This window comes from Ictidomys tridecemlineatus, chromosome 1 (assembly GCF_052094955.1).
Source record: "Ictidomys tridecemlineatus isolate mIctTri1 chromosome 1, mIctTri1.hap1, whole genome shotgun sequence".
Classification (NCBI taxonomy): Eukaryota; Metazoa; Chordata; class Mammalia; order Rodentia; family Sciuridae; genus Ictidomys; species Ictidomys tridecemlineatus.
In genome coordinates this window covers 129,130,169-129,201,780 of record NC_135477.1, presented here as the reverse complement: position 1 = coordinate 129,201,780, position 71,612 = coordinate 129,130,169, and the positions used below count along the sequence as shown (strand labels likewise).

At 45.7% G+C, this 71,612-nt stretch overlaps 1 protein-coding gene across 3 annotated transcripts; it reads right to left on the bottom strand.

The window, feature by feature from the left end:
- Positions 1-18,671: 18,671 nt before the first annotated feature.
- On the bottom strand, positions 18,672-70,359 carry Arhgef37 (Rho guanine nucleotide exchange factor 37). Of its 3 annotated transcripts, none has more exons than XM_013358172.4 (13): positions 70,291-70,359; positions 50,836-51,023; positions 49,317-49,440; positions 45,898-46,045; positions 37,449-37,648; positions 35,845-35,975; positions 35,160-35,264; positions 32,773-32,883; positions 31,621-31,950; positions 29,162-29,290; positions 26,575-26,770; positions 24,739-24,896; positions 18,672-22,086 (listed from the first exon to the last, which is right to left on the bottom strand). In XM_013358172.4, exons 2-13 carry the CDS (start codon positions 51,010-51,012, stop codon positions 21,877-21,879), a joined length of 2,019 nt encoding a protein of 672 aa, XP_013213626.1. In that variant the 5' UTR covers positions 51,013-51,023; positions 70,291-70,359; the 3' UTR covers positions 18,672-21,876. The 3 variants fall into 3 exon arrangements, with proteins under 3 accessions (XP_013213626.1, XP_021581362.1, XP_040128169.1); XM_021725687.3 differs by lacking the exon at positions 70,291-70,359 and adding an exon at positions 69,903-70,235; XM_040272235.2 differs by lacking the exons at positions 50,836-51,023; positions 70,291-70,359 and adding an exon at positions 69,903-70,231.
- Between the last annotated feature and the right edge of the window lie 1,253 nt (positions 70,360-71,612).

Below are 71,612 nucleotides of genomic sequence, written 5' to 3'. Positions count from 1 at the left end.
AAAATAAGCCAACACTAATCCTAGTGTTCTCTCTGATATGTGGATACAAAGACACAACAAGAGGCAGGGGAAAGACTAGACATTCAATGGATTAGACAAAAGAGAATGAAGGGAAGGAAGGGGCATGGGAAGAGGAAAGACAGTAGAACAAATTGGACCTAACTTTCTTGCACTCATCTATAAATACAGGACTAGTGAAACTCCACATCATGTACAATCCCAAAAATGGGATCCTAATTAGAATAAGTCGTACTCCATGTATGTATAATAGGTTAACTTACAGTTCAATGTCATTGCATATCTAAACAGAACAAAACAAATTTGCAAATCTATTTGTCTTTTATGTATTGTTTGAAATTTTAACTATGATCAAAACACAAAGCTCATCTGTTACATATTGTCATGCACGGCTCAGAGAGTCCTGACCTTGTGGGACCCAAAGGACCTCCCACCCAGAGGGCATGATTCCAGGGCTCTCCTGGGGCTGCTTCTTCCATCAGGCCCTGGTTCTCAACAAAGCTCCAGAATTAGGCAGCAGGACTCTTAGAGGTCACTTTGATCCATCCCCTCCCCATCTATGTGGGGGGACTTGGGGTCAAGGAGGGCCAGGACTTGCTCTGAGTTATACACACAGCAAAGCCAACTGAGATATCCACCTGGGGCTCTGTCAATAACTCCACCTTCCTGTGGGGTGATAACAGCCAGTGGGCGGTGCCAAGAGGCTGCCCAAGTCTCCTTCTCAAGGACACCCCCTGCAGGGGCCCCCCTTTCTCCTTCTGGATGCAAAGGGTCTTATAACCCTTTCCTCAACGTCTTTGTTTCTCTAACTGGAATGAAGGGAGCACACACATAAACACTGTTGTTTTAAAACACAATGGAGGTTTTGAACATGGAAACAATTTTTTCAGGGGACACAGGTGAGCAAAAAGGGGAAAATAAAATCCTCCAGGAATCTCATCACCCTGAGCTAATGCTGCCCACATTTGGGGAGCATATTTTTGGGGGGGTTACTGGGAATTGAACCCAGTGATAATTGAGCTACTCCCCCCCCACACCTTTTTTTTTTACATGGTAATGAATTTACCAGATTTCTTCAGATTTTCTTTTGAAACAGGGTCTCACTAAGTTCCTGGGGGGCTTGCTAAACTGCTAAAGCTGTCCTTGAATTTGTAATCTTCCTTCTCAACCTCCCAGTTCACTGGGATTACAGGTATGCATCATGGCACCTGGCTTTGGGCTTGTGTTCTGTGAAGATTTTTGTTTTATATATGAGGCAAGGTGGAGATTTTCCCTGGGGGACCTAAACTATACTCTTGGGGAACAAATTGGGGCAAGTCTTGAGGCTGAGAGAGGAAGAGAAATTTCCCATTCTTGAGGGTTGGCTCAGACAAGGTTCTTGGTGCAAGCACCAGAAACCAGAGAGAAGGGGTTTAATTTGAAGGTCAGTGTAAGCTTTCACAATTGATGAGAGGCGGGAAGAACAGGCTTGGATCAGCAGGAATTAAGGACACTCTGAAGGTCCAAGGAGCAGGAAGCAGGAAAAGCTCCCATTGTCTGTAATAGGCTGCTATCAACGGCCTCCCCCGACCAACTGCTACTGTCACAGATCCCAGGACAGAAACCATGGCATTTTCACACCAGAGTGGAAGTCCTGGGAAGGAGCATTTTAGATCCCGTGTCTCTGCTGACTTCCAAGAGGTGAGAGGAAGAGTCAGACCCCTCTGTCTTCAAGTGGAGGCAGCCAGTGGTGGGCACAGGAGCTGAGAACCACCCCTGCTCCAGGACAGAGGGGAGGGGCAATCTCTCTTCATGGAATGGGGGTGTCTTCAGGAGGAAGAATGAATTCTGTGCATTCCAGAAAGGGTGAGCACACGGGAGGCTGTTGCTTCCAGGGACAGTCTGGAAGAGAGCCTGGAAACTGATCCCAACCAAGCCATCTAACAAGTGCTGGCAAACCTGGGAAAATACACACAGGTGTTTCAGTGTGTTTATGTAAACAATAAACTGTAATATAAATTGTCCAGATCTGTGTGTCATGGAGTCACTGTACTTGTGTTAGAGATGTCTGTTCCTTTTCACAAAGCACTCTGACCAGCCAAATGCAGTGTGCCTTGACCAATGAAGTGGTTCCTTTACCGGGTAGGCAAGGCACCAGGGGTTGGGCCTACAGGTCTTTGGGATCTAATGTTTCTAGGTTCCTGCCTCTAGTCAACCAAGCTGCTTCTTTTCCACAGGGCCCCCATGTGGCAACATCAGCAACTGCAGAATACCTACGGATTAAGCTTCCTAGGTTTTCTCCCACAGAACCTAGGAGCTAAACTGACCTTTTGGCTTAAGAAACTGCCCTGAGAGTTATTCTGGGAGATAGTATCCCACATGGGGTAGAGAGCCATTCTCAGAAATGGTGGAAGGGAGCTTAAGTCAAACAATTTTAGGAATAAAAATTATGGGACATAGCATCCTTGCATGTGAAAACTGAACCATGAGGATCCCTTGGCTCCCAATCTCCTACTGGCTATCATTCACCTACCTGCCATTGAAATCATCCCACAGTTTTCCAGCACGTTTGGCCACAAAGATATCATGTACTTGCTTGTCCATTGCCTTGCTCCTGTCACTATCCATCCCTTGCAAAGAGACCCTAGGGTCTCACTTTGAAGGAAAGAGAGCAAATGCATTTCTCTGAATGTGCCCCTCAATGTCTAAAATACTGGTCCTTTAGAGAAAATGTCTGCCAACACTTGGCACAAGTTTAAGGGTGGAAACTACCCAGGTTCAAATTTCTGATTTGTCACTGTGTCCCCTTTGTTCCTGGGCATGGTGTGTAGATGATTCATACTGCACTGGGAGTCAGGAGTGGTTGTGTGTGCAGATGTGTGTGTGTGTGTGGTGCTGAGCTGAGGACTGAACCCAGGGCCTTAGGCAGCCCTCTGCCACTGAGCTGCACCCCTGCTCCACATGTCAGAAGTCTTGATATTTGGTCCCAGTTTGGGACTTGCTGTAATTTTTTTTTTTTTTTTTTAGTACTAGGCATTGAACCCAGGGGTGCTTAACCACTGAGCCACATCCCCAGCCCTTTTTTATTTTATTTGGAGACAGGGTCTCTCTAAGTTTCTTATGGCCTCCCTAAGTTGCTGAGGCTGGCTTTGAATTTGGGATCCTCCTGCCTCAGGCTCCTGAGCTGCTGGGATTACAGGTGGGCACTCCCACGCCTGGTTCTTGCTATAAACTCTTGAGCAAGGTGTTGGAGCTCTCTGAGTCCCCACATCTCTCCTTAGGTAAATAATCTCTTCAGTGCCCACCTCAGGGGTCTGCTTATTGGTTTGAATGAAATTAAGTTTACAGAAACCCAGAAAATACAAATAAATATTAACAGTAAGTAACACAGGGAGATTTCCTGCTGCAATATGGGTTTTTCTGTGACATCAGAGTTGGGGAATGAGGTAATAGGTTTCTGGTTCAGAAAAACAGCTCTTAAAGGACGTGTGTGTGTGTGTGTGTGTGTGTGTGTGTGTGTGTGTGTGTGTGTGTGTGCGCGCGCGCCTGGGTCTTCATCTCTCCGTGACTCTATCATTCTGTCTCCCCTGTCCTCTGCTTGCTGTCCTTCCCCTCCCCCCACCCCAGGCCAGAGCTGCAGTGTTCTCACAAGTGGCATCTCAGGGCCCTTTTAGATCAAGTCTACCCTCCCTTAATGGCTGTGGTTGACAAGATCAGACCAAGTCAAGACAGCCTCTGGGTTTTTCTGGGGCTCTGGCTCCAGGCTTGGAAGGCAGAGCATTTCTGTTGCCTACAAGTCCCAGGAGAGTGTGAAAATGGAACCACAGTGGCAGATCAGGGCAGAGGGGCCTCAGGCTACCGCACTCAGCGGCTGGGGTGGGAGTGAGGTGGGGAATGTTCTGCCAGCTCTCGGTGACTGATGTCTTCAGGCTCAGTTAAGCAGCAGCGCCACTGCCCCCAGCAGAGTCCTGCTTCCTGTCCACCTGCCACAGCTGGAGAGGCCAAGACAATGCTGAATGCAAATCCAGACTCCCCACCTCCTCGCTGGGGAACCTTGAACAAGTCACCAGCCTCTCCAGGCTCCAATTCTGCTGTTGGGAAATGGAAGTGATCATATGAGAGCAGTGGCTCAGCAGGGGTGGAGACCAAACCTGGCCCCACCTGTGTTTGTACAAGCTGTGAACTCGAGATGCATTATAGGGATTTAGATGAGAACACACCAAAAGAAAGGTACTGTTTCATAACATTAAAAAGGATATGAAATTCCAATTTCAGAGGCCATAAATAAAGTGTGCTTGGCACCTAGCCATTGCCCATTCATCACGCATGGTCTAAGGCTGATTTTGCACTATAGGGGCAGAGATGAGGAGTGTGGTAGTGATTGGATGTGGCCCTCAATGTCTAAGTCCCATCTTACCCTTCATAGAGTTTGTCAACCCTTGGCACAGGTTTAAGGGTGCACACTACTCAGGTTCAAATTTCTAATCTGTCACTTGCTGATCTTATGACTTGGGGAAGGCTGCTTAACCTGTATGTGCTTCAATTTCTTCTTCTATGCATTAGGGATAATAATGATTATTGTGGATTATTTTGAAGACTGAATATGTTAACTTTTTTTTTAAAGCACTAGACTAATGTCTGCACATTGTATTATGGAAATCATCAAATGAGGTCATGTGTATGGAAAGTTAAACATTTGTATTTTGGATTTGGTTGGAAGAAAATCAGAAGGAATGGGGGTCCCTGGTCCTGCCCTGGGCAAACGTTTTTTTTCGGTGAGACACTCCAGTGAACATGGTGGAAGCACTGAGGGGGCAAATGGGTGGGATAACTGGATAGAGGGATTTTGTTTCCAGAAGTTCAGGCAGCAACGAATGCATGACTGTATCAGGTGACAGTGGGAACCTAAGTGTGTTGTCCCAGGGTTTCCTTTTCCTTTTGTTTTGCCACTGTTGAAGGATAAAAAAAAAAAAAAAAAGGAAAACTGTTTCTTTGTCTCCTCCTTGACCACCCCTCCTCCCCAAGAACACAAGATTTTTGACTCACAGAGTCTTGAAAAGTAGTTAAAGGTGGGGACAGCTCTTCCACAATGGGAGAGGGATTGGGGTGACCAGGGAGGCATGGCACATGTGTGACATCCATTTAAATGCAAAGCATAATGTGGAGCCACCAGAGTGGCTGCATTAATAGAAGCAGGTCTTTTAAGAGGGGAATGAGGGCTTTCCCTTTCCTCTGCCCGCTGGAGTCCTATTCTGGGAATTTACGAGGAGGTACACAAACTTGCTGGCACCTCCAGTCCTGCTCATGGGTGGCACTGGGCTTCTCCCACCTTCACCAGCCATGACCTCAGGGGCAGTTAAAAAATGCAAGCAGCTTTTATGCAGAACTCACCCAAATCTCCCCTGGGTCAAAGCTGCCTAGAGGATGGGTCCTGCTACAGATCAAGAATTCTACTTTATGAGCAGCTGCAGAAACATTAACCTGATCCCTGGGGGTAAAGTTTAGCCTCTGTGGAAAGTCCTGGGATCACCTGGCCTCAGGAGATTCTATATCCTCCAGTGGCCTCAGAGACCCTATGGCCTATCACAGAGTCACCGGGGCCCCCCACTCTATGGCTCCAGCCTAATTGCCCAAGCTTGTTACCCATTATTCCCTTTTACATATCCATGTCTGTAACAAGAAAGAGCACGGATCAGCTTTTTCAAAAACACATGCTATAGTTGCCTTTGGGTTATAAGGAATGCCAACACAGACTGGTTCAACCAGGAAAGGGACGCAAAACTCCTATGAGTGAAAGGTATAGGGTGTTTTGGCTTTAGACTCAGCTGTCTCCAGGAGCTTAGGGTCTCTCTAATTCTGTGCCTTGGATATGAGCTTCTTTTTCAGACTAGCTTTCCTCCAGGAAGTTGTGAAATGGTTTCTGAAAGCTCCAGGCTCAAATCTTGAAGCTTGTAGAAATGGAACTCACATTTCCCCCCAGGAGTCTGAGCCCAAGGCTTGGGAAGTGATTTTGCAGAACAGACTGGGATTATTGTCCATCTCAAACCACATCCTGTGGAAGAGGCGCTAAACCCAGAGACTGAACATATCAAAGTCTCGTACCCCAGGATTCAGGGGAAGAGACCCCATGAGAGTTGGGAATCTTCTGGGGGCCTGGGTTGCTTACCCCACATGACTTGAGAGGGGAAAAGCTGAGTCCCTAAGGGGCAATGTGGATTCTTTGATTAGAAACAGGGAATCAGGTGACAAGCAGGAGACAGTAGGCACCCATCACCATATACCCTGTCTTGGTCCTCCCAGCCACCCAGAAATGGTGCCAACCCAATAGGAAAGAGAGAAATCGAGTCTCAATGAATACCTGGCAGTGTTTGAGGACTAGTCCTGTGTTTCTTCAGGATGCCAGACAGGGAGAGGACTGAAGGAAGGATGAGGAGCCATGGATGATGACTTTCTATCAAGAGCTATGACTAGTAAAAAGAGAGATGGCACCTGGGTCCAGAATGAGGGAGGAGGCTGTGTTATGTTAGTTAGCTTTCTGTCACTATAACAAACACCTGAGATAATCAACTTAAAAGAGAAAAAGAGTTACTTTGGCTCAGAGTTGGAGGTTTTAGTCCATCTTCAGTTGGCTTCATCGCTTTGGGCCTGTGGCACGCCAAAAATCACTCACCTGGCGATTTGAAGGAAACAGGAGGAGGCTAGGGCCCCACAATCCCTTTGAAGGACATGCCCCCAATTACCTAAGGACCTCCCACTAAGTTCTACTTCCTAAAGGTTTCACACACACCACACACACACACACACACACACACTAGCACCATGCTGGGGATCAAGACTTCAACACATGTACAAACATGGGACATTTGAGATCCAACTGTAGCAAAGACCCTGGGACTGCAGGAGTTGTGTGGCAGACACTGTCCAGTAACTCTGGTCCTCTTTCTCCCTTCTTGAAGAGGCCTGTACTTCTCAGGGTTGATTCAGCTCCAACCCGAGTAGTGAATTTGCATCAGAATTTCATGAGAAGCTTTTTGAGAAATATGGATTCTCCGACCCCATCCACGGAGATTATGATTAACAGGCCTAAGATGGGTTCTGCTCCATGCATGACTCAGGACTCCCTCCATGGCAAGCAGCAGAAACCCAAGTCAAACTGTCTGAAGAAGAAAAGGAGGGGAGGGGGATCTATAGGCTCATGTATCTGAATAGCCCAAGGGAAAAAACTTTAAGCAGGCTGCACCCAGGGCGCATAGCATGTCAGATATATCTACCTGACTGCCTCTAACATTCTGTTTCTTTTCTTTTCCTTTCTTCCTTCCTTCCTTTTTTATTTTTTGGAATTGCTGAATTGCTGAGGCTGGCCTCAAACTTGCCATCCTTTTGCCTTAGCCTCCCGAGACCCTGTATTACAGTCATGCGCACCTGGCTCTGTTCCTCTCTGTCTCTCTCTTTCTCTGGCTCATCCCTTGTCCTCATGTGCCTGTGTTGGCTTTCTTCTTGGCCAGCAGTTCCAAACTAATAGTCACCAGCTTGGGACTTCCGAGAGAAGACAGCGTCTCTCCCTTCATAGTTCTGCCCAATCCTGGAGGCTGCTACTCCAGCCTTGGCCCTAGACTGATCCCTCTGCTTAGCCAGGCCTGAGAGGTGTTTGCCCTTGGAGCTTCAGGGGACCAAGCAGGGTCTCCTTGCAAACCACATAGTGGAGTGTGGAGCAGGGTTGGCTTCCTCAGGGGAGGAAGAAATGGATGCCACCCAGTTCAAAGTGCTACAGGGCTCAGAGTCTGTGTTCTTTATGGCCAGCAGCTAATTCTGGTTCCCAGACAAGATTGGGAATGACATCTGAACACATCCCTGGCTTTAGGACTCATTGGAGCCATTAAATCCCGTTCTTCCTAGGAAATCTGAAATAGGACTGAGTAAACAAAATCGACCCCCAAATGGCTCTGTTCTAGTGGAGAGGGTGCTGGGGGACCATCCATCATCTCCCAAGCAGCCCCTAAGACCCCCTGGAGGGCCCCCATTGAGTTCCCTTGACACACCTCTGGGATCTCATTGCCCTCAGAGACCCCTGAGCTCTGATTCTTCACCCCGTGCAGCTGGTGCCATGGTCAGGGGTGGGGGCTTGAGTTGTCACCTAATGCCATCACTCCTTTCCACCCCAGCCCTCCCTAAAAAGCCCGTGCGGGAGGAATCCACAGGGACAGGAGGCCCCGTAGCTGCTTAGAGGTGCGTCAGACACGCGCTCTGGATGCTCTGGCTTCGAAAGCCCAGCCTGGCCCTGGGCCAAATAACTCCCAGGCTCTGCAGAGGCTCCGGGGCTGCGTGGGCGCTGATGACGCTCCCGTCTGCCAGTGACGGAAGGGATGGCGGCAGCGCAGCATCCGCTGTAGCACAGGGAGCTGCTACAGGGACGCACGGGCTGGGAGATGTGGTGGAGGATGAAGTCAATTTCACACTTTATTAGTCAGTTCAGGGCCAATTGAGGCCATCCCGAAATGGGGCTGAGGCCCCGACTCTCCCTCCCTTCCCCAGCAAGAAAGGCCTCTCTCTAGCGTGAACCTCGTCCTGGTGAAGGAAGAGTAGTATTTCTTTCCACTCAGAACCCACCATAATCAAGCAAGGGGCTGGGATCCTGTTATTCTGCGAGACAACGCAGCAGCTGGGAGAGGCCTGCCGAGAGGTGGGGCTTGAGCCACCTCCATCATTCCTCCTTCAGTAGACATGCTTGGAAGCAAGCATGTGCAGCCATCGGAGTTTGGTGCTAAATAAAATGATTACAATAATAGCAATAATAATGGAGACCTCATCCATGCATTTGTTCATTTATTCAACAGTTTTTCACTGAGCACCCACCATATATGGGCATGGTGCCCAGACTGCCCCTGTCCTTGCCCCTGCCCTTGCCCCGCCCCTAAGGAGCCAGCTCAGTAACAAGAAGGCAGATTTAACAGGGGGAGAAGGAGCCAGCAAAAACACACAGAAAGAACACCTGAATCCAAAGGAAGATTTCCGGAAGGAAGTGACAGTCACTTATACTTGAAAGATGCCTTAGCAGGAGTCAGGGGAAAGAGGAGAAGGGTGTTCCTCCAAGATGAAAAATCCCAGAAAGGAAATGCAGAATCAGCTGTGCCAGGGTGCAGAGTTCATAGTCAAGAGCCCTAGAAAGCCAGGCTCAGTAGAGGACACCAGTAATCCCAGTGACTTGGGAGGCTGAGGCAGGAGGATTGCAAATTAAAGACTGGCCTCAGCAATTTAGCCAGCCCTAAGCAACTTAGGGAGACCCTGTCTCAAAACAAACAAACAAAACAAACAAACACACACACAACACAAACAACAACAACAACAACAAAATACCCACAAAGCGGGGTAAAGTCCAAAGTCTAAAGCTGACCCTGGTGATGATGGCCTTTTGAATAATAAAAGGAAGGCAGAACCAGGTATGTTCCATGCATCTGTAATCCCAGGAACCCAGGAGGCTGAGGCAGGAGGGTCACAAATTCAAAGGCAGCCTCCACAACTTAATGAGATCGTGCCTCAAAAGATTTTCTTTTTAAATAGGGGTGGGTGTGGCTTCATAGCAAAGCACTTACCAAACAAGCATGAATCCCTGGGTTCAACTGCCAGCGTTAGACAAAATAAAATAAAGGAAGGCAGGAGGAACTGGAGCGAGGAGGTGCATTCAGAGGCTGTTGGAATCAGATAAGAGTGCTCACTGGCACTGGAGAGGACTAAAAGAGGGCACTCTTGGGAGATCTGAGGGATGCCTGCTCCATGGGGGTTCCATAGGGGTCAGATGGTTGAGTGCTTTGAACAGAGACTGGGCTGGAGTCAGGTGAAGATGGGTGCAGAACCTGCTCTGTTCTCAATTCCTGTGTGGACACTGGCAAGTCCCTCAGCCTCTGGGCCTCCTTCACCGAATGAGACTTATTACACCCATCTAGTGAGACAGCAGTGCATGATAAGGGTGCCCAGTGGGGCATCTGCAAGGGACATGTGGCAGCTTGTGAAGAGAATGGTAAGAAGTCAAAAACTCAGGCCACGGGAAAATATCTCCGTGTAATCAGTCCCCTTCCTGGCTCCCCTAAAGCAAACACAATCACAGGGATATGTCCTCTCCTTATAGACCAGGGTTCAGATTCTGGCTCTGGTCCTCTTTCTCTGGGACCTCTCTGGTCAGTTTATTGCCTCAGGCATGCTTTATCATCTTTAAAATGGGAATAAAAATACCTATAAGGCAAGGCTAATGTAGAGATTGAGATGTGTGGAAGGTGCTCAGTACAATGCCTGGCACAAAGTAGGTGTTGAATAAAAACACCTTGCCCTTCCCTCCCTCCCTCCCTCCCTTCTTTCCTTCCTTTCTTCCCTCCAACCCAGAGGTACTTTACCACAGAGCCACATCCCAAACCCTTTCCCCTTTTTATTTTTTATTTTTAGATTGGGTCTCCCTAAGTTGCTTAGGACCTTACTAAATTGCTGAGGCTGATCTTGAACTTGTGATCCTCCTGCCTCAGCCTCCTAAGCCACTGGGATTACAGGCATGCACCACCTCTTCCAGAAGGTTATTAGGGTTGTAAGGAATATTCTTCAGTCTTACCATTACCCACCAAGGTACCATGAACACTTGCTCAGTACAGATCTGTGCTGGGTTCATAGTTGAGTAGAAAAATAATAAAAACATCTGTAAACAGCTTTATGTGCTTACTTGATCTAACTGCTGCATGTGTGGAACATTTATTTCCCATGTCAACCCTAAGACAGAGCTACTATTATTATCAGCTCCATTTTACAGAAGAGGAATCAGAGAAGGTAAAGAACTTTCCCAAAGAAAAAGTAAGGAGGACTTGGATTTGATCCTTCAAGGTCTGTCCCCAAAGCCATTCATGCTATCTGCTAAACCTTCTCCACTGATTGCTGCTCAGGACCTCTTTGGTTATAAAGAACAGTGATCTCACATAGTGGTCAAGCACTCTGGCAACTAATTTCCTGGGTTTGAATTCCAGCCCTGCTACTTGAGCTTGGGAAAACTAGGTATTGTACCTCAGTCCTTCCTCTGAAAAGAGAAAGATGGTAACATCCTCAGAATCATTGTGAGGTAAGGGCATAAATAAGATGGTGCACCCAAGGTGCTTGGCCCAATGCCTGGCTCACACAAATGCTCAAATGTTGGCCAGTGCTTGAAAGCAAGAGGAGAATTTATTGGTCCCTATAAACAAACCACAGAAAAAGCAAGCATAGAGCTGACCTTGGGCCACTGAACTACAGGATTAGACACTGTCGGGGGTACCTGTGGGTCTAACTGTGGCTCTTTGTCTTATTGTCTGTCTCTCACGATCTCTCCTCCCTCCATCTGTTATTTGCTCTCTTCTCTCCTTCCCTTCATATGCCAGCTTCATTTTCTTTGGTCCATGTCCCCAAGAGTGAGACCATGGGCCTCAAGTAGGGCTGCCAGATAAAATGCAGGACACTTAGATAAATTTGAACTTCAGATAAACTACCAATGATTTTTTTAGTGTAAGTCTATTGCCCCAATTATTTGAATTTAGCATTGAATAAGAAGGAGAAAGTCCCCACTTTCAAGGAGGCTACATTCTAAATGGGTGGATCGGACAATGAAGAAAGAAATAAATCAACAAGAAAATAAGGAGTGGTCCATGTTGTGGTGAAAACAAGACAGAGTGGCTCATCTGTGAGAGCAGGGCTGGGTGGGGAGGGCTGGGGGCCACCTGGGCTCAGTGGTCGGTAAAAGTGTCATGAGGAGCTGACATTCAGCTGAGACCTACAGGAAAGACACAGCCAGCCAGAGCCGTTTGCCAGGAAGGGGACAGTCAAGGCAAAGGTCAGGAATCACATATGGACTTGGATACATGGAGATAGAGAGGGAGCCAATGTGTGGCTCAGTAGGGCTTGTTGGGGCAGGGTGACAATGGGAGGTGGGACAGAAGGCCAGGCCCGTCATGCAGGGCCTAGCAGGTTAGAGTCAGGAGTGTGGGTCTTGTTCAGTTTTAAGTGAAGGAGAGACATTTCTAACGTACTTATTGGAGGAATCACTCTGGAGCATGAGTTGTGGGAAGGTCAGGGTGAGACCAGAGGCCATAGGAGGGGACAGCAGCCGTCCAAGCAGGTGATGAGGGAGGAGGCAGCACAGAGACTGGAGGAGGGGGTGGGGACTAACTTCAGATAGGTCGTGGAGGTGCAGTTGACAGTCCTGGCTAAAGGATTGATATGGACAGCTGAGAGCAACAGGAATCAGAAGTTGTCCAGAGTTTTGGGGTGTGACAATTTATAAAGCAAGGATGACCTTGGGAAGAATGGCTTTGGGGTCCTGAATGCGGGTGAGTTATTTGTTGGTGTTGCACCTTATAGAGGGCTAAAGAAGTATGGCTGACTTTCGGGGGATGAAGTGAGATCATTCAGATTCAACGTTCAGTTTTAGTTTTTTTTTTTTTTTTTCAAAAAAAAAGTATTTGAGGCATATTGTAGTACATAAAGGAAAACAGGGCTAGGGATATGGCTCAGTGGCAGAGCACTTGCCTAGCGTGCATCAGTCCCTGGGATCCACCTCCAGCATCTCAAACAAACAAAGCAAAAAAGCAAATTATCTTCACAACACAAACTACGGAAAGTAAATCTGGACAAAAATCTGGTCCTGCCTGAGATTCTCAAGATGGAGGTGGTGGGAGATCCACCGCTCTTAAGGGGAGTACCACACCTTGGAATCTGTGTGGCCTGAGACCTCAGGGATCTGTGAAGGGGTAAGAGATGCATGCTGAGATTTGTTTCCGTGTGTGTGTGTGTGTGTGTGTGTGTGTGTGTGTGTGTGTGTGTGTATTGTGTTCATATTTTTATTTTATGATTACTATTCTGACTGGTGGTGGTTTAAGGGGAAATGGTAGAAAATTTTTTCAGAATTTTTTTTTTTCTAAATCAAACACCAAAACCAGGAAGTACACTCACCAACGCCTACCCTATCAGCAAGGTGTCCACAGCTGTGCCCTCAGCAGAGGAGAGGGCCCCGAGAGCTTGGAGTCCCTCAAGATGGCCAACTCTCATCACCAGAGAGTATTTGAGGACATGGCCACAGTTATGTTCCCAGGGGGATGATCTTTGACCTCTGAAGACATCTAATTGCTTTCAGTTTTGAAAGAGCTCAGGCAGCCATGGGGGATTTTCAGAGCTGTGAGTCGGGAGGGGTCAGGTCCACAGCATAAGGGCAAAGGTGGAGGCAACGGAGGGTCCGTCCAGACCAGAGAACACGCAGGGGCCGGGGCTGCTGCCTATAAAGCGTGGAAGGAATGCTAGGAAGGGACGGAAGGGGACAAAGTTGTCTTGTATGACCAAGGGTCCATTATTTATTAAGCCCTTCTGTGTACAGGATGCACAGCCCAGTGCTCCCATGCTCGATTCCTCTCCACATCCCAACAACCTCGTGAGGTAGGACTACTTCCTGGTTTGCCCACAAAGAGGAAAGAGAGGTTTAGAGGTTCACTGACTTGTTTCATGGACGTCAAAGACGTGAGTGTGGAGTCAGGAGCTGCACTCAGGCGTCTTGTGTGGGAAACCTGGGCTCCTGACTGCCCCCACCTCCCAGGCCAGCATCTGGGGCTCCCCAGGAGCATTCTGCCCTCCAGTGAAGGGTTTCAAACAACTCCAGGCCACTCCAGGGCCCATGCACTGTCCCTTGTCCTGACAGCGGGACCCTAACTCCTCATGCTGTTCTCAACTCTGCCTCCTGCCATGATCTCTTTCAGGAGCCTGAGACCCTAGAGGCTGGTATTTGAATCCCTCCAAAAAATTAGAACTCGGCTGCCCCCTCTCAGACCTGGTTTTGACTTCTGTCCAGCCTGGATGCCAGGAGAGGCTTGTCCTCAATTGTCCCACAGGGGCTCCAGCTGCCTGCCGGACACCTGTTGCCTACTCTCCTTGGGGAGCATTCCCCACCCCCACCCTCCACCCCGGGCCCTGATGCCCTCCCACCCCTCCACGCCTTCACCTGACTCGACCCTTCTAGCCCTGGCAACTGAATCTGTGTTCCCACCCCTGGCCCTGCCCCAGGGAAAAGGCCTGGGGCTCAAACCCAACAGCCAGTTGGTTTCCTGAGAGGCCTACAGAACGAGGTCCACAGTGGCTGGCTACTGTGGAGATTTGTATTTGATTTTTGGTTTGAGCTTGTAGCTCTTGAGAGTTTCCTCTGTGCCAGGCACCGGATTAATCATGTAAAGTGGATTTCTCTTGTAACCCTCCAAGGAGCACTGTGAGTAGACAAAAAAGCTGCTGTTATTGCTATCAATGGGCTGGTCTAGTCCCACTTCTGAAGCTCTGCTGATGGGCCTGGAAACCCTGAGACCCCAGAATCAAGGCAAGCAGCCCCTCCCTGGCTGAAAGCTCCACCTTAATTCCCATCTCCAAGACCTGGAGCTCACTGCCCCCCCGAGTCAGGGCCAGGTATAGATGCAGCTTAGGTGCCATGGCTGGAAGATTGTGTCCCCTCCTCTAGGACTAGAAGGCCTGACCCTTGCCCAAAGCTTCACTCTAACATAGTGCCCTTGGATTTCTCCGTGTCTGTCTGTTCTGGGTCCTGCAGTAATAGCCTCAGTTGGACAAGACTGGGGCAGCAGATTCCTACAACCACTGGCCCTGGAGTATGAACACCTAGCTGTCTGCAGCTGAGGGTGCTTCAAGAATCCCTGTGTGAGGAGGGCTGATAGATCCCTGATCCAGAGAAGGTGCAGACAGATCTGTCCTCCCCAGGGCTGGGCATCCAGAGAGAGGCAGACATACAGGGGAGGCCCATAGTGCCAAGACACAGCCCCTCCCTGCACCCCAGAGACATCAGTCACTGTGCAGTCAGAAAGCAAAAGCCACTCTATGCACTTTGAATAAAAAGGATTTAATGTAAAGGGTGGGCTAGCTGGGCCTGGTGGCACATGCCTGTAATCCCAGCTACTCAGGAGGCTGAGGTAGGAGGGTCACAAGTTTGAGGCCAACCTAAGCAACCTAGCAAGATCCTGCGTCAAAATAACATTTTTTAAAAGGAGGGGGAGCCAGGCCTGTGGCACACACCTGTAATCCCAGTGGCTCCCGAGGCTGAGGCAGGCCGATTGAAAGTTCAGAGCCAGTCTCGGCAACTTAGTGAGGCCCTAAGCAACTTAGCAAGATTTTAAAAAGAGGGCTGGGGATGTGGTTCAGTGGTTAAGCACCCCTGAAGTCAATCCCTGGTACCAGAAAGAAAGAAAGGAAGGAAGAAATGCAGGGCTGCTGAGGCTGTAGCTCAGTGGTAGAACACTCCAGGCCTCAATTTTCAGTATTGCCAATAAATAAATAAATAAATAGGATACTCAGGTGAGAGAAGATCTGAAAAGCATCCCAGAGATTATCAATAGCAAATAGACATTACAGCTGGATGCAGTGATGCACACCCATAATCCCAGTGACTCAGGAGGCTGAGGAAAGAGGATCTAAAATTTGAAGCCAGTCTCAGCATTTAGTCAGGCCCTAAGCAACTTAGTGAGACCCTGTCTCAAAATAAAAAATAAAAACAGCTGGAGAGGTAGCTCAGTGGTAAAGTGCCCCTGGGTTCAATCCCCAATATTAAATATATATATATATAAAAGACATTACAGCCCCTAGGGCTGGAGGGACGTAGGGAAGAGGCGATGTTATTGATGTACAGAATCTGGGGCCACCAGACAGACACTGGAAGCATAACCAGGCCTGTCCAATGGGACTGGGGACCATGAGGGAGGACCATCCAGTAGGAGTTAGGACCACAGAGGAGACCAGCCACTGGCAGAGATGCTGCCTGAAGCAAAGATAGGAGGAAATGCCTTGGCTGCTCCTACCAGCCAGTGCCTCCCAGGGGCCCAACCTACCAGGTAACCAGAGGGCAAAGAGCCTGGGAAACATGGTACCCTGCAGTATAGAGCAGAGCCCAGAACAAATGTGAGAGGGAGCAAGTGAAAACTCTCCTAGAACCCAGGAGCTGCTCAGGAGGTGTGGCTGCAGCTCCTACCCTCCCTCTGGCCCAACCTGCCCGGGACTCAGGGCAGTCCCAAACCTGCAGCCACTGTGTAGAGCTCTGTTCCCATTCATAGACCCCAAGGATGCCCAGATCCCTGAGGACTGAGGACAGGCAGACAGACCAGGAGGCTGCTACACAGGCAAATGGCCAGGTCTTAGCCCATCCCATACATAGGGAGACAGACAGGCCTGCAAACCTTCTTCCAAATTTCCTGCATCCCTTCTGAAGTTCCTGTAATAACAATAACTGTGTATTGAGTACTGATGAGTCTGGTGCTGGGCTAAGTGATTTACATCAGCATCTCATTTGCTCCTCCAAAGAAACCTGTGAGATAGGTCCTATGGGGTCCTCACTGGTAGGTCCAAAAATACAACCAACATTCTTGTAGAAATTTAAAGATGACAATAACAGGAACAATAAGATAGAAGGAAACAAAGCTTCCCAGAGATCAAAAGGACACAAATGAATGTCTGATGAAGTAAGAAGTGAAGTGAGGACACATAAAGGCATTTCACAGGAAATAGGAAAATATGAACTAATCCTTCAGTGAAGATTCTGACAGTTAGGACTGAAATCCAGAACAGCCACCCACAGTCAGGTAGCTGATGCAAAGAAGGTGCTTGTGTAGATTGCACAACCTCCACACATAAGATTTCATATAAAAACAAACAAACAAAAACTGGTTTCTGGCTTCTTTTGAAATATCAGAGTATCTGGTCCCACTAGGCTCTCATTTCAATGTTGCAGTTGTTTGTTGGAACCAAGAAGCTGAAGCTCTTTAGACGTAGTGTATCAGCCTCTGGTCCAACACAGTCCCCACTACTCCCTAACGTCTCTCTCTTGGGCTTCCTCTCTGCTCTCCCTGCTGAGCATCTTGGGCATTGCAGTTTGACCCCAGAGGTGCTTCCCAGCCATTACTCAGAGGATGGGCAGAACCCTGCTGCCCCCTGGTGGTCACAGCTCACACATTCCATGATGCACATCAGTGATTCTCTGCAAGACCATTTTTCACCAATTGTCTCATTTAATTTTTAACAATCCTGTAAGAAAAGGAGTTGTTGTATGCATTTTACAGATGAGAAAACAAAGGGTAAGTTCAAAGCTTGACAGATAAGGAAGGTTAAGTGAACAGATTGGGGGTGGAGACCCCAATCCCTGTGTGTGCGGGAAATGGATCCATCTTTTTATCTCTAGTCCAGAGCATCTTAGGCCATGCCATGCCTCCTAAAATGACTCTTCCCTGTTAGAAATGAGGTCCTGATGGGGTGAGCCAGGGGTCACTCACTGGGAGCCCTCTGGGGAAGGACAGGGCAGGCTAGAGGTCTTCATTAAACTTCTTCACACATAGAAACCATGATAAATGCATTTGCTACTTGCCTAAGGTCCAGTAGACCTCAAGTTTTCTTTTCTGTTATTATTATTAGTCGACGTAGTAGTAGTACTGGGGATTGAACCCAGAGGGACTTTACACTGAGCTACATCTCCAGCCAATTTCAAATAAGACAGGGTCTCATTAAGTTGCTGAGGTTGGCCTTAAACTTGTGATCCTCCTGCTTCAGCCTCCTGAGTTAACTGGGATCCCAGGCCTGCACCACCATCCCCAGCCAGACTCAGGTTTTCTATGGCTGAGTGCTAGGGACTTTTCATCTGCCACCCTGCTTCCCCAGGCCTGAGAAAGACTTGTCTCTTCTGCTTTCCCAAATTCTATCTATCCCACAAGGCTAGCACCTGCCCCACCTCCTCCAGGAAGCCATTCCTGAGCACCTCAGCCTTCTCAGATCTCCCCCTTGCCTGATCACCTACCAGCCTGGCCCACACACTTCTTCATGAGTGCTGATGGCATTGTGCCATCAAGCTGCTTGATGCTGTCCATCTCCAGCCAGTCGGGAGATGTCTTGAAGGCAGGGCTTTGGTGTTCCCATCCCCTCTGTGATGTCTAAGCAATATGCATCAACATCTATTACGTAAAGCACATGACAGAGGCTTAGAGAAATTCTGGAAGAAACACTTCCTGTCCTAGTAGGGCAGGCAATCTCCTGTGGGCACATCAGGCACACAGCCAGAGCCTAGTGATCTTCCTAAAATAAAATTCTGAGCCTGTCACTTTTCTGCTTCAAGCCCTTTGGTAGCTTCCCACTGCCTTCAGAATAAAACCTGAAGCTCCTTACCAGGCTGCCCCACACCCTGCAGACACCTGGGTTCCAGCCCTCTGGCACCTGCCATCACTGCCATCACCTCTGGCTTTTCCATGAGCCCTTCTGATTACCTTCACCTAACCCAGGTGCCTGCTGGGCCTCCTCTTGGATAGCACTTCTTCCAGGAGGCCTACCTGGACCACCAGGTCTGAGTCAGAGGCCACCCCCTGCCTTGAGCTCCTGTTACTGCCTTATCCTGACCCTTATATCTGCGTACCTAACTGCTGACTGGTCTGTCTCCCTCAGATTGTGGGCTCTGGAAGGACAGGACCCCAACTGTCTGATTTATTACTGTATTCCCAGCATCTCTGTTCAACTCTTGGAGGCACCAAGCAGGCATTCAAATAAACACATGGACAAACAAGGTGCCATTTTTATAGATAGCAAGTGTCCAATGAGCAAATGGCCCACCGGGGCAGCTGACTACCCAATGGTTAAAGCCACAAATTCCAGACACACTGTCATCTTTGCAATCTTTTATTTCCAGCAGTTCACATCAGTTACTCACTGAGCAAGTGCTCATTACATCAAACAAGAATTCATTCATCTTTCCTTGGATATTGCAATCTTTTTTTTTTTTTTTTTCAGTGCTGGGGATTGAGCCCAGGGCTTCACACATGCTAGGCAAGTGCTTCACCACTGAGCTACATCCCAGCCCTTGGCTACTGCAATCTTATTCTCATGTCCAAAACTGAGTTGGAATCCAAAGGGTTAAAGAGATCTCACTCCCCTGCAGGGAGCAAGGGTCACCCTTGTGAATGAGTCCTGCAACTCCTGAAAGCCTTGTGCAGTCCTTAAGTAAATATCTTGGCAAGTTAGCACATGATAACCCAACGGTGAAATGAATGAGACACAGTGCAAAGGGTTCTAGGCATTTGGGGGTAAAGAAGGCACATTACACAGAGTCCCCTGGAAAAAAATATAGGCCATTCTCTATCTTCTCGATATGCATTTTCTCATTCTTCAGTGACTTTTAATCTCATCCGCTGGCCTATGAGAAACCATAACCCACATGCTACTGAACACATTTTTATTTTCCCTTCATGAAATAGCCTTGGTTCCAAGCATATTTCATTTTTTATCCCTTATGCCTACAAGAACATCCAATTTTGTTTCGGTCCCTTTTAATGGCACTTAATAAATATACATTCTGGGACCTGACAGAACAGGCTGTCCTATTTCAAGCTGCCTCTAAAGCTGCCTGTTTCAACAGCTAGTACAAAGCTCAGATGGGGCACTTCCTAGTTCACCCCATCCCACCTCTGACCCCAGGTCTATTTGTCCACCACTGTGTGATCAGGCAGGGGTTCCCAACCTGGCTGCACATTAGCTGTACCTGGGGGGACTTCCTGCAGTTCTGAGGCCTGAGCCACACCCAAGGTCAATCACATGAGCCTCTCTGGGTGGGCTCCTGGCTTGCATCATGATTTAAAGTTGCCCAGGTAGCCGCAGTGAGCAGCCCTGCTGAGAAGCCCTGAGCTAGATTGACAGCACACAGCGGGCTGTCAGTAAGTACCTGAGCAACCCACGAGTGGATTGCCTACTTTATTATCTGTTTCTCTCTGATTCCAATTTTTATCAGAAGTCTGAGCAGGAAAGAGAAAGGAGAATGCTACGAGCACATGTAGTAAAGTGAATTTGGGGCTGGGAAATAGATTGTGGGGACTGAGCTTCTCTTGCATTATGCAGAATCTTCATGCTTTAACAAGCCCAGAGGAGGCACATTACAGCCTGTCTGACACAGACAAGCATGTATTTCTCAAGAGCCTTCTAAAACCAGAGCTAACAGCGTTAGGCACTGAAGGTATAACACTGAGACATTCTTCAAAATAAATCTAAACAGGGATTTTTTTCTTTTTCTTTTCTTTTTTCTTTCTTTTCTTTTCTTTTTTTTTTTTTTTTTGGTACTAGGGGTTGAATTCAGGGGTGCTTAACCACTGAGCCACATCCCCAGTCCTTTTTTTGTATTTTATTTAGAGACAGGGTCTCACTGAGTTGCTTAGGGTCTCACTAAATTGCCAAGGCTGGCTTTGAACTCTTGATCCTCCTGCCTCAGCCTCCCAAGCTGCTGGGATTACAGGTGCATACCACCACACCTGGCTTAAACTGTTTTTTATATACACTCTCATAAGTGTCCATTCCAATCTTGCAACAAAGATGAAGATCACAATGCATCGACTTCCCCTTCCTGTGAACTTCCCCTTGCAGTGTATCTTAGCCCAAAGCATCAGCCTAGAGGCGGTGATCCTTCAGTGGCCACATTCAGCATTGCCCCAGATCAGGCTTCCCGGGCAGGCATGTTATTGAGGAGATTCAATTCCCAGGTTTGAGAAAGGGGTGACTTATTCACAGTGAATTCAGCTATGGGCCGCATGATGTCAACTATGGACTGTGTGGATGACAGTGGTCCTATACGATTATATCTCCCAATGCTGGCATAGCCTCTTTGTGCTATCTGCACCACAAAACCTCCTAACAATGCATGGCTGTGCAGAAGGACCTCAAGATAGATCCTGGGTTGAGGGAAAGGACACTGTGCCGTGAACCATGTCTGCTGCCATGGGCTGGACACAGGGTGCACAGGACTGCCAACCTAGGCCAGCAGTGGCTGAGCCCACCCGACTGACACCACTGATGGAATTTACCCTGGTATCACACCCTTCAGGGTTGACAAGCCTCAACGTCCTGAGCCTCGGGTCACTCTCACAGCCATGTGAGTGAAGTCATTCTGGGTGGGAAAGCTGCAGTGTGTCCTATGTCTAAGGCCCACAGCCAGCCACCTCCCACCCACACCCACTGCTGCCTCCGGGCCCTTGGAGGCAACCTGAAAGCAGGGGGTTCCTCAGCTCTTCTACCCAGAAATGGGAAACCAAGCCATTACCTCACCCCCACCCACCAGGCCTGTAATCACCTACCTCACAGAGTTTCTGCAATGATTTGCATGTCCCATTGTCCCCTGGTCCAGAGAAAACAGGTTGTACACTGCTGCCAACAGCTCACACACCCCACCTGACACGCTGTCAAAATCCCCACTTCCCTGGAACCTCCTCTGAATTTGCCTACACACATTCCAGAACTGTGACTCGGTCACACCTCCTCTAGGGCCCGGCCAAGAGTCTCCTGGGAACCTCTCCACTGGCCAGACAAACCCATGGCTCCCCTCTGGAGAGGGCTCCCAGTGGTTCACCGTCCCAGATAACTCAGCTCACAGTATGGAGAAACAAAAGACAACTGGTCAACCCCTGACACAGGCTGGAACTGTGAGGCCAGGCAGCTCTGGACTTCTCCAGGGGTTTCTCCTTATAGCCTCCCAACACAGAGGTAACATTCACCTCGTGGCCCACTCCTGTGGAATCACAGGTAAGACTAATTACAAGCTGTGGCAAGTCCTGGCCAATCATCCATGACCTGCCATCTAGCAAGCTGTGACTGCAGGTTGGCATGGCTTCTTAAGGTAGACATAGTGAGTGATCCTGGCTGGGGCCTTTGGTAGCCACACCACCCAGCATCTGCCAGGCCCAGCTGCTTCTCCCTGCTGCCTTCTGGATGCCCTCCACTCACCCTGGCCTGATCTCCTCCACCCCCACATTTTCTTTGCTTCCTTTTCCCACCAGGATCACAGCCTCTAAACCTTTCCCATCCCTTGGCAACATAGAGGAGGGCACCCTAAGAGGGCAGAGTCCAGCCCCATGGAGCTGGACTTGGGGCTCTGGCCAGGAAGCTGGAAGGTACATATCCCCTCTGCCCATTCACTTCCACCAGGCTCCATTCTGGGTTCCCCTTCTTGTCCTGGGCCTCCAAGATGGTCACAGGCTGGCCTGCCTGCAGACTCACTTCGTGGCTGCTCCTGGCCACAAAGGGATACACGGCTACCACCTGAAACACACAAAGGTAATATGGCAATGGTCAAGCCCCAGAGGCTGTTCATCCCACCCGACTCGGGTCCCCACGGCCAGGCATTCCTTGCCTCCCGGGTACATCCTTTGTGCCAAAGACAACGACATCTGCTAGCGATTACTAGGCAGTTGGCGCTGCTCCAGGACTTTTCTGGGTCTTGTTTTTCACTATTCTATCATTCTATTTGCCCCAGTTTTTTCAGAGTAGGAAATTGAGACTTAGAGAAGTCAGGAACTTATTCAAAATTACACAGCTGTGACCTCAGAGCAGGTGAGCCGGCTTAGCAGCCTCTGCCTCCCCAGACCTAAGGGTTCTATCCATCAGGCCAGTTTCCCAGCCCAGAGGCAGGAGTTTGAGCAACATGGTTACTTGTGAAGGAAAAGCCCTCCTGGGCCTTTATTAAACTATTATTTAACTTCTCTGGGCCTTTGTTTCATCATCTTATGCAATGGGAGTAATGATGTTTTACTTTCTGGGTCATTCTGAGAATTTAATGAATGAATACATGTAGAGGGCTTCACACGGGGCCCGGTACACAGTCAAGGACCAGGCTACTTGGCTTGTGATTACCACTGCTGTTATTACCGTGGCCAAGCCTAAGGAACCATATGCAGCCTGGGAGGGTCCCAGGGGAATCCACTGAGCACCCCTGAACAGAACAGAAGCTTCTACAGTGTTTGGGTGTTGGAGAGCTGATCCCAGGGTGGGGCTTCCCTGAGATACTGCCAACACTGGCTGGAAGCTGGGTGGCAGTGGCGACCTTTCCCAGAGGCACTGGGCTGGGGCTGAGTTGGGTGGTCAGGGCCTCTGGTGCACCCTGTGAGTCCCTTGCAGCCATGGTGCACTATTTCTGGCTAAGGCTGAGGATGTTGGCCCAGAGCCTTCGTGGTGGGTGCAACAGGAGCCATGCAGTTAGGTTGTTTCTCCAGGCATCTCTACAGCAGCTCCAGGCTCCTCAGCACTCCAGCCAAGACATATGCAGGCTGCGCTCAGCACCGCTGGGTCCCTCCCCTTCAGCTGTATTCTTTCTGTCACTCATAGCTCGCCCGTGAGTTCCCCTTTTGACTGCTGCTGACACCTGGGACAGCACCCTCCACTCTTGGATGTTCATAATATGACCCTCCAGCTTTGCCAGCTCATCCAGTCCTCTCAAGGACCCCACCATGCTGCTGACCCATCAAGGACTCTGCCCTGCAAAGCTAAACCCCTCAGTGGCCTCATTTTATTTATTTATTTTTTTTTGGAGATGTAATTCATATACCAATAATGTTACTCTTTTAAAGTGTACAATGCAGTGGCTTTTAGTAGGTTCATAGATAAGTACTGAGAGCCATTGCCAAGTAGGAATGGCTAATTCCAGAACGTTTTCACCACCCGGAAAAGAAACCCCACAGCAGTTAGCAGTCACTCCCTGTTCCCTGCCCCTCAGCCCTGCCCATGACGACACTTTCTCCGTCCATGGATTTGACTATTCTGGACACTCATATAAGTAGAACCCTACAATAGGTGGCCTGTTGTGTCTGGCTTCTCTCACTCAGCATCATGTGCTCCAGGCTCAACCATGCTAGAGCACATGACAGTACTTCATTCCTTTCTATGGTTGAATCATATTCCACTGCCTGGCTGTATCATGTTTTGCCTACCTATCATGTTGATGGACATTTGGATTGTTTCTACTTTGGGTTCTTATGAATAATGCTGCCATGAACACGGATGTTCATATTTCCCACGGTCTTTTTTTTTTTTTTTTTTTTTTTTGGTACTGGGGATTGAATCCAGGGGTGCTCTACCAGTGAGCAACGTTCCCAACCCTTTTTATTTTTTTATTTTGAGACAGGGTTTTTTCTAAGTTGCTGAGACTGGCCTCAAACCTGTGGTCCTCCTGCCTCAGCCTCCCTAGTTGTTGGGTTTACAGGCATTGGCCACTGTGCCCAACCTTCCCATTGCTTTTGTGAGAAAGACTGAGGTCCTTGCCAACATCCCAGGCCCCAGTTAGCCCGTCTTCATCCACCTTGCCAGCAGTACCTCGCCCCACCCTGCCCCTCTCTTTCCCCACCCACTGACTTCATCCAGTCCCTCACATAGCCCTGTCCTCTCCTTTACATAGGTCACACATACTTTCTGGAGAGCTCATGTCACCCTGCACCCCTTACGCAGTTAGTTCACCCTTCCTATCTGAGAAAAAGCTTCCTTCTCAGAAAAATATCTCCACACTCAGGGCTCTTGCACTTAACCCTGCTGACTTTACAGTAATCCATGCACTTATTTTATTAATCATTGTTTTCCCCAGGTTTTAAGTCTGAGGAAGAAAAGGACCATGTCTTTTGTTCATCATTATGTCTCATGTGCCACCATACCTGGCCAATACTGAATGAATGAATGAATCCTGCTTGCCTGGCTGGTGGGGACAAGGATTAGCTCTCCATTGTCAATGTGGCAGGGGTAGGAGGCCCCCTTCCTCCAGGTCCCACCCTTGGCCAGGACATTGACATGGTCACTGATCAAGGCCTGGCCTCACAGGGTGGTGACTCCTCTAGGCAGCAGGAGCATAGATTTCGACAGAACAGGAAAATCTAAGGCCCAGTCCAGGTGGTGGAGCGGAGGCAAGCCTGCACCCTCTCCCAGACTCACCTGGGTCACTGCCGGGACGGAGCAGATAGGGGCTGGAGCGGGCTCTGGTGTTAGGTGTTGGGAGCCCTCACGTGGCCCCGCCTGTCCTCTGAGCTCTTTCTCACTGGGGACCACATGGTACAGCTGCAGTTTGCCAGCCGGCACGTATCCCCGATGTCCTGGGGGAACATGCAGAAGGTTACCAGCTGCAGGCTGCATTCCCATCCAGTGTAGTGGAGGGAAACTCCAACAGCGCCTCAGCACTGGTCATGCAGTACCCTCTCAGCCCCCCTTCCCACTCTGCAATATTTCTAGCTTCTGCTTGCTTACCCCCAATGACAGGGGATTCATTCCCTCCTGGGACAACCCATTCCGCTGTAAACTGCTGACAGAGAGATACAAAATTCTCCCTTGGACTGAACAAAATCTGCTTTCCTGGTGGCCCGTGTCCCTCTAGTGGATGCCCAGAGCAAAGCTGCTTCCCCTCCCTGAGTACCTTCCCCAGGCGGGGATGGCCATGCTCCAAGGGGCCTGCTCCTTCTCCTGCAGAGGCCACTCCAGTGCTGTTCTGGTTGCTGTCACGATGAACAGCCATTATTTCCCAGGGATTTGCTAGGTGACAGAACCAGCATGTGATTTAGTCTTCCCACCACTTCCTGAGGCGGGGTCAGGCTGTGACCTCCCTCCTATGTTGAGTTGGCTGAGCTCGGAGAAGCCCCGTGACTTCCCTGGGCTTACAGAGTTAGGAAACTGGTGGGGCTGGATCCACATCCGGTCCTCAGGGCCCAGGCCTTGCTCCAGCACGCATTCCGTCACCTCCCCATCAGTCATCAGAGCACTCTTCTGTGACATCTGCCTGTTTGTACCACTTTCTTAATTTTTAACACTGACCCACTCTTTAAAACTTGGCCTTATACTACATAATGAAGTCATAACTCATAATATTATGAATACAATCATGGACTTAGAGATCAGTTACATTTTTTCCAATAAACATTAAAATACTTAAACAACAATTATAAGACACTGCCGGACGGGGACAACATGATCTGTGAGTCCCCTCACCACAATCCTGGGCAACCCTCACCTTGTGGGTCACATGCCTGTCTCTGGAACATGCTGCTAGGCCACTGTTGTCCGGGCTCATGGTGTCTCTTGTACTCAGCCCAGCTACACAGGGACACCCAGGCCTGAGCAGCACACCCAAGGCCAGGGCCAGCAGAGGGAGGCAGCTTCATCACTGCCCTGGTTCTGGACATCAGGCTCCTGTCCGTGTAGCCAGGATCCAAGCACCCCTTCTCTGTGTAGACCACCAACCTTCACAGTATTGCTGAGGTTCTCGCCATATATCTGTCTACTCTGAGTCTATGAGATCCCCCAAGGTAGGGTCCTTGTTGTTTTTGTTTTTGTTTTGTTTTGTACCAGGGATTGAATGAACCCAGAGGCACTTAACCACCGAGCCACATCCCCAGCCCTTTTAAAATATTATTTAGAGATTTGGAGACAGGGTCTTGCTGAATAGCTTAGAGCCTCACTAAGTTGCTGAGGCTGGCTTTGAACTTGTGATCCTCCTGCCTTAGCCTCCTAAGCAGCTAGGATTACAGGCATGCACCACTGTACTCAGCCCTTGTTTTATTTTCAAAGTACCCGGAACACAGGTGCTTAATGAAGGATGTTGCAATGAAAGACTGAATTCCTGTTTTGGACATTCCATACCCCATTGCCTGCACCCCAGGCCCTATATCAGTCACATGTGCTCATTCCCATCCTGGATTTGCACAGTCAGAATCTGTCCCACTAGAGTGCTTGTCTCCCCACCAACTTTGATTGGGTGGCTTTCCCAGAAGGCACACATACCCCCAGTGTCCACCAGCCAGCGATTGCTGTTGCCCTTGGTGTCCTTGTTTTGAAGGAGGGCCACGATTTGGCCCCGTGGCAGGGTCAGGTCCAGAGTCCCAGACCCACTGATGTTGCTTGTGACCTGGTACAGCTTCCCAGGGCCATACCTGCTGAGGAGAGCCTGCACCTGCCGTTCAGAGCCTGGAAGGAGTGGCTGGGGAGAGGAGGGACAGACAGACACAGGGCTTGAGTTAAGTTGTCTAAGTTGTAGTGGTGTCTACATGTGCTAAAGCCAGGGGTCCTGACCCACCCTACCTCCATCAATGAAGGCCCATCCTGATCAGAGCAACTGTTCTCTCGCTAGTGGGTGGTTGGCTCTTAGCATCCAAAGGCATTTGAGGAGAAGCTTGCAGCTTCTGGAATTCCCTAGAATACTAATTCAAGTTCTGTAATTTCTCAGGTACAGAACTCCTAGGATTGAGGATGCAGAGTCAAGATTAAAAATAAAAATTGGGACACAAGCTGGGCTCAGTGTCATCCTAGTGATTCAGGAGGCTAAGACAGGAGGATCATAAGTTTGAGCCCAGCCTGGGCAACTCAGCAAGTCCCTGTTTCAAAATAAAAATATAAAAAGGGCTGCTGGATGCAGTGGCATACACCTGTAATCCCAGCAGCTGAGGAGGCTGAGGCAGGATGACCATGAGTTCAAAGCCAGCCTCAGCAACAGCAAGGCGCTAAGCAACTCAGTGAGGCCCTGTCTCTAAATAAAATACAAAATAGGGTTGGGGATGTGGCTCAGTGGTCAAGTGCCCCTAAATTCAATCCCCAGTGTCCCCCCCAGAATAAGTAAATAAAATAAAAAGAGCTGAGGATGTAGCTCTGTAGAGCACCTCTGGGTTCAAACCATAGGAATGTTAAAAAAAAAAAAAAATTAGGACAGGATGCAATTTAGTAGTAGAGCTCCTGTGTAGCAAGTGCAAGGCCCTGGATTCAATCCCCAGCAACAGAGAGAGAGAGAGAGAGAGAGAGAGAGAGAGAGAGAGAGAGAGAGAAGAAGAAGAAAGAATCAAGACAGCCCAGTGTTCCTAAACAGATCTAAAACAGAAGCGTAGAGCTGGGGCAGCTTTTTTTGGAACCGTGGTGCTGGGATAGTACTTCTTGGAATGGTGACGTCGGCATGAGTGTAAAAGCCAGTGGGGGAGCAGACATCTGCCTTCCTCTCAAGGCTGTCCAGCCCCCTGTGAAGAGAAAAGCAGCACCCCAGAAGGTGCCAGGGGGCACATGAAGACACCACTAGGGCAGCTCCCATCTCATGGCCACCTGGTTCTGCGGCGTTCTGTGCTCTTAGCCAAGTCAGCCAGGAGTCCAGAGGGCTCTGTGTGGGTGGCAGGGTGGGAGGCTGAGACAGGTGTGTCTCTTCCTGCCAACTTACAACACACACTGGAAGTAGATATTTCCATTTGTTTCTTCTTTTTTGTTCTTCTGTGTCTCCTAATTTTTCAACAATAAGGATGGACTGCTTCTCCAGTAAGAAAATTATTATTTTAAGAGGAGATTGCCAGGATGAGTTTGAAGAGACCTCTGACCTGAAGGCAGTGGGCTGCCCTCACTGCAGGGCGGGAGGCAGGGACAGCTGGGGACAACTGTGGCCAAGGAGTCAGTCTCCCCACTTGTGGCAGAAGTTAGTCCCTGCTGCCCTCTGCCCTCTGGCCAAGTGTGAAGGCCACTTTATCTGCCTGGCTCTGCTGGCCCGTACTCATCTCTGTGTCCCCGGGCCTTTTTTCCCTCATGGGGCATCTTGGTGCCATCTCGTGATCCCTCACTTCACATCTCACTTGTGACTCAACACAGTTTGTGTTCTCAGGTCCAGGCTTTGCCACACTCTGGGAGCCCCTTCTCCCAACAGCTGACCTGTGAGTTTGAAAATATGGATCACCTACATGTACTCTGTAAGTAGAATATTAAAAAAAAACAAACAACTGTCTGCCAGTCACAGCTCTATAAACCATCACAGAGCTAACATAGTGTGCTTTGCACACTGGGGCTATGGCTCAGTGGTAGAGCACTTGCCTAGCAGGCATGAGGCACTGGGCTCGATCCTTAGCACCACATAAATAAATAAAACAAAGTTGTTTCCACCTACAATTTAAATAAATAAATAAATAAAAATCAAAGTACCATATCAAAAAGAAAATTTAAACAACTTTTTATTCAAACTTTTCACTCATTTTAAATATTGCTTTTGAGCTGGAATCAGAAAGGAGTCAGGGAAAAAAACATGTTTTGATGAAATTTTTGAGGAAGCTCCAGATTTGGGATGCAATCACCACTTCCCATCCTTTTATCTAATTTCACTCTGTATTAACATGTTGGTTTTCTTATTCTTGACCCATGAGTTCTATACTCTCCCTATGCTCATTGCCATGAAGAGGAGGTCTGTGTTGGGGGATGTGCCCAACCAACTGCATTTCACAGAGAGGAAGGAGAGAAGTGAAGAGAAAAGAGTTCCACGAGTAACAGAAAATATTGGGAGGGGGGAAAATATTGAGTCCCTGCCAGTGGCAGGGGAAAAACTGGACAGTCTTTGGTGGGGAGGGACACTTACCTGCGCAGTGGGAGGTGGCAGCACTTTCTCAAAGTTCTCTCGAAAGGCACGAAGCTGGCTACCCGTCTGGCCTAGTGTGTCCTCCACCAGCTTCCTGAAGGCCGGCTCAGAGAGGTGGTGGTGGGGCAGCTGAGTGGGACAGACACTGTCAAGAGAGCCTTCTGCAAGACAGGGAGGCAAGAAGCCCCTGGCCACCCACACTCTAGCCCCAGAGGTCATGAGGCCTTTTTGTCCTGGTCAGCTGGCTCACTCTCCTTTAAGAAAGTCTCTCTCTATAGAGCAGGTGCTACTGCCTGCCGTGGTGCTCTAGCCACAGGACTGGTGGTCCTGGTATCCCTTCCTCCTAGCCACAGTGACTGATCCAAGGGATGACAAGGACGAGGGAAGGTCAATTGGACCCTCCCATCAGACTCCGTAAGTAAAGGCTGCCTTTGGTCACTCTTCCTTTGGATTTTCTAAGGTAAAGGTACAAGCTTGTATGTCTTCCTGGTCACCTCGACCACCATGCAGGATTTAAAAACAAACAAAAAACCACTGCCTGAAAATACAGCCCATCTGGAGAGGAAAACAGCCCTGACAGCATTATTAGTCCTGAGCCTGGCCCCCTCCTGGGCTCTGCTTGTGCAAATCAATATATTCTTCATGCTGGAGCTGATTTTGTCTGGGTTTATGTTATTTGCAACACAACGAGTCCTGAGTCCTGCGTAATGCTCTGTCCGGAGACCCTGACCCCATTAGGGACCTCTGTATCCCTATCAGACAAGCTAGGAGTGCATGAGACCCCACGGCCAACAGGGACACGTCCAACTCTCTGAGTGGTGGCTCTTTACTCTGCATTTTGACCTCTGGACTTTCTTCCACAGACTGTGAAGAGGTGGAGGTATGTGCCATGCAGGCCTTTCCCAGCTGCACAGGGACGGGTCCAGGTGAAGGGACCACTGGACACAGATAAGGCAGGCTGGCAGCAATCCCCAGCAGGCCCCCCGCAGTCTGCAGTTCAGGACCATTCAGGAAAGGCGCTTCCCTTCTGCTTTATAAACTTGGCCTCCCCCTGTTGGCCCCCAACACTGCCCAGCCCTGCACATCCCAGGCTCCACACCAGTGCAGAGGGTGAGAGAAGCAAGAAAAGATCCCGAGCCAGGTTTACGCTTCTACTTTGGGGAAGACAAAGGCTTCTTTCTGCAGATGGCTCAGGCCTAAATCAATTCAAAAAGGGGATTCAGACAGAACTCAGTGCTAAATGCTGAGAGAGAAAAAAAGCAGAAAAGGCCACAGGGCCAGCCCTTCTGAGGAGGCAGCTTCCGGTGCTGCGCACATCCTAGGGGCTGTGGGGTAGAAAGGATGGGAGGACAGAGTAGCCTTTCCGCAATTCTGAGAGCTTTGTGGAAAGACTTATTCTTCCGCACTGTATGCCAGGCTCTGTGGAAAGCCTCGGGGACAATGGAGGGGACTTCCAGGCTAAGGCAGTGACCAGGCAAAGGGAATGTGGTCATGCTCAGAGATGGTGTGCTGGAGAGAGGGGCAGTGGGCCAAGAGTGGGGCTCTGGTCAGAGGTGATGGGAGGAGGAGGCAAATCTCAGAGGAATTTTAATGGAAGGAACTGAATGGGAAAAGCTCAGCAGAGCAACATGAAAAACAGGAGACAGAGTGTCACTGAGGATCACTGAAATTGTGCCCAACGTTCGACTCAAGAACCGCTCAGCTTGGATTAACACAGAGTAACATGTGGAAGCAGCTGGGTGCTTCTTCCTATGCCAACTCCAGTCCTCAAACTTTTAAAATGAAAGTTTGCATGTTGAGGTTTGCACAGACCTTTCTGGAATCTATTTCTGTTTTCAGCTGAGAGCTCCTGTACAAGCTGAGCCCTATGTTCAAAGCCCAGGCTCTGGAATATGAACCAGGGTTCATTATCTGTGTGGCCTTGCATGAGCTACTTAACTTCTCTGGGCCTTGGCTTCTTTATTGTTAAAATGAAGCTAATAATAATAATACCTACTCTGTGAGGTTGTTGTGAGGATTAAATGAGATAATGCATGGAAAGTGCTCCAATCGGGTATATAACAAGAGCTCACCAGGAGGTGGTTACTAAAAGTTATAGCAGTAGCACCAGTTTCAGACATTTACTCCTGACTATGTAGAAGGGACCTTCTGTCTCTGCCACCTGGAGATGGGTCCCAAGTCTGCTATTTTCCCAACACAGCTTGGTCTGTTTGGGTCCCAGAAGCTGGAATGCCTGGAGTCCCAGTCCTTCCTTGCTTTCATGGTCTGACTACGCTAAGGAGGGAGAACAGACATGAAGGAGATCTAGAAGGTCTCCACTGCCCCTCTTAGGTACTCGACAGCCTGTTTGGGGGGCCTATCCTAAAGAGGGGCACCATGGCAGCCCTGCAATCAGCTGGCTGGTGGGGCTGGGCCTTGCCTGGCTATGCCCCAGAGGTGCCCGAGTCCAGTGGCCTTACCTGGGCCACACTGCCTTTTGCCCTCTGCAGCACTTGCTCTGAAAGGTCCTTCTGGAGAGCCACAAACGTGCGCAGGATCTGGCCCAGCCACTGCATAACCAGTTGGTTAAATTGTGGGAGCTCAGCCACCAGCAGGGAGTTGAGGGCCTGGTAGGTGTGCCGGGCCGCCTCCTCCTCGTACGTCACGCTGCCCACCTCCAGCAGCTTCTCTTCCACCCGCTCAAAGTCCAGTAGCTTATCCAGACGTTTCTTGATCAAGTTCTGAGGGCCGACCAGGGCTTTGGCCAAGTTGCACAGAGGCCTCCACACCAGGCCTTCCAGCCGCTGCTTCTGTGGGGAGGAAAACTTGGGAGGTGGGTAGGGAGGCAGCTGGGGGGCCAGGGCTGGGAGAAGGGGCTTTGGAGGCAGGTGGGCCTGGGTTCCAGTCCCCCCTCCACCAACTGCCTGTGGCCTGCAGCACGTTATCTCATCTCTCCAGGCCTCTGTCTCAGGTCTGAAACACAGGGATGGCTGATAATGAGCTTGTGAGAGTGCCTGGCACAGAAGAGGCACTCACTTTATGTCCCTTCAGTATCATTACTGTGCAAAGATCTTGAAAAATAGTTTTTCAGAGGGCAATAGTCAAGAGCACAGTCTTTGGGGCTCAGACTCTAGCACACTACTGACCATCTGTGTAAAAACCCAAGAGGAGCTGGGGTTATGGCTCAGTGGTACAGCGCTTGCCTCACATGTGTGGGGCACTGGGTTTGATCTTCAGCACCACATAAATAAATAAAATAAAGGTGTTGTGTCCTTCTGCAACTAAAAATTTTTTTAAAAAATGTTTAAAAAGAATCCAACAGATCACATCCTCTGAGGCTCAAGCTCTCATCTGCAGAATGGAACTATTAATAGTATCACCCTCAAAAGCATGTGCTGAGGAGTTCATGAGGTAAAGAATGTAAAGGACTTGGCACAGCGCCCGGCAGAGAGTGAGGCTCAATAAACATTAGTGGGGGCTATTTTTATCAGCAAATGCACTAATAGTAATCCCTATCCTGCTGACCAGAGCACTTATGGATGTGGCAATTGTATAAAGTGCCTGACTTCTAAATATTATCCTTGTAGGCTCTGCTACCTGCCTGGCAAAGAAAGGAGAAAAGTTTCACTTACAAACTCCAGGAAGGCCTGGCATTGAAGGTCTCTGGACAGGCTGCTGTACTGCTCCACAGGCCCTCCGGGGATGTCCAGATTGCATTCATGTGGCCGGAAGCGGAGGAAAGCCTGTATTCAGGGTCATCAGGACACATGCAGTCATGGCTCATCATGGTCATCTTCCCCCTGATCCCCCGCAGCCAAGCTCTGGAAGAGCAGCCCAGGCCCTCGGCACCCCACCACCCCCATGACAGGCAGGCACACAGCCTGTTCTATCCCCACACATCTTGGGTGATTACGAATTCTTCCTGAGACTGAGTCAACATCTTTCCCCCTCTGCCAGCACTTCTGAACTTCAAGCATTTGCAAACCACCTGTGATTTTTTTTTTTTTGCCGTGTCTACATTCTGCATATTTCTATTAATACTTTTCCAACTATTCTTATTTAAATCAATGCATTAACAAAATACCTTACGATGTTACCACAAAGGGAAAACAGTAATAACTGCCATAGACACAGGAAAATAATTGCTATAAAAACAAAACAGTGTTAATAAATTCTGCCTGGGTAATGATGCCTACTGAAGACCCCTGAACCTGTGACTTCTTGCACACATGTGAAAGATGGAACAGTACAGTTGGGCACAGTGGTGCATGCCTTAATCCCAGCAACTCTAGAGGCTAAGGCAGGAGGATTGCAAGTTCAAGGCCAACTTAGCAATTTAGAAAGCCCCTAAAGCAATTTTGCAAAATCTCAAAATTTTTAAAAATGAAAAAGGGCTGGGGAACGCAACTCAGTGGTAAAGTGCCCCTAGGTTAAATCCCAAGTAACCCCTCTCATACTCCCTCCCCCTAAAACAAGATGCTCAGCACAGAGGCTTCTCCTTGACTCTGTTGGAGGGTAAAAGACAGAAGCCCTTTCTTACTGTGGGATTCAATGTCAACACTGCATCTGTTGTTACACAGCTTGTAAGTCCTGCATCTAAGCAAACACAGCTTTGATGCTTCCAAATGTTCATTCTGCTGCCAAATACCCCTCTGGCTTCTCTCTGTCAAGGCCCAATACCTGCAGGTCCATTCCTCCTCTTTCTTGACCTGCCTCTGAGCACCTGCCCCTTCTATTTCACTGTGCCATAATAGGATCCTGGCTGCTCAGATCCTTGCACTGGGGACTCCAGATGAAGCATGAGCCAGCAGGGCCATCTGACCCCCACAAAGAGGAGTGTGGACCCAAACTTCTAGTAAGGCCACCCCAAAGCCCAAGTGGTCTGTGCCAATGAATGGGACTGAGGTAACACTGCCCAGAGGGGCCATGCAGACAGAATGAGTCAGCACCAGTGACGGGGAAAAGAGGAATACTGGCCAAGAGAAGTGACATTCTGGGTGGCATGCAAACTGGTGGCCCTGTGGGCTGAATTTGGTTTGAAAAGATGCATTTTCTGGGGCCCGCAGAACATTTAAAATTTTATTTAATTAGTTTTTACATTGACATGTCAGGATGTCCAGGGTATTCTTTCCTTAAAATCAGAAGATCTAGCCACACAGGGCCCACATTCCTATATAGCAATTGTCAATCAGAGTCAGGTAGCAGCTCTTCCTTTAGATCATTCATTAATTCATTCAGCCTCCAAATTTCTTTGATTGAAACCAGGGTGAGCCACATCCCCAGCCCTTTTTATTTTGAGACAGAGCCTCACTTAGTTGTCTAGGGCCTCACTAAGTTGCTGAGGCTTGCTTTGAACTCGAAATCTTCCAGCCTTAGCCTCCCAAGTTGCTAGGATTAAGGCATGTGCTACCATACCCACCTCAGCCTCAAAATTTCAAACACTATATTTAAGTCTATTGAAAATGTCTCACAGGCAGCCTGTTGGATGTCAGGCTCCTGCTGGGTCCTATTGCTTCCCTGCCTCACTGTGCTACAATAGGATCCTAGCTGCTCAGATCCTTGTACTGGGGACTCCAGACGAAGCATGAGCCAGCAGGGCCACCTGACCCCCACAAAGAGGAGTGTGGACCCAGACTTTCAATAAGGCCACCCCAAATCCCATTATCCACTGAGCCCAAGTGGTCTGTGCTAACGGATGGGACAACATCTTTCCCCCTCTGCCAGCACTTCCAAATGTCAAACATTTGCAAACCACCTACCACCAAGGAGACCTCAATAGTGGTACCTGCCTGTACTCTATCTGCACTGGAGTTTCTCTCCCCTGATCCAGGTGCTGGTCTGTCTGGGGGCCTTGTACCCCATTGAACTCTGACCCTGCTTAGCAAGAGATGCACCAGGGCTAGCTGGTCCTGGGCTGAAGTGTTTGCTTGCGCTGCTGACTTGGATTGGCCCTCCCACATTCTCCCTGTAGCTGCTGCTAGTCCAGACCCACCTGTTCTTAACCCTGCAGGGTCCTCACCTCCAGATTATCCAGGTAAGCAGCCACATTGCTCTTCAGCTCCGTCACACACAGGGACACCCATTGGAACCTCTCCTCTAGGTCATCAAATTCCTTGTCTTCTGTCTGAAAGTTAACGCATGTGAGGGCTGAGAAAAGCCACATGGGGGCAGTGTACAACTGGCTCCCTTGTCCCATGTCATCACTGGGAACCATCTTTCCATAGACTCACCTACACATCAGGTTCCTGCAGCTCCAAAGCTGAGTGGTCAGTTAAAAGGCAGTGTACCATAATAGTTTTGCATCCACATTATGGAATCAGACACAGAAGCATGAATTGGTTCCTAGCTCCCTAACTGTGTGACCATGGACAAGTGTTTTACTCTCTGGGAGCCTGTTTTCTCATTTGCAAAATGGGGACAATAAAGACACTTCACTGTGCAAATCAAATAATGCTCATTCAAATAGTTACTGGGAGCTACTTGTCAAGAACCAAAGCCTAGCCCTCCTATCTATAACAAGGACCCTGACAACCAGGAGCCCTACGCTGGCTCTTCAGAATTGGGCAGAGATACCTCTTCCTGGCACTTCATTCTCAGGCTCAACTGGTTCACTTCTGAAAGGAGCTTAAGCCTCCCGCCCACCACTGCACAGGGTCGTGTGCCTTGGTGGCTGTGTGGACTGTCCCTCCCCTGCCCATGCTCACCCTGGGCACCAGCCCTGCTTCCTGCTTCAACAGCTGGCTCAGCCGGGTAGTCTTCTTGGAGAGGGTGTGCGTGTTGATGCGGGCCAGCCGCTCCCGGAGGCTCAGAGGCTCCACCCTGGTGTATTTGGAGGCTGTACCAACAGAGAAGGCGGGTACCTTGGGTGACCCCGGAGGACCCAGGAGAGCAAGCATCCCTGATGTGTCTGGCTGGGAATCACATTCACCAGGCCAGCAAGTCACGCTGTGCTAGGGTCCTCAGTCCCTGCTGTGAGCCCTGGATGAAGAGCGAGGCTTTGCTGGACTTTGGTAAGTTACCACTCCTTCTGGTCTCGGTTTCCTCATCTGTAAGATGAGGCTGGCTGCCTCTTAGGATTGCTGGGAGGATCACATAAGACAGCAGGTACAAAGACATCCTAAAGAGGAACCCAGCAAGAGGTGATTTGCCCAGACTCCCCTCCGCTGGTTTTAGGCAGGCCAGCTGGGAGCCACAGCCCACCCCTTCTTCCTGCTCCTTTGTGACCTCTGCACCTGGAAGGAGAAGCAGGTGAGGAGGACATGCAAAGCTGTCAAATGCCATGCGGCATGGTGGCGAGGCTCCCAGGCCCAGGACTGAAACTTGACTCAGTCTAGCTGTGACCAGGAGCAAAGGAGGTAAGTGCTCATATTACCCAACTGTGAAATGGGGCCGGCAGGGTCTACCTCAGTTGGGACCAAAGATGAGGAAGGGAAAATACTTCATGGTTAGCTCTTACGAAACAGCTGCTCACTCCTCTGATTTGATCTCCACACACTGTAAATGCATATCGAATTAATGCACTGTACCCCATGCATATTTGTGAAATAAAAATAATAATGATTATAAAAGGAAGCATTAGCTAAGTACTCAGTGTGTAGCTGAATTTCTCTATACCTGGGACATTGCTTCTTTTCTAAACCTTTCTATTGCAACAAACTGAGAGGTAGAAATTCCTCCCACCACTGCCCCCCATTCTATTTAACTCCTTAATTCCTCAGTATTCACTTCTCCCCCACAGTGTGGCAGCCATGTGGTTTGGATGGGTTTGATCTCACTTTGGCTCAAGGAGTGGTTGCTGACTAATATAAACCATTCCATACAAACCCATCCTCCTGATAATAACAATGAGTTCAAAGAAGGGCACACACCCAGGTCTAAACCAATCATTCATAGCATTCTCCCAACAATGGTGATTGGTTCATAGTGAGCCTGTGGCCCAACTGGGTCTTATCAGAATGATGCTCCAATTTAATTTTTAAGGCTAAAGGGAGAAAAACTCTGTTTCATTCCAGAGGGTAAGGTATGCAGATATGAGTCTTGGAACAATAATAGCACTTTCTACTTCCAGGGAAACCAGGCTAAAAATGAAGCTAAAACACAACAAAGAGCAAAGGCAAGAGAATTAAAGAAAAATGGAGCTACTATCTTGATCAATCCCTATCTAAAGCCCATATTACTTCTGAGTTTATACAAGCTATTGCATTCTCTTTATTGGTAAAGTCAGTTTGAGATGAATTGTTTTTCTTTTTGTTTCTGCAACCAGAAGCATTCATCACTGATGTATCCCCTAGATGCTCCAAGTCCTTACCCACTTCCTTGCGCATCTTATACTCGTTGATGTTGGCATTCACATCCTGGAGGGCAGAAGCAGCCCTCTGTAGGACTAGGTAGGCACTGGCATCAGGGAGTGTATTCTCCAGGATTTTCTGTAGCAGCAATGGGTACTTGGTAATCCTCTGCAGAGGAATTACCAGTAAGAAACTGAGGCCTGAAGGTCCAGCTTGTGGCCTGAGGGAGAAGACTGGTATTAGGTAGGGAAAAGCCCACCCTTCAGGTACCCAGCTCTGCCATTTAACTTGCTCTGTGATCTTGGGCGAGTTACTCTCCCCCACGGTCTTTAGTGTCCTCAAGTGTGATTTGACAGTGTGCAGTGACAGTCCCTTGCTTGCTCATCTGTACCGAATCCAATTGTCCATCCTCTGCCCTCAGTTTCCTCAGCCTGTCAGCAGCAGACGCAGCTGACATTCCCTTATCCTTGATATACATTCTTCTTTCAGCCTCAAAGACATTCTTAGTCTTGCTTCTCCTTATTCCACAGGCCACTTGGCCTCCTCTGCTGGCCTCTCTCCACTGTTGGAGCCTCCTCACCTCCCACTTACTCTTAGTGACCTCCTCTGTTCCTATGGCCTTAAATATATCCCAAACCCATATCTCTGCCCTGTCCATGTGGCCAATTGCCTACTTGCCCTCTCTACTTGCACATGGCCCAAGCACAACTCTTTGTTGGGTACCTACATGATATTTCACTAAACAAAATGGTCTACTGCTTTTAAAAAAATGGTTTTGAAATCACAGGAACTTAATTTTTAGTGTGCATTTAAGTATTCAGGAGCAAAAAGTCATAATATCTATAGTAGACTTTAAATAATTTAGCATAAAAATAGATGGTAGGGTGGCACACCTGTAATCCCAGCAGCTCAGGAGGCTGACACAGGAGGATCACAAGTACAAAGCCAGCTGCAGAAATGGCGAGTTGCTAAGCAACTCAGTGTGAGACCCTGTCTCTACATAAAATACAAAACAGGGCTGGAAATGGGGCTCAGTGGTTGAGTGCCCCTGAGTTCAATCCCTGGTTACCCCACACACACACAAAAAAATGGGCTGGGATTATGGCTCACTGTTGAGCACTTGTCTCATGTGTGTGAGGCAATGGGTTCAATCCTTAGCACCATATAAATAAATAAAATAAAGGTATCATATATATCTACAACTTAAAATTAAGAAAAACAGATGAAGCAAGAAGCACAATGTTAGATTTGCTCCCTTTAGGTGGTGGGCATGTGAATACCCATTACCTTGTCCTATTTTTCTATAGGTATCAATTTTTTTCTTTTTAAAAAAGTAATACAAGGGGCTGGGGCTGTAGCTCAGTGGTAGAGTGCTTACCTAGCATGTGTGAGGCACAGGGTTCAATCCTCAGCACCGCATAAATATAAGGAAAGAAAGAAAGGTACGTGTCCATCTTCTCTCTCTCCCCCCCCCTCTCTCTCTATATATATATATATTTAGTTGTAGATATATACCTATATATAAAGATTTTATATATATATTTTATATATATTTATATATATATATATACACACACACATATATATACACACATACACACACACACAAACACACACACATATATATATAAAGTAAAACAAAATGAGGGGCTGGGGTTGTGGCTCAGTGGCAGAATGCCTGTCTAGCATGTTTGAGGCACTGAGTTCAAGTCTCAGCACCAAATGTAATTAAATAAAATAAAGGTCCATCGACAACTTAAAAAATTAGAAAAAAAACCGAACACCTCATGGTGACAAGGTCCATGCCAGATACACTGCTAATGGCTGGATGGCATCTAGAATTTCATCAGGAGTCCAGGGCAGCTGGGGAGGGGCTCCGAAAGGCTTTCCTTGATCACAGCCAGCGGCCCACTGGCCTGGCTTCTGAGAAACCCCAGAGATCCAAACCTCAGATGTCCAGTATGCCTCCTCCAAAAAGCCTCACGAGTGCTCCTCTGGCCCCCCTCATTTTTTTTCTTTTTTTTAAGAGAGAGAGAGAGAGAGAATTTTTTTTTTTTTTTTGTAGATGGACACAACACAATGCCTTTTTTTTTTTTTTTTATGTGGTGCTGAGAATCGAACCTGGGTCCCACCCGTGCTAGGGGAGTGCTCTACCGCTGAGCCACAATCCCAGCCCCTGACCCCTCTTTGATGGAGCCCCCACCTCTTGTTTTTCTTAAGTAAAAGTCTCCAGACCAAATGTCCAGAAAAGAGCATCCATGAGGCTAAGAATAGACAGAGCAGGTGGGAGCCCCTTTGGGGACTGCAGGGGTGGGGAGGCAGGGTGGGATTACCCATCGGGACATGCCTACACTGTCCATCTGCTCTCACCAAGGGAGTCCTGGAGCTTGGCTAACTGTGGGCAGTGGAGGTGGAAACAGTTGGCAGATATTTGCAAAGCTCCATCCTCTGGGCTTGCTTTCCACAGGAAAGAGCCAATTGCCTCCTGGGGACAACTGTCACCTTACAAGTCAGTGAGGGCTCCTCAAGAGATGATTCCATCCCTTTCCTCATGATCATCGTGGCGTTACTACAGAATGCTGGCAGCCACTCACATTTACAGGCTCTCTAAGGTAACCTGGAGAGAATTTGTTTTATTATGCTTTGTTTTCAATTTGGCTCCATGGGGATTGAAACCAGGGCCTCACATGTGCTAGGTAAGCACTGTATCACTGAACTACCTCCCCAGCCCTTTTTAAAATTTTATTTTGAGACGGGTCTCTAAGTTGCCTAGGCTGGCCTCAAAGTTGCAATCCTCTTGCCTCAGCCTCCCCCTCATCCCCAGTGGCTGGGATTACAAGCATGCATCCCTAAGCCTAGTGAAGAAACTTCTATGTGGCCTTTCAGATAGGGGAGAAATATCCTGAAAACTGATATGCAGAGCTGGGTGAATGTGATGAAAGAGGGCTTTTTATAGTCTCTCGTGGGTCATCCCTTGGGTAATTTGTGAAATGTACAAACCCTTTGCTCCATCAACCCCAGCCTAGAAATCCACCCCACAGAAATACTGGTTCAAGCAAACCAGGATAAAAGTAGAAGTTACTCAGCAACTCTAGGATTGCCAACAACTGGAAACAACCCCAAATCCACTAACAGGAGAACAATGGAGTAAACCAGAATCTAGTCACTGTCCTGGGAGGAACTCTATGCAGGCATTAAAAGGAACATGGGAACCCATACTGTTGTAAAAGTATGATTAAATGAAAAAGAAAGTTCTAGAACAGCCTGTGTAGTAGGAGTACCTTAAAAATTCTGCCTGCCAATCTATCCATCTATTTGCAAATATACAGAAGAAAATTTGAATGGACAACATTCACTGCTGGAGGAAGAATGAGGAAATGGGAGACAGGGAGAAGGGGCTTGCAGTTTTTACTTTATGTATCTATGCATGGTCTCGTTTTTTCAATAAGTATTATGTCCTTTATATTTGAAACAAACACAAGTAACTGGTAAAGGAAAAAAAAAAAAAGCAGGTTTTTCTCCAGACTGCTCCTTCAGCCGCCATTCTGGAACCGGGGCGCTAGTGCTACACTAACCAATCCATCTCTGCAAGGAGCCTCCAGGGTGGTCCTACCTAACAGGGAGCCTCGGCTGGCCACAGGGATGAATCTTTGGTCCCTTTGGTTTCTCAGGGGGAAATGCTGCCTTAAAAGACAGGACAGGGCTGGGGAGTGAAACCCCTGGGTCCCCGCCCCCATCCCCAGCACCATAGGGTGGGGGGAGGATCAACAGAACACCCTGCTTTCTCACTCACCCAAATAAAGGGTAGAGGACAGCATGCATTTTGGAATCAAAAAGATTCAAAATTAGAAGATTCCTAATTAGAGGTACCATCTCTCCTGACAGACTGAGAAAGGACTGTTTTTTTGGCAGGTAATGTGATTCTAGTTGGCCAAGCTCAGGGAAGTATCCTGTGGTCATAAGCACAAGAAAGCCAAGACCATTGTTGGAAGAGGGAGGAGACCCAGAGCCAGGAAGAACTTCATTACTGACGCAGCCAGATGTTCCTACTGAGGGCAGTTTGTACTCTTACAGGCAGCGGGGGAGAGGTGGGGGAATCCAGCACTTATTGGGCAGCGTCCAGGTACCCTGGATGTCTTGCGTGCACAGTCCCGCACTGCTAAGAATAGCTCCACGATTCACATGTCCCTCTGAACATCCAGAGCCTGAACACAGGCCTGGAAACGTGCTGTGATTTCAAACACCAAAATATGCTTGTGACACCTGGACTCTATCCAGTCACATAGCACAACTCTGGAAATTACCAGTCACTTCCTTTTATATGTAAGACTCCAGTCACGTGCAACAATATCCCCCTGGCTCATTTTCTCCCCTCCCCAGGGGGTCCTATTTTCTGTGCTTCCATCGTGTTCTTTTCTTCTTTCTCTTATCAAACGCAAGGAAGTCACAGTTGTTTGCACAGCTAGTTGCTGCCGCTGGGCACGTACCCTCTCTGCTCCTTCATTTTCCTGGGCCCCTTGAACACAACTGCTTCAGACTTCTCTTTCCTTAAATCCAACCTTATTTATTTGAAGCAGACGCAGCATCTGATGGCTTCATTATATCTGTAAGTGTTGCCATGCCTGAAGATTTACACGCTGAAATAGGTACTATTTTATTAGGAATTATTTTCCTTGTATTTCTTCTCTGTATTATAGTTAAGTCATTACATTGTGCTTTATTTTTCATTTATGTATAGAGGTAGGATTTTTCTTTCATGTTCTCATGATAATAAATGTATTTAATATTTCTTAAGAAAAAGGGGGCCCTGGGACTGACAGAGTTAAGAACCACAGGGCGGTCTCAGAGAAAATACAACCCCCGCCTCACTAACATAACCAGAATAGCTAGTACTTATCGAGTGTCACTTGTGCGTCTGCGTCTGTGCCCCAGGAGGTACTGTTATTACTCCCACCTTCCCCATAAGGACACTAGGGTCTGACACTTGAAATAGCTCTTCCGTGATAAGGGGGCCACCAGATCCGCCACCAGGCAGCCTAGTTCCAGGGCCTATGAGAAAAGCTGAGGGGGCAGAGGGTGAGACAAACAGCAGCCTTGGTGCCAACGAGGGCTGCCCTACAGGGCTTCTAGCATGTCTGAACTAGATGCCAACACATAACTCCTGGGAGGTGTTACATCCAAGTTTCTGGATTCCTGTGAAAAATCAGAGGCTCAGGTCCCAGGGGATTCACATTCCCACCTAACTATAGAGGCAGATGATTCACAAAAAAATGGCTGCAACAGTTTCCCTCCCTGTTTTCCAAATCCTTTGAACTTGAATTTGAAGCCATTCTCAACAAGAAGGGGAAGGTGTTCCCTATCCTTTGAGTCTGAACTGGCCTTAGGACTTGATCGGAGTGACAACAAGACTCCACAGGCCTTGCCTGCCCCCCTAATCCGGAGAGCCTTGTAACCATCGCCTGAACAAGGCAGCCTGCAAGAAGAGAGCCCAAGGGATGAGGGTAAGTCAGTTCCAATGTCCCAGATACAAGACAGAGCCCATCCAAGATCAGCAAGCTGACCCCAAGTAATTATAGTTCCATGGGGCTGCTCAGCCAGGACCAGAAGAACCATTGGCTCAGCCCAGTTACGTTGCTAATATGCCTAATATTTAGTGTGAACTAAATAAACATCTGTTCTCAGCCACTGTGTTTGGGGTGGTTCATTATTCAGCAGAAGCTACCTGACAGCAGCAGTGCCCCACGGCTGTGTGGCAGCCAGCTCACACAAGGTGTGCCATTCTCCCGCACCAGCCTCCACGGCTTTCCTGTCCTACAGCTGGAGCCTCACCTCCCTGACTTCTGAATCCTGCCTAACTCCTACAGAAATGTATTTAGTGATCCTTGCAAAAGTCTGCATCTGTAAGACCCACAAGGGGGAAATGAGTGTGGTTTTTTGGAGGCAGGGAGGAGCTGGGATCTGGGTACTTGAGAAGGAGAATTTGGTGGAAAGAGGGAGACTGAGGAGAGGGAGCAAAAGCAGAGGAGGAGAGGAGGTGGCTGGAGGTTCCCCCTGTGATAATCCCATCTGTAAAGACCTGAATCTACACTCTCTTTCTCTTGGATGTAAAAGGGATGTATGAGTAAAATGAATTAATAATAATAACTCTATCCTTCCTATAGTACTCTGGTTTCCAGAAAATGACCTTCATCTGCCTCCATCTGGTGAGTTGTCCTGGGTGAGATATTACCTTTTCTGTGTTTTCTTTACTGGTCATTGAACCTAGGGCACTCTACCACTGAGCTAAATCCCAAATCCTTCTTTTTCTTTTTTTTTAATTAATTAATTTTTAAATTATTTATTTATTTATTTATTGTACAAGGAATTAAACCCATCCCTAGGTTCACATCCCCAGTCCTTTTGTGTTTTTTTTTATTTTGGGACAGGGTCTCACTAAGTTGCTGAAGCTGACTTTGAACTCATTTTTTTTTTTTTTAGTTTTTTTTTTTTAGTTTTCTGCGGACACAACATCTTTTGTTTGTATGTGGTGCTGAGGCTGAGGATCAAACCTGGGTCGCGCGCATGCCAGGCGAGCACGCTACCGCTTGAGCCACATCACCAGCCCCTGACTTTGAACTCATGATCCTCTTACCTCGGCTTCCCAAGCTGCTAGAATTACAGGTATGTACCTGTCTTATTTTTATTTATTTATTTAATTTATTTTCTTTTAAGACAGGGTTTTACTAAGTTGCCAAGGCTGGCCTTGAACTTGGCAATCCTCCTGCCTCAGCCCCCTGAGTAGCTAGTATTATAGGTATGCATGACAGCACCCAGTTATAATTCTTGTTTTTATATATATATTTTTTAGTTGTTGATGGATCTTTATTTTATTTATTTATATGTAGAACTGAGAATTGAACCCAATGCCTCACACATGCTAGGCAAGTGCTTGCTATACCACTGAGCCACAACCCAGCCCTCTTTTTTTAATATAGAAAAGAAGCAGAAAAATTTTGCAGGAAAGGACAAATGACTCTTAAGTAAACAAAAAAGATGACAAACCTATAGATGCAAAATAAAACCACACTGAGACACCACAACAGGCACTCTGACCTGTTGCTAAGGGGTATGTAAATTGACATTGCCTTTACAGAGAGAAATTTAAGTGTATCAAAATTATCCATATATATTTCCTTTGAACTAGCAGTTACATTTCTGGAAACATACCTTACAAATATACTTACACCAAGTAAAATGACTTAGGTTTGGGGAATAAACATTGTAGCTCTCTCTGCAATATCAAAAGAATGGAAACAAACCAAGTGTCTATCCAGAGACCAGTTAAATACTGTAGCCCAGATACTTCGTGGAAGGGTGCCTGAAGGTCAAAGGGCCATGAATGTTAAGGGTTGAAATAGAAAGACCTCCAAGGGAGATATATGCATAATTGAGATTTTTTTAAAATGACACAAAGTGGGCTGGGGGAGTTGATCAGTGGGCAAATAACCTGCCTAGTGCCTGCCTGGTTCAATCCCCAGTATCACAAAAAAAATTTTTAAAAGATAAAACTTTCATTTAAAAATCAGGAAAATAAGTGTATATATTTGCAATTGCTTGTATGTACAAAAAGGAAGTACACAAAGAGACATGAAATATTTAAAAGTGGTTACCTTAACTTTGGGGATAGGAACCGGGTAGATGAAGGGTTGGGGTTGGGAAGATTCTTTTGCTATATTAATATTTATGTTTTACAGTTTTTGACTCATATAACTAAGTTATTCATTCAAAATTTAAATTAAAAAATACTTTCCCTGCATTTCTTTATCTGGAGTGTCTACACATGGTGCCAGCTCTGGGCTGTGAGGCAACTGGGGACAGTTCTGACACATTTTTATATGGGCTTCAGCCATCTGTAAAAAGGGGGCCCAAAGTGAGACCCCACTGTTGACAACCCTTGGTTCCTGGTTCCCACCATGTCACTGCCCCTCTCTGAAGTAGCATGAGTGTTATTCACTAAGTGTTTCTGCTTTTTTGCCTCTGGAAACATGGCAGGATGGGGCTCCCCACCTCCTAGCAGGTGGATACAGCAGTGATTAGTCCTAGCAAATGAGCTGTGGGAGCAATGGGTGTTATTTCTGTACCAGAGCATTTAATACCAGTGACTGACTTCTAGAGCTCCTTCTTCCCTTGCCATAACTTCTGCCAACACCCCAGAGGGTGGCTGCTATGAGCATGCCTCCTGGAGTGAAGGTGATAAAGGAAAGAGCCCGAGATGAAGCATAAAAAAGATATCAACCTTTGCCATTTGAAACCACTGCAATTTGGGAGCCATTTGTTTCAGCAGCATGGCCTGGCCTGTGCTGACTATAAAGGTACTGATATTAACACACTCCTGAAGCAGCATGAGCAACCCCAAATAGGGCTAAGATGGGAACTGTCCTCCTGAGCTCAAGGTCAGTGGGGCAAGAGCAAGGGTTCAATGCTACTCACACCACTGCCTCAATGGTGTTCTGGATCTTCTGCTGCAGCTCCGGCTCCTTCCGGTACGTCTCCAACAGCAGCAAGGCCTGGTCATAGCTGGCACAATAGACCTTATAGACTCGCTCAAACTCCTCTTGGAATTCCAAAAATACTTTACCTAACAACGAACAAGCAACAAGGGATTATCAAGGGCATGTCCTCTTGCTTAGAGGAAGGAGGCAGAAGGTGAGCTACCTGGCTCTGTGGTGAGACTGCCAGGCTTCACCAACATGTTGCTGTGGGCAAGTGATCTCCTATTTCTGTCTTTTTATCTGTTCCGTAATGTTGCTGAAGGACTGAGTGACACAATGGTGAAGTGCCCAAGCTGTAACCTCCTAGTACAGTTTGAGTATCCTTCATCTAAGATGCTTGGGACCAGAATCGTGGGATCATAATGTATTTGCACATACATTATGAGATATCTAAGGGGTGGAATCCAAGACTAAACACAAAATTCATTTATGTATCATATAGACCTTGTACACATAGGCTAAAGGTAGTTTTATGCCATATTTTTAGTGTGCCTGTGTTTTGACCATGACTCATCACAGAAGGTCAGGTGTGGAATTTTCCACTTGTGGCATCATGTCAGCACTCAAAAAATTTTATATTTTGAAGAGTTTCAGGTTTTGGATTTTAAGATTAAGATCATTGTAATGTCATGTGTAGCTAATAAAAAAAAAGATTAGGTATCATCAACCTATACAGAATAAACAGTAGCTACAATTGCTGCAATAATAGCAAAGATGCCCACATTTAGAACTGCCTTATGGCTTACAAAACACACTAGTGACCATCAGCTCATTTTATCTTTGTGATTGATTCTGTGCAGCAAATACAGTCAGGAACCCCCAAATGTACCAAGGAACACATGGTGCAGTACAGGTAGCATAGTACAGATAGGTAGTTACAAACAAGTGAAGGCTTTAGCATTAGAAAGAACTAAGGCCACATCATGGGGCAGACTTTCCCCAGTCTTGTAACCTGGGGAAAGATTTGATTCCTCTGACCCTGCATTTTCTCATCTATAGAATAGGCATAAAGTTAGTACTCACTTCCAATAGTGTGTGTGTATGTGTGTGTGTGTGTATGTGTGTGTGTGTATGTGTGTGTGTGTGACAGAGAGAGAGAGAGAGAGAGAGAGAGAGAGAGAAATAATACATGTAAAGCACCTGAAATAAATTTCACTCACCAAATATTGACCAACTTCTTATTTATTGACTATGTGCCAGGCACTCTGCTAAGCTCTGTGAACAAAACAAAGCCCCTGCCTCAGGGGTTTATAGCTTACTGGGGAAGACAGGCAATAAATACGGCAGTCCTGCCATATCCATAGGTTTTGTACGCATGGACTCAAACAACCGAAGATCAAAAATATTCAAAAAGAAAAATGTGTCTGTACTGAACACACCCAGGCTTTTCTTCTTGTCATTCCCCGCAAGCAATGAAGTACAACAGCTATCTATGATTGTGGTATCTGACAGGATCCTGAAACCTGCAGCCTGCAGATACCAAGGGATGACTGTATACTACATACACGAGGTAGTGATGAGTGTCACAAATTAAAACAAAGTAAAATAAAGAGAGAGTGGCAGGGAATCTATCTGGGGAAAGACTCCATGAAGATACAAGCGAGCATCTGTTAGAGACTGGAAGCAACCAGCCCTGGGAACTCAGGGCAAGCGCAGTTCTCTGGCGTAGGATGAACAAAGACAGAGCCCAAAGGCAGGGGAGTCTCTGCATGAGGGGGCTCAGCTGGAACAGAGCGAACAAGGACATAAGGAGGAAATGAACAGGAGACTAAAGCCCCATCATGGAGTGAGGCACAGTAAGTTATGCTAATCTTACTTGCGATCTTAAGGTGTCCAGATTGCATTCTACGAGGGTGGCAGGAAGCAAATGGAGGGTTTTGAGCAGGGGTGATGTGATCTGATTTCGGCTCAATTTCGGGAACATGTACACTAAAGCTGCAAAGCATAGGGAAGATTAGCACAGCCCCTGTAGAAGAGTGAAATGCAATTCATGAGGTGTTTCATGTTTTAAAATAAAAAAACTAATGAGATTGGTGGCTTATAGTGGGCGGAAGGAACAAGGCATGAAGAATGAGGTGGGGGTGGCCCAGTAGGGAGGAGAGAGAGGGGAGCCATGCTTCATTAAAATTACTTTTGTGTATAGCTCTGACTCTTGGGATTGCGGTGATTTTTTCTATAAGCCTAAAAGTGCTCTAAAAGGTCGGGGGAGTCTAAAGGTATAGTTCAGTGGTAGAGCACCCTTGGGTTCAAATTCCAGTACCAAAAACAAAACAAAACAAACCTGAAGAGCATTTGGTGGCCCAGCAGTGAGAAAGTGGTAAGAATGAAGACAAATGTGTTAACCACAACAGGGAGGTGGGAACCAGGACCACAGGCAGGACAGGTGACTTTTCTGCCTGCCAGAGTCATAGACTGGGTCTCTAACCAGGCCTCCTTTGGGACCATCAGATGGTTCTCAGAAAATTTCCACACATGACATCACCACCCCAGGACCTTCACTAGTGCAATCCAGCAAATCCACAGGGATAACTCCTGGGAGAAGGCCCAGGGTCAGGAAGAAGATGACCAAGAAAGGAGACCCCCAAAGCTTGTATCTGGGGAGAATCTGTGGGGTAGAAGGAGGTCAGCCAGCTGCAGAGCAACTCCACTGAGAGCCAGTGTGGACCTGGCCACAAAACCTAGAGCAGTTTCTCCATTCTGTCAACATAGGGATGTTCTCAGGAATGTGAACATGTTAAACACTGTCACACCACTGTGGACAGGGACAGGGGAGTTTCAGTAACTGAAGACCAAAGGAAGGGAAATTCCCAGAGAGTGGAGAGAAAAGCAGGATGTCCAGGACACCAAAGTAAAGGCTTTTCCCTCCCCTTCTTGTCCTGACTCATTTAGGAGAAAAAGAAGTCTGTTAAAAAGACTGCTATGGGGCTGAAGATGTAGCTTAGTGGTAGACTGCCTGCCTAGCATGTGTGAGGCCCTGGGTTCCATCCCCACTACCAAAAAGGTCTTGCCTGAGGTCCAAAAATCTTTAAAAATGCTGTTGCTACCCCCATAGGAAAAGGGCTTTTCTTGCATAGCATGGCCTGGGAAGAGAAGTTTAGCAAGCAGGAGCCAGAGTAGCCTGATCTGGCACATGGCTGCACCTTTAAGAGGTGATTAGGTCACAGGGACCAGATATGATTCGAGGGCCCTACTGCCTCTGACATGTTGTGTTTCAGGGATCCCCAAACCAGACTCCCAATTAGATACACTTCCATAGAATTCTAAAGCCCGTTCCCCCCCCCCATTCTGCAATGACCACGTGCTAAGGACAGTTCCACAGAAAGTGAAGGCCAATAACTCCCTAGGTTTTCTGCTTACCAATTAGGTATACTTGCTCCTCTTCCTTGGAGGCCGTCTCCTGCAGACCATGAAGAAATCTGCTGCTCACCTGGATGATTTCATCCATGTTTGAGAACAGGATATCCAGATCTCCCTGTGGCAGCTGAAAAAAAAACAAAGAAGCCCAAGGAGGTCGCTGGGAGTCTGGTAGAGGGACTACCTGTGACTTTGCAGAGTAGCCTCAACCTCTCACACCATCAGTGTCCCACCATCCAGGAAGACTGCCTGTCCCAGTGGAATGTTTGCAAGGATTTGAAATTTACAAATTATGTTTTTTTTTTCACTACTCTGCAAGGAGAAAGGAAGACATGGAGTACTCAGCATGCAAAAAAGGCTGAACAAGGGCTTCATTCCTAGGTTTGCTGCCAACTGTCACTTTTTTTCTCCCTGTTTCTCCATCTGTCATCTGACAATGGGAAGTTAGATTTCTTGCCAGCTCTGACATACTTGGCATATACCATCATTACCTGGAGATGCACTCCAAACTCCAGCCCCTATTAACCAGGCTACACTACTGTGAAAAAGGATGCAGGACATCTATATGTAACACACCAGCACCAAAGTGTGAGCTGGGTGCACGTCAAGAGGGAACTGTGGTACAACGTCTATAGTATGTATGCTCTTATTTTTGCTAAAATGAAAAACAACATATATGTTTGTTTTAGTGCCTATTATTCTGAAGGGTAAAATAATAGAGGTCTTTTATCTTCCACATTATCTATTTTGTTATTTATAATCATTCAAGAATCACTAATCAAGCCAAGTGTGATGGTGCACACCTGTAATCCCTGTGATTTGAGGCTGAGGCAGGAGAACTGCAAGTTCGAAGCCAGCCTCAGCAAGTTAGTAAAATAAAATAAAGAAAGAAATTTGTCTCAAAATAAAAAAATTAAAATTAAAAAGGGCGAGGGATATAGCTTACTGGTAGAGCACCCCTAGGTTCAATCCCAGTACTCAAAAAAAAAAAAAAAATCACTAACTGAACGTCCATTATTTATGTATCCAGACTGGGATATACTGAATTAAACAAAGCCTTTGCTGTTCTGGAGCTTGCATACTTGAAATTCTATAGCAAGATCCTATATTGCTTTTAAAATCAGGGAGAAAAAAAGATGTAAAAAGCGAACACTATAATAGAAACCCACGAGAGTGCTGATTTCTCCAAGTCATCACCCTGTGAAATGAGACAATTAGAATGTAGTCAGTTTAAGCAATTTGTTCTAAATTGAAAAGGGGCTTGTCCATTAGCTCAATTAACTCTGAGGGGCTTACTCCTCTCCCCATTAGCCCATGAATACACTGCGACTCTAAGCTATCCAAGGCTTTGCTGGAGGTTGGAGAGCCAGTAAATGGTAGTCCTGGGGCTTATTGAACACTCAAACTTAATACTCACATGCTTCCTTTCCATCAGGCCTGCCCCAGGACAGATGTGAGGTCTCAGAAGCACACCCACAAAAACCCCTATAAGGATGGCCTATGGGTGGCCCCACCCAAGTACCTGCTGGAGGCGGCCCCTGATGTTGGAGGCACAGAGTTGAAGCATGTGCAAATAGGAGACCTCAGTGTCCAGGAGCTCCCTGACAGCCAGTCTCTGATGGAGCAACTGTCTGTCCTCAGAGCTGCGACCTTCCTCGTCCGGACTCCCTGGCCTGGAGGTGGTCTCATGATCACTCATGTCCTCAGGTTCTGGGAAAAACAAAACCATCCTGATTCATTTCCAGGGAGCACTACTGGGAAATGCTGTCCCTAATTTGAAGACAACTATTCATCAAGAGATCTAAAAACATCTCGTACAACAGAATCAAGATGAAGTGTTGATTAGCCTTTAGGGGCAGTATCTGGACTATATAAAAAGGCAGACAACAGCTCAGATCAACTGCTGACATTTTAAATTCATTTCCCAGGACTCAGACAATGTGCTTTCCTGGCTCTTCTATTTTCGCCCCAGCTCTTGACCCAGATTTCTTCATCTGGTTCAGCTCAGTGCTTCTCCTCCTCTCTCTCTCCTGATGGTTCCCCCCCCACACCCTGTTATGCCATCAGGACATACAACCTATCACCTGGACTACTTCCCCAGACTCTAGGATCATCCTTCCAAATCCACACCTCTCTCCTGCTGCCAACCATATGCACTCATTCTGAACATGTTTCCAGTTTAAACTCCCTGAAACAAAGCTGTGATCACAGTGCTCCCTGTTGTAAGGCTTTTAATAGCTCCCTGCTGCTCAGTGGTCCATTCAGCCTCATTTCCCCTCCAGCAGAAGCAAGTGCATTACTTTGCTCCATACCTGCCTAGTCCTGCCCTGCTTTTGTGCTTCTATACCCCTGTGTCTCTATTCTCCAACATGCATCTTCTCTTAGGCCATTCCTGGTCCTCCCCCTTCTCACTCCACCAGCTGTACTTTTCTGAAACTCCCATTGCCCCTTTATCTCTAAATTTAAAAATATACAGGAAATAATGTGGACAAGATGACCTGGAAAAAAAAAAACCTTCCTACTTCCAAACGCTTAGGAATGCCAGGTCAGCTATAATAAACTTTAATTTAACTGCATGACAGAGCTTGCAAGAGAGTTAAGGAAATCACAAGGCCCAAAGCCCAGGGAACTGACCTGAGCAGGGAGTAGCTCATCTGATGCAGCTGTGGTCCTCACAGGGAAGAGAGCATGGTCACTCCCAGCAAACTGGGGACTTAACCAGCTCCTTCAGCCATCTGGGACCCCCCAGGACTTCAGTAAAATCATAAGTCAGGAAAAAAGAAAGAAAGAAAGTCCACCCACATTTACAGAAAATGTCAAAAATACTTCTCCATCTTGGTTTGGGTCCTAGGTGAACTGGTCTTCTAGATTTCTACAATGACTTGGAGGCAAAATCAAGGAAAATAAAAGGACTAAGGGGACAGACAACATTTTGGCCCTCTGCCTCCTAGGTCAGCTGGGACGCAGGGAATGACACAATCCCTCTAAAGGGCCCTGCAATTCCAGTGAGACACCCAACCTCCTGATCAGAGGGATCAAAAAGATCCCAGAAAGTAAGAGTTATCAGTGCATGTGCTACAAAAAGGAGGGTCACTGAGCAGGAGAATGTCCCCCAACACTTCCAACAGAAGCTATGTGGTCCTCAAGACCTGAACCCATCCCCACAGATGGCACAATGGGTTGAGGAAAAACCAAAGAGGATAAGAAGCTCCCCACAAGTCCCTAAGAGTAACTCATTGACCTTGAAAGGAAAAAGGAAAAAAGTTAATTTGGGGCCAACATGAGGCTGCCTAATTGGGGTCTTAAAATACCCATGGGGAAGGCATAACCAGAGGCAAGTGTGCCATAATAGAGGTAAAGAAAAAACACAATCATGGAGCTCTTTAAAAGAAAAAGACCCATACACGTACATAATTTATGGAATTAGACATCTTCTGACTTTGGCTCCCTCTTGTATTCTGCTTCAAAATTTATTTTTCAGCTTAAGCATCTGGCCTTTTTCACTTATGAAAGTTGGCCATTGTTTAAAGACCCTAGTTCATTTTCTTATGCACTAGTTTACCACCAGCCAGAAAACTTAGGAAACCCTACTGGCTGATGCCCTAATTCCCGCCAGATTTAATGAAAAAAAAGGTAAGAGGGGAATTTTATGGGTTGGGGATGTGGCTCAGTGGTAGAGGGTTTGTCAGGCATGTGTGAAACCCTGGGCTCAATCCCCAATACTGCCAAAAAAAAAAAAAAAAGGTGAATTACAACAGAGACTTTATCAAAAGCAGTGACTCTCTTCCTAGGCCAGCAGATGCCCCATAGGTAACATGTAAAAGTCTAGCATCTCTGCCTTCATTCTGTATCTGTCTCCTTTATTACCTTAAACTTTGTGACCTGCCCAGCTCTACAGGGAGACATGTCAACCATTTAAGGATTGTTTATCCAAAACTGCTAACCCAAGGTTTATTAGCCCTAAATTGATCTAACCTGTTTTGTCCCCCTTCAAGACTAGGACAAGATTTGCAGGGACATTCCTTTTTTTTTTAATTTTTTTTTAGTTGTTGATAGACTTTTATTTTATTCATTTATTTATATATGGTGCTGAGAATCGAACCCAGTGCCTCACACATGTCAGGTAAGTGCTCTACCACTGAGCCACAACCCCAGCCCTTGTAGGGACATTTGACTGTCAGCTTTTACAGATTCCTGGCTCAGACCCCTGGAGTTGCACCTAGAAGTCTTCAGTTGTCATCCTACACCTTCAAGGAACACTGCAAGGTACATCGCCCACAATGAGACTGTCCCCCAAGCAGGGGCCATCATCTCCTGGGAACTGTATTACCCTCCTTTCAGAATCACAGGTCTGAGAGATAAACCTCCTGAGCAGCAAGTGGAAATTGCCCCCTCAAGAGATAAGAACTTCTCCAGAGCCAGTTCTTCTGGCAGAACCAGAACTCAAATAATGATCAACCAGACCAATTTGAGGAAGATTGCTTAATTAGGCACACTTCTCATCCCTTGCCCCAATTCTTCCTCCAACTAAACCTAAAGCTCATGGCAGAGCTGAGCTATTTGATCTCACTTATCCTTCCCAATACGGCCACATTGATTAAATCTATTTTTCGGCTTTTCACCATTACCTTTCTGTTTGGTTTGGGGGGTAAATGGATGGATCTGGTTTGTAGGAACCCGTGGAATCAGGTCTCTGACCTAGGACACTGGAAACAGCTATAGGAGAAATAACATATCTCCAGGAGGACACATCTTAACCTAAGCTACAGATAACCATGTCCTTCAAATGAGTTTGGATTCCAGAATTACAAGAAGACCATTTCTTGTAATAAGTGAGCACAAAGCAACGAGGAGCAAGATTAGACCCCAAATTATCAGGTAGAAATGATAATACAAAGGGAAATGAAAGGCATTACAAAAAATGAAAACCTATATGATTTTTTAAAGCAACTTACAGAAATTGAAAATTTAGTCTTTGAAGTTAAAAAAACTGATTAGACAGATTAAGAAGACACTAAGGAAAAAAAAATATGGAAAATACTAGAGAAAAATATAAGGGATATGGATGCTCAAATTAAAAAAAAAATCCACATAACAAATGCAAGTCCTGGAAGGCAAGAATACTAAAAAGGGTACTGAGAGCCATGGGGCACAACTGTAATTCCAGTGACTAAAGAGGTTGAGACAAGAGGACCACAAGTCCAAGGCTAGCCTCCACTACTTGGTGAGATCATGTCTCAAAAAAAAGGAAGGGGGGCGCTGGGGATATAGCTTAGTAGTAGAGTGCCCTTGGGTTCAATCCCCAGTACATGAGAAAAAAGTAAAGAGAGGCAATATTTGAAGAGTTAAGACTGGAAACTATCCAGAATTTATAAAAGATTTGAATACTTAGATCTAGGAAGTACAAGTTCCAAGAAGGATAAGTTTTTTTTGTTTTGTTTTGTTTTTTGTTTTTTGTTTTTTCCACATCTAAACATGCTGTGGAGAAGTTGCAGGATTCTGAAGGCCTAGAGAATCTGTTCTTGGAAAACTACTGGAGAATTTGTTCCACAAAAACAAAGAAATAAGAAAGAGGAAGATTCAGGATATGGTAACTAAACACTGGAGAGGAAAGGACCAAAGGAATCCTCAGAATAGGTGAGGAAAAATCCTAGGCTTTGGTAGTTGGCTCCAGGCAGAGGGCACAATCTGGACTAGAGAACTGCAGAAGGTTCTAGAATGTCTTATAGGCTGGTTTATTGAATTGATACAGAATTTGGTGTTTAATTAGGGATAATTACATAGATAATACATAGAAAACTAAGAAACCAATCAACTAACAAAACAAAACAATTGTTAGAACAACTTTTATGCAGAAAAGAAAGAGTCCTGTCCAGGCTGAGCACAGTGGTGCATCCCTATAATCCCAGTTGCTCAGGAGGCTGAGGCAGTGGCTTTGAAAATTTGAGGCCAGCCTGGGCAATTCTGAGCCTTTCTTAAAATAAAAAGGGTTGGAAATGTGACTCCGTGATAGCATGGCCCTGGGTTTAATCCTCAGTACAGAAAAAAGGAAAAAGAAAAAAAGCCCTTTCTGTCCCCTTAATGAAGAAATGCTACAACTGAGGGACCAAGAAGAATCTGAACAAACAGTTCTTGCTGGGTTTCTCTACTCAGTCTATTACTATTAGCTCATACCATTTTTGCACAATTAGTTTTCTACATAGTGTGTGTGCTCCACAAACCTAAGCATAAAGTCAGGTAGCTCCACTGGAGCTCCAGTCTGAAGGCTCCTATGTCAGGCACAACTATGATCATATAAGTTTGCTATGTCTTTCTCCTGTTAATCTACTGCCATTTTATTTCAGAAGACTTAAATATTCAACTTTCTGAGGGAAAGTATAAAACTTCCCTGCAAGTGCTTTTTAAAGATAAGGGGGTAAATTCTAAAACAATTAGCCAAAAACAATGGAAGGAGTTCTCTTTTGGTAGCTGGGACAGGAAGGAAATGAAGGAAGACAGGCTGTTTTTCATAACATACACTGTAGAATTGTCTGCTTTTCATAATAAACAGAACTATCTATCTCCTTAAAATATATGCTTCTCGTGTCTGGGGCTGGGGCTAGGGCTCAGTGTTTAAGCACTTGCCTCACATGTGTGAGGCACTGGGTCCAATCCTTAGCGCCACATAAAAATAATAAATATATTTTTAAAATGAGTCTAAAATTATGCTTCTAAGAAAAAGAATTTTCTTAAACTTTTTTTTTTTTTAAGAATTGCAAAATTTGGGACGGGGTTGTGGTTCAGTGGTATAGTGCTTGCCTAGCATGCGTGAGGCACTGGGTTCAACCCCCCACACCACAAAAAATAAACAAATAAAATAAAAGGAATTGTGTCTATCTACAATTAAAAAATAAAAATAAAAAGAATTGCAAAACTTGGGGCTGGGGTTGTAGCTCAGCAGTAGAGCGCTCGCCTAGCACATGTGAGGCCCTGGGTTTGATCCTCAGCACCACATAAAAATAAATAAATAAAATAAAGGTATTGTGTCCAACTACAATTAAAAAATAAATATTGAAAAAAAGAATTACAAAACCTTATTTCTTTCAAATTGTCTTTGTTGCAAATTTTAAAAACTGGGAAGGTCATTTTTCCCACCTAAAGACTTCATAAATAGGGACAGTATAGGAAGTATGTCATTTAAAAGGATCATATTGAAAATGGTAAAAGATGATATCCACAGGCATTTATCCAACTTGTCAGAAGCAGCGAGGTCATCAGGCAATCTCAGCACCACGATCAGGTTACTTCACAGTCCAGGAATTACAGCTGAATTCCCACACTTAACAGGAGGGAATGTGGTTTTTATGATCCAACCAGGGAAAAAACTGTCCCTACATAACACTCTTGGAAGGATTTCCAAGTATTCAACCTTACGTGACAATGACCATTTCTGTCCTACTGGCCTTCTGGATTCATGACTATTATTGCTTCATCTTCTCATCACAAAATTTATCGGAAACTTTCTTTGAATGTGGTTTTGTTTGAACCTGGAATTTAGAACTGAGTGAAGTAGGAATAAAGATAATGCTTCAGGTGTCCATTCACCCTTCAGGTTCGGCATTGTTCTGAAGTCAACAGTTCTGACAATGCAATACATTAGGAGTAGAGTCATGGAATCCTGAAACGTGATATTGGGATATGGCCAGTGAAATCTAAATGCACCAGATCATATGTGATTGAACTTTCAGTGAGAATTGTTAATGGATGTTCATGAACCATGATGCCATAGAAAGTTAGTAGATAAGGAATCCTGCTCTACTATGGTCCTGAGACAGCCACACCCGGGGGAGAGCTCGTTCAGCTGAGGTCGCAGTCATTCACTGTAGGTGCTTGTCTAACTCTGACCTGGAGCCAGGATGCAGGACAGGTGACAAACAAATCAGCAAGACCACGAATGGATACAAAAAGTATGAGGAGCCTTCCTAGCCCACCTGAGGGCTTCGTCATCACTTCAATCCTCAGCTCCAGGTAGCACAACAAGCAAGAAACCATTAAATTTATTTAAAAAATGGGAATCCTACAATTTTGCAGAGATTAATATTCAAAAGTAAAACTATATATAAACACCAACATTAGTAATTCAAAGGAAGATAAAAGCATAATAATAAAAAATCTTTAATAATGTAGTAACAATCAACAATAATTTTTACTCCTTAAATATACTAAACAAAACATGTATTAGATGCTTATGGAGAAAATTATAAAACTTGAGTAAAATACACTTGGGAATCAACTACAAATTGAAATATACCATGATCATAGATAGAAAGATTCTATCATAAAGATGAAAATTCCTTACAGAGTGACTAAATACAATTTTTAAAAAAATTTTTTTGTAGTTGTAGATGAGCAGATTGCCTTAATTTTATTTATTTATTTTTATGTGGTGCTAAGGATCAAAGCCAGTGCCTTACATGTGCTAAGCAGGAGCTCTGCCACTGAGTTACAGCCCCCAGCCCTTCACTTCTCTCTCTCTCTCTCTCTCTCTCTCTCTCTCTCTCTCTCTCTCTCTCTCTCTCTCACTCAACCACTGAGCCACATCCCCAGCCCTATTTTATTTAGAGTCAGGGTCTCACTGAGTTGCTTAGCGCCTTACTTCTGCTGAGGCTGGCTTTGAACTAGTGATCCTCCTGCCTCAGCCTTCCAAGCCACTGGGATTACAGGTGTGCCTGGCTCCCTCAATACAATTTTAATAAAACTTCAAACAGGTTTTTTTTTAAATAGGGTATAGTAAAATAATTCTCACATATATATGGAAAAATAAAGGTCTAAGAATAGCCAAGGAAATTCTGAAGAACTACACAAAGAGATTTGTCCTATTATGTATCAAGACTTACTATTTTAAAGCCGTAGTAATTCAGCAGTGTGGTATTGAACAGAGGTAGGAAAAAAGATTAGTGGAACAGATTAGAAAGCCCAGAAACAGACCATAGTGAATAGGGAAACTTGATATGACAGAAGTTTCATAAGTGATCAGTGAAAGGATGGTCCATGGGATAACTGGCTTCCCATATAGAAAGACAAATAAATAGAATCCTACAAAGCACTCAAAATAAATTCTAGATGGCTTTAAAAATTACATGTGAAATGCTAAAAGTTTTAAAAGAAAATGTTTGTATGCTCTCCAGATTGGGAAGGATTTCTTCAACAAAAATACAATGTACAAACCCCCAACAAAAAGATTAATAAAGGTAGATAAATCTGACTATATTCACATTGAAATGCTCTGTTTTCCAAGCAATTCCATGATCAAAAAAAAAACAAGCCTCAGATCAGGAGAAGATACTGCTAATGAAAGTAGCCTGCAAAAATTTAATATCTAAACTATATATAGAACTGCTAAGAATCATTAAAATAAGGCATTCTGGTAGAAAAATAGACAAAAGACACTTTTAAGAATACATTATTTTAATTCAGTCACCATCAGTTTCAACCTCCTTCTATTGGGTCTTACTGTTATACTGAAACTGGAGAGCTAAAAACCAATTTCTCAAATTCCCTAGCTGCTAAGAGTTTAAGAAGTATTTTCAGTCCCATCAATCAGATGGTTTTGTTTGAACTTGGAATTTAGAACTGAGTGAAGTAGGAAGAAAGATAATGCTTCAGGTACCCCATTCACCTAGGCAGGTTCTGCACTGTTCTGAAATCAATAGTTCTGGCAATGCAATAGATTATGGGTAGAGTCCTGGAATCCTGAAGCAGCATCTGGAAGAGCAGCTTCCCTATTCTCCAATTTCCTGATGGGTGCAGAGGGCAGCAGCTCTTTGGAGGGCCACTCTTTTAGCATGGCTCTGGGACTCATCTCTACAGTGTATTCTGTGATCCACTTCTCCAGACCCTTCAACAAGTACCTAATAAACCTCTTTTAAATCTCTTTTTCCTTAAAATAGAACAATGTGTGTTACCTGCAACTAAACCTTGGCTAACACAGATTAGAACAGGAAATTCATAAAAGAAGAAATGTAAGTGGCTAATAACCAACAAAAAGATGATGAACTCACCAGTGACAAGGCAACTGTGAGTTATTAAAACCAAAATGTTCATCAGAATTGACAAAATGTAAAAAAAAAAAAAAAGTGTCTATGAACAGGTAGATGAATGTAGACTGCTAAGAAGTCTTACATACTGATATAATCATGTTAATTGCTGCATCCACTCTAAAAAGCAACTTGGCAGTATCTAGAAAAGTTCAAAACACACACGCGAAGAGGGCAGCTCTACTCCTAGATGCATCCTGCCTTCAAGAAATGTCTCCACATACACATGAGGAATGTGGACAAGACTGTTGACGGCAGCACTTTTGGTAATCACAGAAAATTAGAAACAGCCTGGATGTCCAACATCAGGAGGGTAGGAAAATAACACAATCATACCACCAGCGAAATTCTGAACAGTATAAGTTGAATAAACTATATATTCATGTTTCAACATGCATATCTCCACAAATATCATAAAGAAAGAAAGAGGGGGGGGAGAGAAACCAGGTGTGGTGGTATATGCCTGTAATCCCAGCTACTCAGGAGGCTGAGGCAGAAGGATTGAAAGTTCAAGGCCAGATTCTGCAACTTGGTGAGACCTATCTCAAAAAAAAAAAAAAAAAAAAACCTGAAAAAGGGCTGTGGATGTAGCTCAGTGGTGGAGCAACCCTAGGTTCAATCTCAAGTACCACAAAAATTTAAATTAAAAAATAGAGAAAAAGAGAAGAAGAAAGGAAAAAACAATACAGTATGATACCATATTCTAACTTTTAGAATATGTTTAACAGTGCTGTGTATTGCTTAGGGATAGACACACATATGGAACAGATATGGAAATAATAAATTCAGAATAGCAGTAACCTATGGAAAGGGAAGCAAGGGAAAGGAATTGAAGAGAGTATCAAAGGAGCTTAATAGTATTTGAGATTTTTAAAAGTTAAACCTTTTATTTTAAAATAATTAGAGATTCACATGCAGTAATAAAAGATATCCAGAGAAAATCCATGGACCCTTACATAGTCCCCCCGCCAGATAACAGTTACACTGGCATTGACACATCCAAGGAGTGGAACATTCCACCAGGAATCCTCCAGGTTGCCTCTTCACCCTCTTGGCTCCCTGTCATCTTTACCCTTGGCAACCACAAATATGCTCTCCATTTAATAACCATATCATTTCAAGAAATTATGTAGCTGGGCGCTCAGCAGGCTAAGGCAGAGTTCAAAGCCAGCCTCAGCAACTTAGCGAAGCCCTAAGCAACTCAGTGGGACCCTGTCTCTAAATAAAATATGAAAAGGGCTGGAGACATAGTTCAATGGTTAAGCATCCCTGGGTTCATTCCTTAGTAACAAAAAAAAAAAAAAAGAAAGAAAGTTACATAAATAGAGTCACTCAGTATGTAACCTTTTAGGAATGACTTTATTCAGTCAGCACAGTTCCTTGGAGATTCATGCAATTCTGTGTATCAATAGTTCCTTTCTTTTATTGCTGAGTATCTGAGATATTCTGTTTGTCTAAAAAAATGTGAAGCAAATATGACAAAAATGTGAAATTAAACAAAGCTAGCAGATAAATACGTGGGTATTTGTTCTATTGTTTGTTATTTTCTAGCTAAACTATTTCATAATATTTATAGTGGCATGCATCCCATTCCACCTTAGACTCAGGATATTTATGACTAGGCTCATCTTCCTGGCTAGACACTAGGCTTCTGGAGGCAAGATAAACACCTATTCATCTTGTTTCCCCTCTGGTACTGGGTATTGAACCATGGGGTGCCATACCACTGAGGTACATATTTGGCCATTTTATTTGATTTTGAGACAGAGTCTTGCTAAGTTGCTGAGGCTGTCCTCAAGCTTTCAATTCTCCTGCTTCAGCCTGCACAGTAGCTGGGATTACAGGTGTGCTGGGTCACTGCTCCTGAATGTACCTACTCATCTTGTATCCTCCTCTGAGCCTCACAATACTGACAAGGAATACATATTTGCTAAATAGATGGCTCTTGTAGTTGTGTTAGCAGTTGTTCAAGTTTCTGTGTTTTGCCATAAGCATTAAGCAGGGAATAAACATATAAACTGACTGTCTGGGAGGGCAAGGTTGTTTCGAGGCTAAGGGCCCACACAGATCCTGGAATGGATATGTTCTGGTGCACCACTGTGTTCCTGTCAATGAACACGGTCATGGCCTGCCTAACTGTCCCTGGCCTGCCGCATATTCACTAGCTTGTGCCTAGCTTCTTTACGAGATCCAAATAAATTTTTAGGAGAGCTATCCAGATTCCAGGAGTCAGAGCTGTTGCCAAATAATAAATAAACAAAAAAAACATAGGTGGTATTTTACAGAAAACTGCTAAAGATTGAAAATAGCACTACTCATTAGGTTAATTGCAATCTAGACCTCCAAGTAGGCCTGGCAAGACCTCTTTGAAGCAGCATTCTACTATCCTTTAGTTTATAGCCTGTGTAATAAAAATTATAGCACAGGCTATAAACACACTTTTATAGGAAAGAAACACACTTCTATTTCTTTGAAAATATCATTATTTGGCAATAAAAAGGAATGAAGTGCTGATGCGTACTACAACATACATGAATCTTAAAAACATTACCCTAAGTGAAAGAAGGTGTCATGGAGGACCACATATTTCATGATTCCATTTGTTTGGAATGTCTGGAATAGGCAACTCTACAGAGACAAAAAAAAAAAAAAAAAAAAGGATGAATGGTTGCCTAAGGCTGAAGGGGTGGGGACTAGAGTGTGGCTGAAGGGTACAGAGTTTCTTTTAGGGATGATGAAGATGTTCTAAATTGATTGTGGTGATGGGTGCACAGGTCTGTGAATATATATCAAACAACCACTGACTTGCACACTTTAAATGGGTGAATTATATGACATGAATTATCTCAATAAAACTGTTACCAAAAAAAATTATGGCTGGGTATAGTGGTGCACATCTATGATCCCAACTACTCGGAAGGATGAGGCAGATGGATTGCATGCTTAAGGCCAGCACAAGCAACTTAGTGAGATTCTGTGTCAAAATAAAATAAGAAGGGTTGGGAGTCTGGGGATATTGTTCAGTGATAGATGCTTGCCTTGCAAGCATGAAGCCCTGGGTTCAATCCCTAGAATGGGGATGGAGAGGGAAGGTTAGGCTATGGCTCAGTGATAGAGTGCTTGCCTAGCACTTACAAAGCTCTGGGTCCAATTTACAGTACCACAAAAAATAAATGTGGGGCTGGGGATGTGGCTCAAGCTGTAGCGCGCTCGCCTGGCATGCATGCGGCCCGGGTTCAATCCTCAGCACCACATACAAACAAAGATGTTGTGTCTGTCGAAAACTAAAAAATAAATAAATATATATATATATTTTTTTTTAAATAAATGTGTGTATATGCATATAATATTATATATATATATTATACAATACCATGTGCTGACAGGAATGTGGAAAAATTGAATCATACATTGCTAGTGGGAAAATAAAATGGCACAGCCACTCTGTTTCTCTAAAAACAAAACATATACCCTACCACACCCATTTATGCTGGGTGTGGTAGCACACACACCTGTAATCCCAACGGCTCTGGATATCAAAATATCAGGAGGATCATGAGTTCAAAAGCCAGTATCAGCAATTTAGGGAGGCCCTAAGCAATTCAGCAAGACCTTATCTCAAAAATAAAATATAAAAGAAAAAAAAGGTTGGGGATGTGGCTCAGTGGTTAAGCACCCCTGGGTTCAATCCCCAGTACCAAAAGAAAAAAAAAAACTTATATACATTTATTTGCAGTAACTGAAAATAATCAAAATGTTCTTTCAACAGATGAATGGTTAAACAAACTATACTTCCATTGAATATTTGGAAATAAAAAGGAATTAACTATTGATACACACCAACAACTTAGACGTTTTCAAAGGAATAATGCTAAATGAAAAAGAAATTCAATCTAAAAAATTTGGGCTGGGGATGTGGCTCAAGAGGTAGCGCGCTCGCCTGGCATGCGTGCGGCCCGGGTTCGATCCTCAGCACCACATACCAACAAAGATGTTGTGTCCGCCGAGAACTAAAAAAAAAAAAAAAATTAACAAAAAATAATGATAATACAATCTAGAAAGGTTACAAGCATGGTGATGTGGCACAAGAAACTAGGGAGGCTGAGACAGAAGGATCCCAAATTTGAGACCAGCCTGGGCATTTTAGAGAGACTCTGTCTCAAAATAAAAAATAAAAAGGCTGGGGATGTCCATGGTAGAACACTTCTGGTTTCAATGCACAAAAACAAATTTTAAAAGGTTACATGCTGTGTGATTTCACCTAATAATAGAAAATTACAGAGATAGAGGACAGATTAGTGGCTACCTGGTTAGGGGTGGGGAAGGAAGGCGTATAGGTGTGGATTTAAGGAAGAGCATCAGGAAAAACCTCTTGAAGAGGTCTGTATTTTCTTTTTTTTATATTTATTTTTTAGTTCTTGGTGGACACAACATCTTTGTTGGTATGTGGTGCTGAGGATCGAACCCGGGCCGCACGCATATCAGGCGAGTGTGCTACCGCTTGAGCCACATCTCCAGCCCCAAGGTCTGTATTTTCTGAGATGAGAGTTACACAAATTCTTCACATGGAACAAAATGGCATAGAACTCCATACACATGTATTATGCCACTTCCTGGTTTTGATATTGTGCTATATTTAGATAAGATAGGGCTGGGACTGGGACTCAGTGGTAGAGTGCTCACCTAGCATGTGTGAGACACTAGATTCTATTCTCAGCACCACATATAAATAATTTAATTAAGTAAGATATAACCATTAGAGAAATCAGAGGGAAGGGTACACAGGACTTTTTTGTATTATCCTTGCAACTTTATGTTCATTATAATTATTTCAAAATAATAATTTAAAGACAAACAAAATATCATTTAGCTTAAGTAATCTCTCAGGATAAACACAGCTCACCAGCCTGGAAGGCAGGCGGAGTACCCTCATTCAATTTCCTGGCCTGGCCTGATAAGGAGGCTTATTTCAGAGAACGCACCCATGGAAAGGTGGCTTTCCTTAAGGCCAGTCAGGCGGCTAAGTAGCACTGGAAAAATAATCAGCACAGTCAAGTCCTGGGATCTCTTTGATGCCTTCTGGTGAGCAGTTATGAACTAAAATCAGGAGACAGTGGTGTAGGTCAGTGGTAGAGTGAGTGTTTAATATTTCTTTAATATTCTGGGTTCAATTACTAGCACCTACCCCCTCAAAAAACAAACAAACCCTACATCAGCCTGGCACATAGTTTGTGCTTAAAAAAATGTATTGAATATGCTATAGTTAATGATTCTGATTTTTGGATCAGATACAATTGAGTTAATTCTCTTCTTTTTTCTTCATGTTAGCAGAGAGAGATTTGGGCATTTGTACATTTATTCAACAAATACTTCAAGCAGCTACTATATGTCAAGCATTTTTCTGGATTCTGAAAAATACAAAGGTCAAGAAAAATTGGCTCTGCAAAAAGGAAAGGGTATTTAAAAATATCTGGTGATTTGCTCCAAGTTTCACTCTGCTAAAAGCAAAGAAACTAAGTAAACTAAAACAGGTCAGACATCTTGATTATCTCATCCTCCAAGACAGAAGGAGTAACAATGGAAAGTGATACTTGGTACCTAACTCTGCCCAGTCAGAACTGAATGAAGACAGGGACTAGCAAAAGTGAAAGCATCATCTTAAAGTTCAGGAGGCAAAATTCCCTGGCAGGAAGATAAGCATCCTTTGGCTATTCACCCCCCAGGCTATAGAGGAAAGCCAATTTAAGAAAAAAGGAAGAGAGACTATTGGTCATATTCTAAGGGAAGGTTCACAGAAGGCTGTTAAAGGTGAAGTTCAAGTACCGTGATAGCAAAAGAACCTGCTGAAAAATAAAGAGAGGGAATGTCTATAGAAAAAGGAGCAGCCACATGGGGATACTGGCTGATGAGCTTGGTTAGTAAGATACTTACAATAGTCTGCAAGCTCCTATACATAAAGTTTCCAGAACTCTAAAATCCAGAAGGATCTGGGATTGAGATTTTATAAAGATGACCTCCAAAGCCCTGTCCCTACCATCACTACCAAAATTATTTTAAGATTCCTATTCAGAAAAAGTAAAAGCTATGCACACTATTTGATTGCTTTGCTGTCCTCTTCTTTTTTTTTTTTTCTTTTTTTTTTAAAGACAGAGTGAGAGAGAGAGGGGGACAGAGAGAGAGAATTTTAACATTTATTTATTTTTTCTTAGTTCTCTGTGGACACAATATCTTTATTGGTATGTGGTGCTGAGGATCGAACCCGGGTCGCACACATGCCAGGCGAGCGCACTACCGCTTGAGCCACATCCCCAGCCCTGCTGTCCTCTTCTTGATCCTAGGGAATGACTGCGAGAAGCACTATGAAGTTTTTAGCCCAAGCCCTCAAGTCAGGAAAACCTGATTTCAAATTCTAACTCTGCAATCAATTGGCTGGCTTTCCTGGGATTCTTACATAACCTTTGCCAGGCTGTTACAAGATTTCATAAGACAGTTTATGTAAAATGTTTAACAGAGTAATCTGGACATGGGAAGCCCTCAATAACAGTACCAGTTTGGGGTTTTTTGTTGTTGTTGTTGTTGTTTTGTTGTTGTTGTTTTGTTGTTGTTGTTTTAAGAGAGAGAGAGAGAGAGAGAGAGAGAGTTTTTTTAATATTTATTTTTTAGTTTTCGGCGGACATAACATCTTTATTTTTGTATGTGGTGCTGAGGATCAAACCCAGCACCGTGCACATGCCAGGTGAGCGAGCTACCACTTGAGCCACATCCTCAGCCCCCAGTTTTATTTTGTTTTTGTTACTCTTTTTGTTAAACTGGAAAGGGCAGTAACTATTGATCTGGTGGATGAAAAAGTTGTCAAAGGTGAAAAAGTTGTCTCTGGACCCTTGGCTAATCTAGAAGCATCTAATCAAGTTCAGCAGATAGCAATTACAGCTGATCAAGATAATAATAATTATCAAGAACTATGTGCCAGAACATGAAAATTTAACTAACACTCTTGAAATAGAACAGAGATTGGGAGAGAAACTGAACCCTGATAACAATAACAATCCAGCCATGACAGAGACTGAGTCCCTTTTGGCTGTTGTTTTGGTTTTGTTTGGTTCTGGTTTTACCTGACTTTTTGTTTTTGGGTTGCTGGGGATCAAACCCAGGTCCTCTTACATATTAGGCAAGCACTCTGCCTCTGAACTACATCCTTATCCCTGTTTTGTTTTGTTTTTGTGGAATTAGGGATTGAACCCAATTGGTTCTACCTCTGAGATACATCCCCAGCCCTTTTTAATTTTAAATTTGAGACAGAGGCTCACTAAGCTGCCCATTCCGGCCTTGAATCGACGATCCTCCAGCTGTAGCCTCTGGAATGGCTGGGATTACAGGCATGCACCATGGCACAGAGGTTGGGTTTAGTTTTTACGTAAGCTAGTACATTTTTATTTCCCACCCCCTTGGGCCTAAGCCACTCTGAGTTGGGTTTCTGCCACCTGATTAAAACAAATGGTTTGTTAGTCCTAGGAAAGAGAAAAAGATCACTTCAAGTTAGCACTTGAAAAAAAAAAAAAAGTCATTCCGGAGTAGCCTCATTCCCTTATTGAAAACTGACTACATTAGTAGACCAAAGGAATGCTGTATTCTAGAGTATCTGGCCCAGTAAGGTGTTGTCATTCTCTTGTGACATCCTTACAAATAAGGAATAAGATGCTGTGATGGAGGCTGGGGGCAAGGGTGGTAATAGGACAGTAGTATGCACTAAAAACTGATAAAACTACTAAATGCAAAGGGCGTTGATCAATGCCAACCTCTAGGCTCTGCTCTGTTTTATTAAGCCCATCCATTCATTCTTAGTGCCTTCCACCCCCAAGACCAGCTGAGTCTATACTCTCGCCACCTTCTTGAGGCCTAGTACAGCTGTGTCCTGACTGAATGCACAGTCCAGTTCCTCTGACTCCTGATCAACACTTTGGTGGTCAAGTTTTTAATTTTAGCCACCCTAATAGATAAGAAGCAATCTCTCACTATGGATTTTATGCACTTTTCCTTAAAGTTTAATTATCTTGAGTATCTTTTCAAGTGCTTATTGCCACCCATATATATTCTTTGGACATTTGAAAATTTTTGTTTGAATTAGGAAAGAGGCTCTTGCTTATTATGTAACTAGACAAACCAGAATAAAGACATAACAAATACATAAAGGCATAAGAAAGAGTTCCCAATCACCCACTGCTAACCCCCAACCCATAACATAGGTAACCTAAAGTTCAAAAGAATCACCAGGAGCACTAATAAAGCATGCAAATTATTGCCCCCACTCTTGAAGATCCTAATTCAGTGGTTTGGGTGGGGCATTTTTAACAAACCCCTAGGTGATTCTGTATAAAAGGTCTATAAATCATTTCTTGAGAAATTCTGCTCTTAGCATTGTTCTACAAGGAATAAAGGGGGCAATTATGGAAAGGAACAGCTGCACCACTGCCTTCAAGTAAGACAGGCTTTGCCTGAAATGGGAAGCATATTTGCTCTGTATTGGCCTATGGAACATCTAATGTTTGGAACCTAAAGGTCAAATTAGAAAAAAATGCTAATTTTTTTTTGAAACTACTGTAAAACAAAATCAGACCCTAGAGCCAGAAAGTAAGGAACATACCAGAGTTGCCAGGCTTGAAGAAAAAGGGCACCTCTGGGTTGAGAAATGACTGGGAGTGAGGTAGAAAAAGGGTAAGAGATACCCGCCCCCCTAAACATACACACACACATTCTGTCTCTCCTGGAGGAAAAACTTCTTTTTATAAATACATGGAGAGGAATGTAACCCACCAGACAGGTGGTATGTGCCTTAACCCAAATTAAATAGCAGCTATTTACCCATAGCCGCATTTTTCTGGCTCTATTAGGAAGGCCTAAAAAGGTAGAGAAAGGAGACAACACAATATTTTTAAAGAACAGTTCTTTTTATAGATAAGAAGCCTGCCCAGGCCCTTTCCTCACAATTTTGGATCCACAGATTTAAAGTTCTTAAGAATGTCAATAAACAAGCAACAGGCTTTGGACAATCAAGCTCAACAAGTGCCACTTTGCTTCTGTGACAGCACCCAAAGACACATCCCCTCCCCATTAGTTAAATAAAAAGCCATTTATCTGATTTAGAGCAGAATGAAGCAAGACACTGTTTGCCACAGTAATCTGCTGATCCAAGCGGGAAATGAGCCAGCTGCCAGCAACTCCTGTACCCTGGCAGGAACTCAGTGAATCTCCATTGCTGGGCAAGACCGGATGTTGCCAGGTCCCAGCTTAAAAACAAACCATATGGTGTAGTGGAGCAAGTAAACAGTCCTTGTTGGAATATCTGGTAGTTTCTACTTTCAGCATTTGACCTTGGGTCAAATATGGAGTGAAATGCTTCACTGCACTCTTATTTAGGATACTATTACCAGGGTATGTGCTTTTGTTTGCAAATCATAATAGGGTTGACTTTATATTTTCATGCTTACAATTTTATTTTATCTCATATGCAGTCCAATTTCTACCAGTCCAGTTTCTTTCCTTTCCGACTGGCACAGCTGGGATTGACTGGGCCATGTGCCTCAACTCTTCTGTGAAGTATCAACTACCGTCAGGCATCAGGACTTACCCTCATTCTTAAATTTGATAATAACCTGGAGGGCAATGCAATCTTATTTCCATTACACAAATAAAGCTGAACCTGCAAAGGTTAAACTACTCATCCCAGATCACATTTCTAGCAGCGTCTAGACGCTGTCTGGACTTAAAAGCTGCTTCTCCACCGACTGCCTTTCTATAATAAAGCAAATAAACTGATCTGCGTCGTCAGTAGGCAGTCATTCCTTATAGTAGGCATACCTGTTAAACCTGAAACTGCGCAAAGTTATATGTGAACTACTCTGTGGTGAGTGGACACCTACTTCTAAGGGGTCAGTGACTTCCAGAAGGATAAGAACCAGTATCTGAGCAGGCTATCTGCTTCTCCATTCCCATCTAATTTACGACAAGCAGACCTTCTGGCTTGTAATACCAGTTTGGACACTAGTTTTGTGAGTGTCCTTGGCCAACTCACCTCACCTTATGGAACACAGATTTGCGTTCTCTTTTTCCTGGCCTCGATTGTCTATTCATAATCATAGCTTCTTGGCAAAGGTTCTTTACCATTGTTTGTATGTTTCCATTGTTTTAATGCATGGTTTCTTATTAAAATCCACCTCACATTCTACATGGCAGCAGGCAGAGATAAACAAATAATAATTATTTTGTACCAACCCTGCTTAGCTCTCTGGGCTTCATTTTCTCACATATAAAACGACTCAATTGGGCCACATGGATCAGGTGGCTTGTATCCCTGTAAGACTCAAGACAAACAAAGCTAGCTACGGAGCAAGCAAGCTGGAACCTGGAAGTTAACCACATCCTGCCTTTCTGTCCCTGACTTCCCTTTTTTGATCTACCCAGCAGCTGTTTCCCGCACCCCTCCCAGCCCCATCCTGCCCGGGTCGGGCACACTCACCGCGCGCACGCGCAAGGTGCCCGCCTGCGTCCACTCCAACACCAGCTGCGCCTGCCAGGTGACAGCTCAGCGGGGCGCTACGGGCGCGCCCGCAGATCCCAGCACCCACTCGACTCTGAGCAGCCGGGTACACCGCGCGCCAGCCTAGGGCGCGGCGACCGCGGGTCTGCTCACGCTGCTGCGTGCGTGCGTGCGCCGCGCGGGAGAGGGCAGGCCTCCAGCCCTTGTTAGTTGTTTTTCGGGAGTCAGGTTGTTTGCCCCGCTGCTTCTTGAGTCATCCACGGTCCGAGTGGCCCAGTGGCTGCTGCAATAGCCATGAACTGGCCTGCACCTGGCGCAAAGCGTTGCAGGCAGGGTTTAGAGCCGCGCCCGCGGAAGACTCACCCACCTGCGCTTTCATTCTGCTGCCTTCTCCTTGCCGGGCTCTTCACCTCATAAACGGAGCAGGTGGAGGGGGGGACGAGGGGGCAGCACTTAGGCCACCCTGTGGGAATGCTGATAGGCGCTGGATTAATGTGCGCCTATCCAGATCACTAAATTCTAGGGCTGGGCCCCGATTGAATTCTCTTGGCTGCTGAGGACCCATGGGTTCTTGCCCCAGCTTTCCAGGGGGCTCCCTACACCACCTCAGGCAAATCAGCCAACTGCCTCTCTGTGACAGGGTGTTGGTCCATTCTCTCACTCCTCTGTCAGAGAGACAGTCAGTGAGACCCCGTAGGGAACATAACGGACAAGTCCCCACCTTGTTGGGCTCCCAGACATTGAACACACAATTGAAGATGATCATTGATGTGAAGCATATGGAAAGGTTCCTATCAGCCAACCTGTGAGGTCAGGAATGGACTATATTAACCTTTCTAATCTTTGCAGCTCTTTTATTCTTATTCTCACCATTAAAGCTTATTGTTTATTGTCACTAATGATAGTGGTATTAGTATTGCTTACCAAGAGTCATTTTACTTCTATTGTCTCGTTCATAGCTTTTCTAAGAGATGGGTATTACTATTTTCATTTTATTTTTAATTTTTAGTATTGGGGATTGTACTCGGAGATGCTTTACCATTGAGCTACATCCAAAGCTCTTTTAAAAAATTTATTTATTTTTTGGAGGTGGGTACTGGGGATTGAACCTAGAGGCACTCTACCACTAAGCTACACCCCCAGCCATTTATTTATTTATTTATTTGGGGGGGGGGTACCGGGAATTGAACTCCGGGGCACTCTACCAATATGCCACATCCCAGTCCTATTTTGTATTTTAGAGACAGGGTCTCACTGAGTTGCTTGGTGCCTCGCTTTTGCTGAGGCTGGCTTTGAACTCACGATCCTCCTGTCTCAGTCTCCTAAGACACTAGAATTACAGGCATGCCCCGGCTTTATTTTTTATTTTGAGACAGCATCTCTTTGGCTGGAATTTTTGATCTTCCTGCCTTAGCCTTCCTCCTCACTGAGATTGCAGGTGTGTGCCACACCACCTATTCTCATTTTAGAGAGAGACTCAGGCATAGTGGCCCACCTCTGTAACCCCAGTTACCTGGGGAGACTGAGGCAGGAGAATCACAAGTCCAAAGCCAGCCTCAGCAATTAGCCAGACCCAAAGCAATTTAGTGAGACCCTGCCTCAAAATAATTTTTTTTTAAAGGCTGGAGTTGTGCTCAGTGGTTAAGCATCCCTGGATACAATCCCCAATACCCAAGGGGGGTGGGGGTG

Bases quoted from the DNA above. Each gene is read 5' to 3' on its own strand.
- Arhgef37 (XM_013358172.4), bottom strand. From the start codon at position 51,012: ATGAGTGATCATGAGACCACCTCCAGGCCAGGGAGTCCGGACGAGGAA. The intron at 32,884-35,159 runs GTGAGGACCCTG...CCCTGAATACAG, and splicing joins CTTACCTGGATAATCTGGAG to GCTTTCCTCCGCTTCCGGCC. The intron at 31,951-32,772 runs GTAAGTGAAACT...TCCTCCCCACAG, and splicing joins GCCAGGCCTTCCTGGAGTTT to AAGCAGCGGCTGGAAGGCCT.